This window comes from Nicotiana tabacum, chromosome 11 (assembly GCF_000715075.1).
Source record: "Nicotiana tabacum cultivar K326 chromosome 11, ASM71507v2, whole genome shotgun sequence".
NCBI lineage: Eukaryota > Viridiplantae > Streptophyta > Magnoliopsida > Solanales > Solanaceae > Nicotiana > Nicotiana tabacum.
In genome coordinates, this window is record NC_134090.1 from 107,671,104 (window position 1) to 107,743,192 (window position 72,089).

Here is a 72,089-nt window from a genome sequence, read left to right on the forward strand (position 1 = left end):
TATTTCTGGGCGTCCTCGGTGGAGTGATCCTTGCTGTGAAAATGCTAAAGTTTCTTTGGAAGATGAGATGATTTGGCGAATGATATTCTTTGATTGTTTATCATAAGTACATGTTGTTTTTTTGCCGTGAGACCGGCTTATACGGACACGGTTCATTTGACTGTTTGTTGCGGTACATCATTTCCTATTGGAAACTTGTTTGTCGTTCCCTGGTTTTCCGAGTGGATGACCTCTTAAGGGGATGCCCTCCAGTGTTCGGGGTTGATTGCAAAAGAAGCTTTGTACACTTATCGGATCCTCCTTAGGTAGCCCGTGGACGTTGCCTCATTAAAAACCTTGCCAATGGAACCCTCTTCGGGATAAAAGTTCGGTCAAAGGAGAAGAGTGCAACGGACGCCTTTAAGGCCTTGAGATCTTCGGGTTGGGTTAGCATTTTTGACTGACCTGATCGGGCGCCCTCATATGGGTTAGCGTAAAATAATGAAAAAGGGGGTGATCTTACCTTATCGTGGGATGCGCCGGCGATGTTCCGAGGTCTGATGTGTCCCTATTGTTTGGAGCGAGGACTTGGTACGGTCCTTCACTGTGTTTAATCGGGCTTAGCCGAAGATGTAGTTCGATTATACTTTGGCTCTTTCGAGAGTGGAGATATTGGTGCCGGCGCTATGTTACGTCCCGCGAATATTTCCCTTGCCGCATGTTGTTCCCCATAGATGGTTTTAATTCCATCCTTTGCTAGGAATTCATCATTTGGTGAAGAATGGATGGTACCGCTCTCATGCAGTGTATCCACGGCCATCCGAATAAGGCGTTATACCTCATGTCTCTTTCGGTGACATGGAATTTTGCATTTTGGGCCGCACTGGCCACGCTGACTGGGAGAGTGGTCTCTCCTTTCATTATTTCGATCGCCGTGTTGAATCCATTAAGGATTCAGAGGCGGGTACGATTTGGTCTAGCAGTCCGAGCTGCTCTATTACTCTCGACCTGATAATGTCGGTCGAGCTACCTGGATTCACAAGCGCATGTTTTATTCAAAATGAATGAATGAAGAAAGTGGTTACCAGCGCGTTGTTATGAGGTTGGGTCAAGGTTTCAGAGCCTTCCTCGCTGAATGCGAGGGCATCTTCGGGTACGTATCCCCTGGGTTCATTTTTCTCTGGTGATGGATACTTTTGTCCTCTTCATCACAGGTTCCTGGGGAGTGTCAACGCCCCTCAAATATCATGCGGATAACATGTAGTGGCTCATTTTCTTTGTTCTTCTTGGCTGCCTCTCTTTATCGGAATTGAATTTTAGCCCGATTGCTCAAAAATTCTCGGCAGTGACTTTTATTAAGTAGCCTGGCTATTTCCTTTCAGAGTTGATGGCTATCTTCGGTCCTATGGCCGTGCGCATTATGGAGTTAACATACTAAGTTGTGATTACCCTAGGAAGGATCCGACTGAATAGGCCTGGGCCATTTGGTGTCCCTAGTTTTGCTGATGGTGAGCATGATATCTAATACATCGACGTTGAAGTTGTATTCTGATAGGCGAGGTGCCCCCATTGGCCCCGTATCCCCGTTGAATTCTACTCTATTGATGAGTCCCCGAAGGTTCTATCCTCAGTTCACCAACCGATCGTTGTGAGGCAGATTGCATCTCGGGGCATTCCTCCTATCATCGGGGTACGACTAATACCTTTCTTTGTTCGTTTTGACTCCTTTGCTAGGAGTCTGCTTGGATATACTGAACCCGAGGGGGCTCCCAGCTGGCCATCCTCGACCTTGATCTTTGACTGATATCGGTTGCGGACGTCCGACCAGGTTGCGGTGGGATACTTGATCAAATTCTTTTGCAGCTGCCTTGAGGCCACTAAGATTCGTTCATTCAGGCCTTAAGTGAAGGCCTGCACCGCCCAGTCATCGGAGACCGGGGGTAGTCCCATTCGTTCCGTTTGGAAGTGAGATACGAATTCTCGTAGCATTTCATTCTCCCTCTACTTAATCTTGAAAACGTCGGACTTCCTTGTTGCAACTTTGATAGCACCGGAGTGTGTCTTTATGAATGAGTCTTCTAGCATGGCAGACAATTCTATGGAGTTGGGAGCTAGGTCGTGATACCACGTCATGGCCCCCTTCGAGAGCGTTTCTCCGAACTTATTCAGTAAGACGGACCCGATCTCGTCGTCTTTCATGTTGTTGTCCTTTACTGCGCACATATAGGCAGTGACGTATCCGTTGGGATCTGAGGCTCCGTTGCATTTTGGGAGCTCTGGAATTCTAAACTTCTTTGGAATAGGTTTTGGAGCCGCTTCCTCTGGGAACGGCCGTTGTACGGACTTCTTCGAATCCACACCCTTCAGGACTGGGGGTGCGCCGGGATTTGGTCGACCCTGGAGTTGTAAGTCTCGACCTTCTTATCGTTGGCTGCTATCATTTTCTCGCCCGATTCAATCCTTTTGGCGAGGTCCTCGAGCCTTTTTACGATGGTAGGGTCGGCTATCGATCCGTTATTGCTCGATCTCTCAGGTACATGTTCGGCTGGAGGAGCTGTCCCCGGTGCTACCGTGCTGGGGGTCTTCGAGTGGCTTTGTAGCTGAGCGATAGCCAACTGTTGTGCCTGCAACATTTCGAAAATAACACGAAGTCTAACTTCCTATTCTTCCCGAGCCGGGGTTTTTTTGGCTTCCTATCGGTCACCGTGTTGTACGCTCCTATCGGTGTGTGAGGTTTCATCGACCTGTTGTGCGTCTTGCAAACCCGCATCAGTTGGAACCGGTCCAGGCACGTTGTCGGGGTTCTGTGGTGGCGTGCCAATAATTGGAACAGCCACACCATTTTCTCTGTGGTTTTCAAGGTTGTTGTTCTCAACTCTGTTCACTGAGCTAGACATTTTGACCTGAAATCAAAGAACTTGGACAAGAAAAAGTGTGAAAGATAACTTGCGTTGTGTAACAAAACCAGCAAGAAAATAATCACTATTATTTTTAGCCCCACGGTTGGCGCCAAACGGTTTACCGTGAAAATGGTAATAACAATTAAATTTGTTGATGAGACTCTAAAAATACGTGATCTATTCTAGATATGTGAAGATAGAAGATGAAATGCGAGCTAAAATGGAATTACAATCGAACTGGGGGGTAAGCTATTCTAACCTCGGACTGACCGATGAGGGGCCTCGAGGTCGATGACTGGGCTTGGGCTCGAGCTATCGGGGATTATCGGGAAAGGGCTAACAGTTAGGATATAATTAAAGGAGGCTCTTTATGGCCAACTATGAGCAATAAGTGAAGAACAAGTATGAAGACAATAAATATGAGCAATAATACCGAGAGAGTAAGTTAGAGAGAAAAGAGAGAATTGTTATTTATCTTGTGTAGAATAGTTGGAGCAACACCAGCCCCATACAAAGTGGTAAGGAGCCCTTTTATATAGGAGGGGAAATCCAACATAGTACAAAATGCATTAATTGTAAAGGTATAGAGATGGGATGGCTAGATGCGACACCTTGATACAGGCTCCGGATAGGCCGACTTTGTCAGACTTAGCCGCGTGCCTTGGGAATCCCCTATTTTACTCTAGCCTCGATCAATATTCTCTTTAGGTCGGGCCTCGACGAGCTTCGAGGGAGGGAAATCGGTCATAGCTTTGCATCCTCGAGGCCTCGAGGTGTTCTTCTGAAGTGACTTAATAGCAAGAAATTGGACCCTCTGATTTCGCCGCATACAGAATCATCTTGGCAAATCAAAATAGCAGAAACAAACACGGGGAAAGCAGTTAATAGAGGATTGGGGTGTTAATTCTTAAAACGACCGGCCAGGTCGTTACATCCTCCCCCACTTAAAACATTCGTTCGTCCTCGAACGAGCATAGAGACATACCTGAAGTAATGAAAAGATGAGGGTAACGGCTGCGCATATCCTGCTCGGTCTCCCAGGTCGCCTCCTCGACCGACTGACCTCGCCACTGAACATTCACTGATACAATATTCTTTGACCTCAGCTTTCGAACCTGCCTGTCCAATATCGCCACTGGCTCCTCAACATAAGATAGATCTTTGTCCAACTGGACTGAACTAAAATCAAACACGTGCGACGGATCACCATGATACTTCCGGAGCATCGAAACATGAAATACCGGATGAATTCCTGCCAAGCTGGGAGGTAAGGCAAGCTCATAAGAAACCTCCCCAAAAACGTCGCAATATCTCAAAAGGACCAATAAACCTCGGACTCAATTTCCCTTTTTTCCCAAATCTTATAACGCCCTTCATAGGCGAAACCCGAAGCAAGACCCACTCTCCAACCATATAGGAAACATCACGAACCTTCCGGTCCGCGTAGCTCTTATGTCTGGGCTGGGTTGTATGGAGTCTATCCTGAATCACCTTAACCTTCTCCAAGGCATCCTGAACCAAGTCTGTGCCTAACAATCTGTCCTCGCCCAGCTCGAACCAACCCACCGGGGATCTACACCGCCTACCATACAAAGCCTCATACGGTGCCATCTAAATGTTGGACTGATAATTGTTATTGTAGGCAAACACTGCTAGTGGTAGGAACTGATCCCAAGAACCTCCAAACTCTATCACACATGCACAAAGCATATCTTCAAAGATCTGAATAGTGCGCTCGAACTATCCTTCCTTCTAGGGGTGAAATGTTATGCTCAACACCACCCGAGTACCCAACTCATGTTGTACGGCCCTCTAGAACCGGGATGTGAACTGTGTACCTCTGTCTGAAATGATGGAAACTGGAATACCATACAAACGAACAATCTCCCGGATATAAATCTTCGCCAACCACAATCACCCAAATGGCATCGAACTTCCTCAAAGTCCGTGGAAGTCCAACTACAAAGTCCATGGTGATTCGCTCCCACTTCCACTCCGGAATCTCTATCTGCTGAATCAACCCACCCGGTCTCTGGTGCTCATACTTTACTTGCTGATAATTGAGGCACCAAGCTACAAATCCAACTATATCCTTCTTCATCCGCCTCCACCAATAGTGCTATTTCAAATCCTGGTACATCTTCGCGACACTCGGATGGATGGAATACCGCGAACTATGGGCCTCCTCTAGAATCAACTCTCGAAGCCCATCAACATTGGGTACACATACACGACCATGCATCCCCAATACCCCGTCATCACCAATAGTTACATCTCTGGCATCACCGTGCAGAACCTTGTCCTTGAGGATGAGCAAATGAGGGTCATCATACTGATACTCCTTGATACGATCAAATAAGGAAGACCGAGAAATCATGCAAGCTAGAACCTGATTAGGCTCCGAAAGATCCAATCTCACAAACTAGCTGGCTAAGGCATGAACGTCCATTGCCATGGGCCTCTCCGCTGCTAGTAAATAAGCCAAACTCCCCAAACTCTCCGCCCGGTGACTCAAAGCATCGACCACCACATTGGTCTTGCCCGGGTGATACAAGATAGTGATATCATAGTCTTTCAGCAGCTCTAACCACCTCCTATGGTGCAAATTAAGATCCTTCTGCTTGAACAGATGCTGCAAACTCCGGTGATCAATGTAGATCTCATAAGGAACACCGTACAAATAATGACGCCAGATCTTCAAGGCGTGAACAATAGCAGCTAACTCGAGATCATGGACATGATAATTCTTCTCATGCACCTTCAGCTGTGTGGACGCGTAGGCAATCACCCTACCGTCCTGCATCAATACCGCTCTAAGGTCAATCCTCGAGGCATCACAATAGACAGTATAAGACCTCGAACCTGTAGGCAATATCAAAATTGGGACTATAGTGAAAGTTGTCTTGAGCTTATGAAAGCTCTCCTCACACTCTTTTGTCTACTGGAACGGAGCACCCTTCTGGGTGAGCCTAGTCATAGGTGCTGCAATAGATGAAAACCCCTCAACAAATCGACGGTAATAACCCGCCAAGCCAAGAAAACTACGGATCTCTGTAGCTGAGGATGGTCTGGGCCAACTCTGCACTACTTCCACTTTCTTCGGATCCACCTTTATCCCCTCACTCAAACCACGTGACCCAAGAATGCCACGGAATCCAACCAAAACTCACATTTTTGAGAACTTTACATATAATTTTTTTTCTCTCAAAGTTTAAAGCACTGCCCTCAGGTGATGCTCATGATCTTCCCGACTCTAGGAATATACCAGAATATCATCGATAAAGACAATGACAAATGAGTGAAGATATGGCCGGAACACACTGTGCATCAATTGCATGAAGGCTGCTGGGGCATTGGTCAGCCCAAATGACATAACAAAGAACTCGTAATGACCATACCGAGTCTTGAAAGCAGTCTTCGGGATATCTGGCTCCCGAATCTTTAATTGATGGTAACCTGAATGCAAGTCGATCATAGAAAATACTCGGGCACCCTGTAACTGGTCAAACAATTCATCATACGAGGCAAAGGATACCGGTTCTTCACTATAACTTTGTTCAACTGGGGATAATTAATGCACATACACATAAGACCATCCTTTTTCTTCACAAACAAGACATGAGCACCCCAAGGTGATAGACTGAGCCGAATAAAACCCTTATCAAGCAATTCCTGCAACTACTCCTTCAACTTCTTCAACTCAGGAGGAGTCATACGATAAGGAGGAAAAGAAATGGGCTGAGTGCACGACAACAAATCAATGCCGAAATTAATATCTCTGTCGGGTGGCATACCTAGAAGATCAGATGGAAACACACTAGGAAGTCTCGTACTATTGGGACTGAATCAACTGTAGGGTTATCAACACTAACATCTCTCACATAGGCCAGATACGTGTCACACCCCTTCTCAACCATTCGCTAAGCCTTAAGTAAAGAAATAACTCTACTGGGAGTGTGATCTAAAGTACCCCTCCACTCCACTCACGATGCACTTAGCATAGCCATCGTCACAGTTTTTGCGTGACAATCCAGAATAGCATAATGGGGCGACAACTAGTCCATGCCCAAGATAACATCATCTACCATGCTGAGCAACAATAAATCGACTTTGGTCTCAAAACCACTAAGATAAACCAAACACTACCAATAAATGCGGTCCACAAAAAGAGAATCTCCCACGGGAGTAGAAACATAAATAGAGGAACTCAAGGAATCCTGAGATACGCCCAAATGTGGGGCAAAATAAGAGGACACATAAGAATAAGTGGAGCCTAGATCGAATAAAACCAATGCATCTCTATGACAAACCAGGACAATACCTGTGACAACAAAATCGGAGGCGACAGCCTCGGTACGGGCAGGAAGGTTATAATATCCGGCCTGGTCTCCCCTCTAGGGAGACCTCTACCTCCCCGACCTCCACCTCTAGCTGGCTGAGCAGGTGGGGTAGCAACTAGTGCTGTAACAATAGCCTGAGAACTCTGTGGGGCACGCTGTGGCTGAGAAGTCTGTGGAAGTGCACCCCTCCTAAGTCTGGGGCAATCCCTCACCATATGGCGTGTGTCACCACACTCAAAACAAGCTTTAGGAGGACGTGGTGGTTGTGACTTGCTTGGTCCAGGTCTGCTGGACTGACCACTGAAAGCACCTCGTGCAGGAGGCGCACTAGATACTGGAGGTGCATAATAAGGAATACCACTAGCTGTTGGAAGATTTGAATGAACGGGGTGACGAACCGCAGCTGGAGCACGGACACCAGAATAATGGCATGACTCTCGAGAACTCTTAGACTCCCTCTCCTCTCTATCCCGAGCATGCATACCCTCTACTCTCCTAGCAATGCTCACCACCTACTGATAAGAAATATCCATCTCCAACTCCCGAGCCATGCTAGACCTGATGTTGGGAATGAGCCCCTCAATAAACCGGCGAACTCTTTCACGAACTGTAGCAACCAAGACTGGTGCATGCCTAGCCAAGTCAGTAAAACGAACATCATACTCTTAAACAGTCATAGTGCCCTAGCACAAATGCTCAAACTCTGCGCGCCATGCGTCCCTGAGGCTCTGAAGCTCTGAGGGACAAACTCTCTGATGAACATATCTGAAAACTGAGTCCAAGTTTGGGATGATGCCTCAGCTGGACTGTCCAACTCAAAAGTATGCCACCACTGGTAGGCTGCTCCTCGAAGCTGGAAGGCAGTGAAAGAAATCCCATTTGATCTTGATATACCCATAGTGCGGAGGATATGGTAACACTCCTCCAGAAATCTCAGGGCATCATCTGATGCTAAACTACTAAATATAGGAGGCTTGTACTTCTTAAACCTCTCAAGCCTCCACTACTTTTCCTCTGAAGTTGCTGCCCTATCCTCAGGCTGAACTAGGGTCACAGGCGGTACCCGGTATAACCTCTGGGATCTGATCAACCTAGACCTGCTGCTCAGGAGTGCGGGCAGTGGGAGTCTGTATTCCTCACCCGGCCTGGGATGTGGATGCAGCAAAGGGAATCAACCCAGCATGAGCTAGAGTGGTGTACATGCTCACGAATTATGCAAGGGTCTCCTGAAGAGCTATAATAGTAGCAGCAGTAGGCGTATCAAGTGCCTGGACTCTGGTTGGAGCTGTTGTGGCTCCTTTGTGGCTATTTGCGCGGGTGCTCTGGCTGCACCACGGGTGCGTCCTCGGCCTCTACCCTCGCCCCGGCCTCTAGCAGCTCTAGGAGGGGGTGCGGATGCCTGGTCATCTCCGGTAGCACGTGTCCTCACCATCTGTGAGAGAATAGAAGACAGAAGTTTAGAATTTTGATATCAAGATTCTCGTATGACAAGGAAATCAAATGAAGTGGAAATTTTCCTAATAGTTACATAGCCTCTCTTAGTTAAGTACAGATTTCTCCGTATCGATCCGCTAGACTCTATTTAAACTGGCTTGTGATTCATAATTCCTATGAACCTAGAGCTCTGATACCAACTTGTCATGACCCAAGTTCTCCCTCCGTGAACTGTCATGACGGCACCTAGTCTCTACGACTAGGTAAGCCTAACAATTTGCGGAAAAAAAGGAAATAAAAATACAAAACTAGCAAATTACGAGAAATATAATAAAAGAAAGTTTAAAATGTCGCTCGGCATATACCATAATAACACTCTCGACCAATAACAACACTCCCAAAATCCTGAATCTCATGAAATCATAAGCTGTAGAATAACTACAAAGTGTTCTAACTCCAGAATGTCTAAACAAAAGTAAATATAGGAGAGCTAAAGCTAGAGGGGAGAATAGAGAGGGACTCCTCGGTCGGCGAATGTGGAAGATATACCTCGAAGTCTCTGAAGGTCGCCTAGCCTCACTGATAATATGGCTGGGCCGAAGAACCTGGATCTGCACACGAAAAACATGTGCAGGAAAGGGCATGAGTACACCACGGCGGTACCCAATAAGTGCCAAGCCTAACCTCGATCGAGTAGTGATGAGGAAGGTCAGGGCCCTACTAGTTATATACATAAAACGAGGGAAAACAGTATAAAATGTAACAGTATAATTAAAGCACTAACAGTTGGTAGAGAATAAAAATCACAAGGAGAATGTAACTCAGTACACAGAAATAACAACAGGGGATCTCCCGGGATATCATCCCGTAGTCCCAAACGTAAATGTGCAGAGGATCTCCCGGAATACCAATCTGTAATCTCAAAGTAAATATCTAGTATAGGGGAATCTCCCGGGTGTCGTCCCATAGTCCCAAGTATAAACGTGCAGGAGGATCACCCGGAATATCGATCCGTAGTCCAAAGTAAACAAGCAGGGGAATCTCCCAGGATATCGTCCGTTCCCAAAGTAAACAAACAACAGTAGCAAGAAGGAAACTATGGTTCTATTCGTGAATAAACAGGAGTTCTACTCTAAACATGCTACACAGGATACAAGTAAGCAGTTAAAGCAGGTAAAATAATTAAAACACATAGGCATGTTTTTCTTAAGCTAAACAAGAGGCTACAAGTACAAGAAATGCTCAATTACAAGATAAATGCAGATATTTACTTAATAAAAATGTGATTTTTCGATAATTAACATGTGTACACACTCGTCACCTCACGTACACAACACTCATATAACAAACAACACCAAAATCCTAAGGGGAGTTCCCCCACACAAGGTTAGGCAGCCAATTACCTCGAACCGGCTCAAAATCACTTCGAAATCACGCTCTTGCCACGAGTATCCAACTCCGGATGGCCCAAATCTAATCAAATTAATATCATAATGTAAATACAACTACAAACAACTAATTTATCTAATGAAATCAAAGTTAAGGCAAGAAAATAGAAAAAACGCCCAAAAATCCTCCCCGGGCCCACGCCTCGAAATTGGGTAAAAGTTACGGATTATGCACCCTCATTCACTCACGAGTCTAACCATACCAAAATTACTCCAATCCTCTACCAAAATCTTGATCAAAACCCCAAAATTAGGTCTAAGAACTTTTCCAAAATTTTCCCCAATTTCTCAATCCAAATCCGAAATTATATGATGAATTCATGTTTAGATTAATGGGTTATAAACAAAAAGGAGTTAAGAATCATTACCCGCAAACTCCCTCCGAAAATCCTTCCAAAAGTCGTCTCCTACCGAGCTCCCAATTCAATTTTGTGATATGAACTCAAAACCCTCGATTTTGAACTTTATGTTCTGCCCAGATGCGACCTTAATCGCGATCGCGGAAGCTCCCACGCGATCGCGAAGAGCAACTTCGCTGGCTCCCAGATTTACACTATGCGGACGCGATACTTCCCACGCGAACGCGATGCTTGCACTGCTCAAGTCTACGCGATCGCGGTTGACCTCACACGATCGCAAAGAGAAACTCCCACTCCGCAGCTGCCTTACTTCTTCCTCTTCTCGAACGCAACATAGCCCACGCGTTCGCGATTCAACCTTCTACCAATACTACGCATTTGCATTCCTTTTCCCGAGATAGCGTAGAACAAAACTCCATCTGCCTCAGCTAAGCCTTCGCGATCGTGAGCCTCCTCATGCGATCGCGATGAAGGAAAGTCTGCAATAGAAAAACCAGAAAAATCTGATCCTTCTCCAAGTCCAAAAATGGTCAGTTGAGCATCTGAAACACACCCCAGGCCCCCCGAGACCTCAACTAAACATACCAACCAATCCTAAAACATCATACGAACTTAGTCCAACCCCCAAATCACATCAAACAACGTTAAAACCATGAATCGCCCTCCAATCCAAACCTAAAGAACTTGAAATTTCAAGAATCCTATAACCGATGCCGAAACCAACAAAAACAAGTCCGATTGACCCAAAATTTTGCACACAAGTCACATTCAACACTACGGAACTAATCCAACTTTCAGAATCGTGATTTCGACCCTGATATCAAAATTTCACTATTGATCCGGAAACTTCAAAAATTCAACTTTCGGCATTTCAAGCCTAAATAAGTGGACCTCCAAAACACAATTCGAACACGCCCCTAAGCCCGAAATCGCCCAACGGAGCTAACGGAATCGACGAAATTCCGTTCTGAGTCTGTCTTCACACTACTCTGACTACGGTCCAATTCTAAAGCTTAAGCTCTCATTGAGGGACTAAGTGTCCCAAAACACTCCGAAACTCACAACGAATCATCCCGGCAAATTAAAATAGCAGAAACAAACAAACAACAACAACAACAACAACAATAACCCAGTATAATCCCACAAGTGGGGTTTGGGGAGGGTAATATGTACGCAAACCTTACCCCTACCCCGAAGGGTAGAGAGGCTGTTTCCAGGAAACCCTCAGCTCAAAAAAGCAACAGGAGACGATATATTAGTACCATAAAAATGCATAATAGAATAACATCAATATAGGAGATATGAAATACAGAATACGAAATACTAAATAGATGTCTGGTATAGTAAAAACTAGCAGGTAAAGCCCTGCATCAATAGACGAGCAATGACATTCTTAGTCTAACTCCTAACTGGCTAGTCTCACTCTATTGTGCTGTAGAAATATTCACAATTTTCCCCTAACCTACAACCTTAATGCTCGACCTCCATAATTCCCTATCAAGGGCCATACCCTTAGTAATCATAAGTCGCGCCATATCCTGTATGATCACCTCTCCCCAATACTTCTTAGGTCGCCCTCTACCTCTCTGCGTGCCCACTACAGTCAGTCGCTCACACCTCCTCACCGGTGCATCAGTGCTCCTCCTCTGAATGTGCCCGAACCATCTGAGTCTTACTTCCCGCATCTTGTCCTCCATGGGGGCCACACCCACCTTCTCTCGAATATCTTCATTCCTAATCTTATCCATCCTTGTATGCCCGCACATCCACCTCAACATCCTCATCTCTGCTACTTTCATCTTCTGGATGTGTGAGTTCTTTACCGGCCAACATTCAGTTCCATATAAAATAGCAGAAACAAATACGGAAAAAAGAGTTAATAGGAGATCGGAGCATTAATTCTTACAACGACTCGCCGGGTCGTTACAGAGAGGAAGCGGTAAAGGGGCGGCTAGGGTTAGTCCTAAAAGGAGGAGGGTCCGTTCTATTGAAGAAAGGGGGCGGGTTGGTCTTTATTGTTAAGACCTAAGTGAAGGAGGTGAAACGACGTAGTTTCCATGTGAAACTATGTCGTTTAGTGGTCTGGGAGGAAAGGTTATTGGATCGGATTTGAACTTATGGGAATTCGACTGGACAAATTTATTGGCAGACTTGGGCCATTGAAATAGCTTTTGGCCCAATTTTGACTAAAACAAAATAGACTACTTATTTCTTTTCTTTGCTTTCTTTGATTTTAATTCTACAAAATTAACTAAAACCTAACTAAGTCCTACATCAAATCTAATTTGTGGAATTAAACCTATATCTATTTCTCACATTTGAAGAATTAATTAACTTAACACTATTGAAAGGAAATTATTAAAAAAAATATAAAATGACCAATGTATTTTTGTGGTTTTCGTTTAATGATGCAATTAAACCTAAAACGCCATGCCATGAAGAATTAAACATTTTTTTTGTTATTTTTTCATGATTTTAAAACATTAAATATGCACAAAAATGCAACTAAATTCAAACAAATAATTAAAAAGGAATTCCTAAAATTCTATGAAATCAAAAACAATTAGAAAGATTTATTTTTGTGAATTTTGTAGGAGTATTTTCATCGAGCAAAAATCACGTGCTCACATCCATAATTTTGAAATGTGTTTTGTTAATTAGTTAGCCATGTTGCAATTGATAAATGAAGTGATATTTGACTAGTTTGTGGTTGGATGATGTAGTGACTCAGTTCTCAGGTTATACTATTGTATTACTGGTTGTTTTAAATAGAGAAACACCCGAGCTTTTGCATTTATATCCAATTTTAGGATCACAGTTGAAGCTATACCCACTTTGCAAAATAAATTACAAGCCTACCATCTTTACGTTCAACTTCAGACTTATCGGGTCTGAAGTGCAATGCACTTAAGCGCCAATTAAGTATAAAGTGCAAAAATTGCACTTAAGATATACTTATGGCCAAATTAATCTGAAGTGCAATAAATATTTTTATGCACTTAAAGTCAGAGAGGTCTGAAGTGAAAAAATTACACTTCAGATATATTAAAGGCCAACTAGATCTGAAGTGCAACCAATGGTTTTATGCACTTAAGGCCGAAAAGTCTGAAGTGAAAAAAATTGCACTTCAGATACACTTAAGGCCAAATAGGTCTGAAGTGCAACCAATGGTTTCAAGCACTTAAGACCAATAAGCCTGGAGTGGAAAAATTGTACTTTAGATGTACTTAAGGTCAAATAGGTCTGAAGTGCAACAAACGTTTTCATGCACTTAAAGCCAAATAGGTCTGAAATGCAAATTGCTCAGAAATAGAAATTTGTTCTTCGAATTTTAACAATCCAATATATAATTTAACACTTAAATCTACTCCATGTGATCTCAAATTTATAACATAACTTCCATATATCATCAAGAACAAACCTCAATCATTAATTTGTCAAAACAACAATAAATCTAATGAGCCCATTTTGCAATTAAGAAAAAGAAGAAGAAACCCTAAGATAAAGTAAATAATAAAGCGTTACAGCAGTTCACCATTGTAAAACATCATAAACTACTTTAAAATATGTTCACAAACACCATAAAAAATTACTGTCACCCGAAGAAGAACAAGAAGAAGAAAGAGGAGAAAAAAGCATGGAGTCGTTTAAACTTTAGGTACTAGTTAAAAAAAATTAAAAAGTAATTACAGGTTAAATGGGGACGACCAAATAACGCGCTCCGTGAAATTTTAAGAAACACCCGAATACAACCTCATTAGTTGCAATTTGAGGATCTGGCCGCCAGTTGGTCCGATCCAAGCATTCCTGTTCAATTTTTGATCATTTCCCTTTAATAAACACCTTTGAATTCCCGACTTTTGTCGGCCTGTGTGTTTTTTGTTGTTGATAAGAGCCTAGGTTTCAATCTTGAAATACTCAAGTTTGCAACGGTTGTCTCATGGCTATTTTTTCAAACTTGACATTTGCTCACAAGGAAAACAAGGCTAGAGGATGGTTATCTCATGAAGAATAGAAGTGTTTAGCCACTGCAAGTTAGAAGTTGCTAACAAGAAGGGCTACTGCTGTAATAGACTAGCTTCGTTTGATTGTAATATGATAAATTAGTTATTATATCTGCAAATGTATTCCTTTTGTATGAGATTTGGGATAGTTTGTTCGATCAATTGTTTATTGGTTTATTCTGCAATGTTGATTGTTAACAATATTCTGGCCGAATTGGACCTATTGCCCGGCGACAAGTGGTTTATGGGGAGAAATTAAAAAATAGCCAGATTTACAAGTGGTTATTCAAATATAGTCACTGTTTCAAAAGTAATCGAAATTTAACCATTTTTCATTTAAAGATAAATTTGATCAAAAATACTGTTCAAAATCCGAAAAAATAATCCAGTATATTATATTGGAGTTCCAGCATAAGTATACTGGGACTCAAGTATAATATACTGGAGTTCCAGTATAATATACCGGTCCAGCATAATATATTGGAACTTTCCGCGTGTTGGAGTTCCAGCATAATATGCTGGAAGTTCATACACAGGTGCATCGATCTCCAATATATTATGCTGGAGCTTTCCGTGTTGCAGCAAAATAGTGGCTATTTTTTAATGACTTTGTAAACGCTGACTATTTTTGAATGACCAATCCGAAAACTGGCTAGCCTGTGCTATTTTTACTGGTTTATGCATAGGTGTATAGGTTTGGGGCCAATAGGGCTTCGAACGTCTACTTTCGTTTGTAATGAGACCTGCCGCCGGGGTAAAAGGCCAGCCATTGATAGTGCCATGCCCAACGCTATTGGGCTCCCACTTTGAGCCCAGTAGGGGTGGCGATCCAATCTTGATTGTTCACGAGCTCGTTACATCACAACAATTAGGGTCTATTGAATCATTTACTCACAACTCAATTACTTGGGTTGTTTGAATCAAAATAACAATAAGGAATAATTGCTAATATATTTCAGGGATCAATTCGAGTGGGTTTAATCAACTCACTCTTTCAAGTGATTCGCTACTAATTTGGAATTTGAAACGGAGGAGGAACTTCACTGCAGGATTTTGCTAAGGCGTGTGATTTGGTAATTGTTAACTCAAGTTTCCCGAAGGAGGAACACTTGGTTACTTTTCAAACTCCCGGTTGATTCTCTTATCTGTTTTCCCGGTGCAGAATATAGGGCATTTGAATAGAATCCCTGTCGTTGATTACCCAGATGTAAGGGTGTTAAACGGGTGGGTCAGGCCGGGCTGGGTTGGGATTTTTTGTACCCGTACGGGTTATGGTCCAGGCCGGTTACGGGTTGGGGCTTACCGGGTTTAACAGGTTCGGGTTCATCCGGATAAAAATTGAACCGTAAGGGTTACGGGTTGAAGGGCCGGGCCGGGCCTGGTTTAGTATATTTTTTATTTATTTTTTGTATTTTGTATAACTATTGTAAGTTAAAGAATACAAGGAATATGGAAAAAAATTGCACTTATAAATTGCAAGTACTACATTTATTTCATAATTCAAACTTACAAATTGAAAGGTTTACATTTAACAACAAGTAAATTAACCAAAAAAAGGTAAATTCAAAGGTTTTGCATTGCCTTAGTAAGTTCTTCATAATCAATATGAATTGAGTGACCTTCTTTTGAAGTGTTAAATTCGGATGGGTTACCATGTGTTAATATATCTCCAGGTTTCTCGTCTTCTGGGCTATCAACATCTTCACGTCCTTGATTTCTTCGTTCCGATCTAATCCAATCTCTAAAACATACTAAAACTTCCAAAGCATTGCTTCTCAATGAGTGACAGGTGTCTCCAAGTTGTTGTCTTGCTTCGCTAAATACACTCTCTGATGCAACAGTTGAAATTGGCACATTCAGCACATCCCGAGCAATAGCGAAAAGAACAGGAAATTACTTTGCATTCTCATGTCACCATCCCAACGGTGAAAATTCCTTTGTGCGAGTCTCTTTTTGCTTCTGCAAGTAGAATTGAAGTTCACCAATGTTCCTGCTACTGGTTTGAGTGTTAGAAAATGTAGAAAAAATATTAAAACTATCAAGGCATTCTTTATCATCCACAGTAGCAGAAGTGGTACAGTGCATAGTGGGATTAATATTGCATATAGTACGAGCATCATCATCAATTACATTTGCATAATAATTATATAATTGTTATAAATATTCATTTAGCTTGTTCATACAATTATATAAATCTAGGGTTTCAGTTGGTCCAATCTCCATATAAGTATATAAAACATTCATTAATTGGTGACAATCAGACATCTTAATAGAAGGATTTAAAATAGCACCAATTAAGTAAATCGGAGGAATTGGAAAGAAATATTTTTTGAATTTTGCTTGCATTTTTTTCACAACATCTTTATATTTTTCTTTCTTCTTAAATTCAAAGAGTAGAAAAGAAATTTCAGCTATATGTACTAAAGACATAGTAACAGTAGGGTAATATGCTCCAGAAAACTCAACAGTAGCTGTATAAAATTTATGTAAAAATTTAACAACATCATTAATGACCTCCCAAGTAGTAGTTGTTAACATACGATTTGGATCAGTACAATGCGCATTAGCAACTTCAGTTATTGGGAATCTATATTTGTAACAACATTTTAAAAATATATATGTATAATTCCATCTAGTAACAATTTCGTCTGGCATGAATCTGGGTTTAAGGTTATACTAGAACGCTTAGTAGACATATGAGAATTCCAAAATCTTCTTGTAATTGTTCATAATCTATATTATCATTAGGCGATGTTTCGAAAACATGTGTAAATGGGGTACTACTATTACTACCAGATGCTGATGGACTACCTCTTTTTTTTATTTCCCCTACTAGCAACTTTTCTACACGCTCTTTTAGCAGCATTAAACATATTGTAAAAATTAAAGTATAAGCTAAAATTAAATATGCAATTAAAATAGTAAATTAGAGAAAGAGTTGGAGGGAGTGCACCGAATTCGATAATAAATTGAGTACTTGATGACTAATTCCGATTGTTACCACGAACAAACGTCAAACAAGTATTTCAATGTTGAAGTTCAATTGTTCAAACTTCAAAATCCGAATGATAAAACACGATAAATTAAATTCAAGAAAAAAGAGCCAAAGAAAATTAGAAGATGAATTGAAGACTTGAAGACTTGAAGTCTTGAAAATTGGAGAATGAGAAAATGAGAGAAATTGAGATTGAGAAATGAGAGTTGAGTGAAGAAATGAAGCAGCGAGAAGCGGGGGGGGGGGGGGGTATTTATAGTTTTAGAGAAGGTTAATTTTGTAAATTGAAAAAAAGTTAAATTTAAAAAAAGAGGCTATTAATGCAATTAACCCGTTGGGCAACGGATCCCTGCCAGGGGTGACCGTTTCCAACGGTTAGTGGGCCCCAGTGATTTCAAAAAATTTAAAAAAAAACAAAAAAAAAAAGAATTAGTCGTTGTACCGGTCCGGTCCGGGCCGGTTAAACGGGTACACGACAATGTTCACGTGGACCGGGTTTGACCGGTCCGGTTAACCGTTACAAAAAAATAAACAGACCAACCCCCTCTACCCCTCCTACCCAGCCCACCCGGCCCCCTATGTATCGGGCTGGTCCGGTTCCGATTTTAACCGGTCTGGGCCGGTCCGATTACGGGGCAACACGGCCCGTTAGACACCTCTACCCAGATGGGATTGCAACTACGTCATATAAAGAAGAATCCCCGAAAACAGAGGAATCCTCGGCTCTTCTCAACTCTCTTACTAAGGGCTTCTATTCCAATAAGCCTACTTATACGTTCTATCTGAGCCTAGCTTTCAGGTATAGGCTTTCCCGATTGATTGGAAAGATTTTAGACTGTCAGAGAAAAAAAAGTTATCTAACCCTGATATCCTTGGTGCGGAAGCCGGGACTAGGATTGGTTATCTACTACTCAGAAAGTCGGATGGAGGTCTGTACGTGGATTACAAGGTCATCCCGAGTGAAAACCTAACGACCCAGCATAGGCTCATGGTCATGGATTTAGAGATTAGGAGGAAGCGAAGAAAGAGGGTTGTGTATGGTCTTCCTAGGATCAAATGGAGAGCTTTGACTAAGGTCAGGGCCCAGGAGTTGGGGGATAAGCTACAAGCTATGGGGGCATGGAGGAGTAGTGGGGACGCGAGTGGTATATGAACCGCGACTGCGAATTGTATTAGGGAGGCTGCTAGGGAGATATTAGGGGTCTCGAAGGGCCCTTCTGGTGTCCGCAAGGGGGACTGGTGGTGGAACACTGAGGTCCAAGTTAAATTGGAAGCCAAGAAAGTGGCTTATTTGAAGCTTGTGGAAAGCAGGGATGAGGAGGAGAAGAGGACAAATAGGGAGCGGTATAAGGTGGCTAAGAAGGAAGCAAAGTTAGCGGTTACTGCAACCAAGACTGCCGCATTTGAGCACTTGTATGAAGAACTTGGAGGCAAGGGAGGGGACAAGAAGCTGCACAGGTTAGCCAAGGTGCGAGAGAGGAAGGCCTGTGACCTGGATCAAGTCAAGCGCATCAAGGATGCGTTGACGCGTCACATTCAAGGGGAGGTGTCGTGGTGCATGTTGTTTGCAGATGACATTGTACTGATTGACGAGACGCGTTGTGGTGTTAACGAGAGGCTAGAGGACTGGAGACAGACTTTGGAGACTAAAGGTTTCAAGTTGAGCATGACCAAAATAGAGTACTTGAAGTGCAAGTTCAGTGGCGCGACTCAAGAAGAGGACTTGGGGCGGGATGGATGAAATGGAGGCTCGCTTCCGATGTTCTGTGTGATAAGAATGTGCCATCAAAAGTTAAAGGTAAGTTCTATATAGCAGTGGTCAGACTGACTATGCTGTATGGGGCGGAGTATTGGCCGGCCAAGACATCCCATGTCCAGAAGATGATGGTGGCGGAGATGAAGATGTTGAGGTGGATGTACAGGCAAATCAGGTTAGATAAAATGAGAAATGATGCTGTTCAGGACAAGGTGCGTGTGGCCTTGTAAAGGACAAGATGTGGGAGGCGCTTTAGATGGTTCGGGCATGTGAAGAGAAGATGCACTGAAGCTCCGGTTAGGAGGTGTGAGAGGTTGTCATAGGACGACCAACGAAGAGGTAGAGGCAGGCCGAAGAAGTATTGGGGGGAGGTGATTAAGCAAGATATGGCGTTGCTCCAGCTCACTGAGGACATGACCATGGATAGGAAGGTGTGGAGTTTGAGAATAAAGGTAGAGGGTTAGGTGGTCGAATGTTGTCCTTGTTTGTAGCAATAGCTTTGACACACAACTTGGTGCCTTCAAAAGCAGCCTTTTTTTTTGTTACTACTTGTTGTCTTGTGTTTCGGTTTTCTGAATGCATTACCTTTTGCTAGTTTTGTATTTGCTTTGGTTGTCAGATATGTTTACTTGTTATTGCCCCTCCCCTCCCCTCCCCCTTCCTTAGATGAGGGTCTTCCGGAAACAGTCTCTGCCTTTTTAAAGGCAAGAGTAAGATCTGCGCACACTCTACCTTCCCCAGACCCAACTTGTGGGCTACACTGGATATGTTGTTGTTGAATATCATCAACTTATTAGTTTACAAAAATTATGAGTATAGGTGACTTGAAAATAATTTCGAATAATACACTTCTTTCACAAAATAAATTCATAAATTCCTAGCCTCACAATAACCTCAAATTTAGGAAAACAAATCAAAATGCTAGTGCGCTTCTGTCGCATTTCAAACAAATTAATTTTCATGGCTATATATGTACACGTTCACATAACAATACTTATGATCCATAAATTAAAGGGCAAACTAATCGTTCACACGACTTGACAAATCAATTTTAAAATAATAATAAAAGTCTCACTAATTGTGTACACGTGCGCGTGACATGATTTTTGACACGCAAATAAAACAAGTACGTATACCCGTGACTTGATCTAAGATAATTTCATAATTACAATGATCAAGCAACTAAAAGCAGATAAAACCCAAATAAACACAAAATATCTTAAATTAGTTTAAGTCAAGATTAAGTTAATAAAGCGACTATGCTAGAACCACAAAATTCGAGGAGTGCCTAATACCTTCTCTTCGGTCAACAAAATTTCTTACTTGGTCTTCTACGTTCGCGGACCATAAATTGAAGTCAAAACTCCCTTGATTAGAGATTTAATAATTGGTGACTTGGAACACCGAAATGACTCAAATCCAAGTGGCGATTCCTAAAAATAATAAAATTAGTCATTTTTCAAATAATGTCACCTCAATTGGAAAAACTCCTTTCCACCTGAAAAAGGAGGTGTGACAACTATAACTATATGTACATGTAACAGGCTGTTTTGCTAACAATAGAGGAAGATAAGGATGCAAAATAGCTCATAACTACATGTACATCATGTAACAGGCTGTTTTGCTAACAATAGAGGAAGATACGGATGCACAATAGTTCATAACTACATGTACATCATGTAACAGGCTGCTACTTATATAACAGAAGTTAGCTTAGCTAAACGAGATGCCCATTAATCAATTTGTAGTTGGTCCTCGTATCTATACCATAAATGCTGAGAACTCAATAAATTAAAGTGAAATTGTCAATTGCCCATATCATGTTTTTGGTGGCATAAGACAGTGAAATCTGCAATACCAAACAAGGCAGAGGGGAGGAAAACCTCAAATAACTAGAATAGGTTTGAAACAAGGCATTATAGCTCCAAATTTGGAGAATTCTTTACAGAATAAAAAGCTCTTCATTCTATCGAAATGTAAAACCTAAAATCTGATAAGGTGGTGCAACAATGCTAAAAAATGGCTTCTCTCAGCCACTGGCTTTTAAGAGATACATTTTCTTTTTCTTTTCTTTTCTTCTCTTTTTTTGGGGTTTTTTTTTTTTTTGGGGTGGGGGGAGGGGGGAGAGGAGATGGGAAGACTAGGGTGCGATAAAAAGAAAAGGGCTCTGTTTGATTTACACATAACATATTTACAGAAGCATCGTAAACTTTATAAAAGAACAGAAATTAAAAAAAAAAAAAAACATATTATACCTGTAGCATAAGCTTATGATTGTCCAAGAAAAGCAGAAAGATATTTCTCCCTAGGCCGCCACGTGGTTGATGAACAGGATTTAGAAGCGGCACCTTACTCAGTTCATTTGACTGATTCTCCAACAGGACAGTTCTGAAACAATAAGCTGGTCAATTTTGCCGCTAGCAGCATCCTGGAATGTGATGGGCAAAACTTTATTCAAAACGCGCTACCAGTCTTCAAGCCACTCTGGAGTGTTAAGCTCCTCCAAGTCCCGAATAGGGGAATGTAGGGAAGCTATGTTGACATCACCATGATTTTCCAAGCGTTGACTTATACGAGATAGAATCTCTGCAGGAACAGGACTTCGATGATCTGCTACTTCTTTCCAATCAACACCAGAAAACCATGGATGATTTTTCAGAGAGTGAACACCTTGGCTTCCGAGTCTCAGCTTTTCATCAACTTGAAGTAACTGGCACGAAATTTACATCACGATACAAGGAAAAATAACAAGAAATTGGAGAATTTGTATAACAAAAAGATAAAGAACTTATACTTCTCATCTTCTATTTTTTATAACTTTCAATACTTCTTATTTTTCTATTTTTTATTTTGTATAATGCTGGCCTAGTTGAATTTAAATGGGGAACATGGTCAATGAGGATTTATATAGCCGACCCAACTTGTTTGGGACTGAGACGCAGTATTATTGTATATAACTAATACTTCTTGCTGTTGATTTTAAGGAAAGAAAAAGAAGGGATAAGAAAGTAATATATACTATCAGTCATTTTTCTAATTCCAGTCATCATTCAACTCCTTAGACTTGGAGATACCTTGGTAATGAGATCAATAGCTTCTTGGCTGAATGTATGTGGAAGTGTAAACTGTCCTTTAGCAATCCTTGCAAATGTAAGCTCACTCTCTCTCCATGATCCAAATGGCATTTCACCATGTAGCATGAAGTAGATCAATGTTCCCAATGCCCACCTGCCAATTTCAACCAGCAAATATTGGTCAACACCACAATTGGAGAAATAGCTTATGCCATAAAAGAAGCACTCACAACATCTTGAGAAAAATGTATGTAGCTGAAGACTCGAAGAATTATGATGTCTCAACAAAGGGTGCTCGCTAATCAAAGATGTGTGATAAGCCACGTCTCTTTCATACAAGGAGGAAGAAGCAAAGAAATGTAGGAGAAGATAATGATCTGCCTCTTCTCAAATTCCTGGAGCTTTCAGTTATGGAGGATTGAGCAGTTTCTATACAGTTATTAGAAGTTATTTGTTTATGGTTATTAGAAGTTATCTGTATTTATCCTAATTGGTTATGCAGTAGTTAAGGTCCGCCTATTATATAAATAATAGATCTAGTAATGTGTAGGTATTTTTTCAGAATTAAAACTACTTTATTCTGGAACCTTTTCCTCTCCATATGGACAACTTGATTGGTGTAATTGTGTTTAAGATTCTTGCACAAACTATTGCCAAAAATATTAACTTCTTTGTTCTATTTCTTCTATTATCTACTTCTGGTTACTATCAGTTTGGTATCAGAGCAGTAAGATCTGCCATGGTGAACATACGGACCAACGCTTCCCACAGTGAACCCATCATTCCGACTCTTGATTCGATTGCCCAACAATTGACAACTATAGTAGCAAAATTGGAGGCCATAGATGCTTTAGCCGCTAATGTGGTTGATTAAAGGCATAGAACAGTGGCGATTACAGCAAGAAGGGGAAAGCTAACATCATAGCAGAAGAGGGTGAGGTTAACATCAGTTGGCATCGAGAAACTTCCCGGTGTTTGCAGACAAAGATGGAATTTCCAAAGTATGAGGAGGAGATCCTAGAGGCTGGATTCTGAAAGCAGAGAAGTATCTCCAGTACTATCAAAAGCCTGGGGATTGCAAGGTTGATGTGGCTTCGATGTACTTGGGAGGAGATGCATTGGATCTTTTCGTTTGGATCAACAGCGAGCGAACCATTTACTATTGGGACGAATTGGTGAAAGTTATGCAAGAAAATTACGGACCTACTAAGTTTCACAACCCTGACGAACATCTCTGTGATATCCAACAAACTGGAATAGTGCTCGAGTATAGGCAAGAATTTGCAAACGAGATGCGCGTGTGCAAAATTGGCCTGAACACTATTTGCTCGGAGTTTTCCTTAGTGGGCTCAAAGAAGACCTTCGCATGGACATTAGGATTAACAAACATTTGTGTTGAAGGCAATGAGCCTGGCTTTAGAATATGAAGGAAGGCAGTGACCAAATCGGTCATGTAAGGCACCCACTTGGCCTTCGGTATCACGACCTTCTTCAGCTGGGACATCATCTTTAACGGCTCGAGAATCCTTCAATTTTCTGTCATCCCGCCAACCAATTACACGTTCTTTTCAACCACCATCACTTCCAAACACTCGCTCATTGACTCCTAAACAACAGATTTGGCGAGACAAAGGCCTCTTCTATCGTTGTGGAGAAACGTTTAGCCCTGGTCATCGCTGCAAATCTGGGACTTTTGCTCAACTGGAGTTGATGCAAGAAGAGAACGATGCAGAGTGTGGGAGATAATAACTGTCTGGGCATAATTTTCTGAATTTTGCCGTGAGGAGAATTGATCTTTCTAGGAGGGGTGTACTGACAAGCCACGTATCTTCCATACTTATTGAAGGAGGAAGAAGCAAAGAAATATAGGAGAAGATAATGATCTACCTCTTCTCAAATTCCTGGAGCTTTAAGTTAGGGAGGATTGAGCAGTTTTTATACAGTTATTAGAAGATATCTGTTTATGGTTATTAAAAGTTATCTATTTATGGTTATTAAAAATTATCTGTCTTTATCCTAATTGGTTATGCAGTAGTTATGGTCAGCCTATTATATAAATAATACATCCAGTAATGTGTAAGAATCTTTTCAGAATTAAAACTACTTTATTCTGGAGCCTTTTCCTCTCCGACAACTTTATTGGTGTATTTGTCTTTCAGATTCTTGCACAAACTATTGCCAGTAATATAATCTTCTTTGTTCTATTTCTTCTATTATCTACTTCTGGTTACTATCAAAGTGTGTCCAGTGAAACTCAAAGACGCTTCTAAACACATGATAGTCAATGCAAGCTTTATAAGATTATTCTATTCTCTTTTCCTTAGAGGGGAGAGAAACCATTAGAATTTTGATTTGACTCTTTGAGAAGAATGACACGGAGGGCGAGTAGGAGATGCTCAAGTAGCTAGCCTCACAAGTCACTCATTATTGTCTTCCAGTTTACTCAAGTTGCAGAGGCTTCTCCATTAACCAACCTCAGACACTTGTTCATTCAAAGGTTTAAAGAATTACGTTACATTACTTCTATATTACTTCAATGTGCCTCAAGTATACACCTTCATCATTTTGAAGCTATTGGATTTGTTTCCAGAAATTTTCAATATGAAAGAGCAATCTACCTAACTTCATTATCTCATCATTCCCCAAACCTCAAAAACAAAACAAGAGAAGCATTTTCATTGACCAGACAGGGCTGGCTGCAAGTTAGCCTCTACTAGCAATAACGATCCCATTGTGCATGCCTTAAAGGGTACGGCTCGGTGACTCTAAAGCTAAACTCATACCTCATAACCATGAGATCATGGGTGAATTATCCTTTGCCCATTTGATGTATCACACAAAATATATACACATGCATACACAACCACTTGTTATAGGAGTTAAAACAAAATGATAAATTCACGTTTGTAGTCTTATAGTCAGAAGGACGGGACACTTATTCATTTCTAGATACACAACTCCCAGATGATCACCATCCTCTTAAACTAATTGCCAAAGCATGATAATCCATAGACCTCTTTTAATGTTAAGCAATCAGACTAAGTATCTCATGTTATCTCATTTCGTAGTAATTTATGCATCATTAACCTATAGTAATTATTTCAAAACTTCAAGATATTCCATGGTTAACAGGGCTAATATGGCTGCTGAAGCTCATTAATTATGCTTGCATCACTTTATGATAGTCATTGAATCATTGGATAACCAAATATGTTTTAGACATCATGATAGACAGAATATCCCATGCGCCTTTGTATAAGTTCTCTTAAGCATTTGCATAATATTAAGGCAATTCCAAACTCTGCACTATTTGCTCTCAATTGTACTTCTCCGCTGTCAAATTAGGTTTCCATAGAACAGACCCAAGATAACCAGTTCTCCATCTCCATAATTCATAATGCTTTATTTACCAAATTAACTTTTTCAAGAGTCATATGTAGTACTTCCAACAAATTTTGACTGGTGTGGGAGTAGCATTTTACCAGTCAGCAGCAAAGCCATGGCCTTTCCCTTGGACTATTTCTGGAGCTAGAGAATCAGCCATCCCGCATATGGTAAATGTCCTCTCATCCGACTCAGAAGAAATCTTCTTAGAAAATCTGAACTCCACTAGCTACAGAAAATCAATAGAGGAATATCATTATTGGAAAAAGTAATTACCAACGACATACTCTGGTTGTTTGTTTCACGAACTAGTTATAATATAGGGATCATTATGCGGTTAAGCAGTGAATAATAAAACATGGATTGTTAAGCGCTGAACAATAAAATACAATGATTATTATGGAATTAAAAAAAAGGGGGTATTATCACCTTTAGCCCGCGCCAGAAACTATTTACATTCGGTAGCCGAAAAAGTGTTAAAATTTGTATAACTTTTGTATATAACATGCATAATGTATATATATACAAAAAATATACATTTTTTCGGCTATTATTTTGAGAGTGGCTATACAGTGTCATTTTCCCCAAAAAAATAACATGAATTCTTATGGGGGCATCCTTTTGCTGTTTTGGCTTCCGTAAATAGTATACAGCTGTTACAGCACATCCTTTGTGCTCGACTATCTACAAATTACCTTACCTTTTAAAAAAATACATGGATTCTTATGCAAAGATTGCAATACCAAAGTCAAAATTTAGCTTTATCTTGGTATTGATAATTCAACAAAAATAATTATCCCGAATAGAATAATATATAGATCTCCGTATAAGCTATGCAACTATTAGTTATACATAATTTATACAGGAAAGCAAACACTATATTATGCAAAATTTTATACCGGAACCAAACACCGTATTGATAATACAGATATTTATACTGGAACTAATTTTTCTTATACAGAAAACCATACACGCCCTGATCGCAATAGAATCATTGTCATTTATGGAGGTCCATATAAAAAGAACTCTGAAAGCAATTAGCTACATGAGCAAGAGAAATATTTACCTGTATATGGCCGGTTTGGTCTAACATTAGCACATCAGGAGACACACCTCTATAGAGAATACCATTCTAGAAACAGAAGGCAAAAGGAAAAGAGTTAAATCTTGAAATTACCATGTGCTTATAATAACTAGGACCTCGAGACAACTTACATTGTGCAAGTCTTCCAGGGCAATGACAACGGATGCAGCACAGAAACGTGCTGACTCCTCATCAAGGGGGTTGTGAAGTATTGCTACCACAGAGCAAGCCAGGCATGAGTCCAGAATTATGCCAGCATGAGTTTCATCAGCACAGGTGCATAAAACTTTAGGTACTGAAGCTACTCTGTTCATTTGCTTCAATAGATTCTTCTCTTTTAGTACTTGTGCTTCTTTGCCAAGCATTTTAATTTTCTGCTTTGAAAATCTCTTCAAGCTAAGCAGTTTATCTGCAGAAAGACGAGACAATTTTTAATTCCTTGTACTGAAAACACTCATCAAGAATCTTTGTACGTCCACTTACTGCTTCGAATGGGTATTACTGGTCAGTCACAAAGTAAACCAAGAGAGAAAAAGCCCCCAAAGGAATGGCCACTGGAATTTTCAGCATTTAAAAGAAGCACTACCGAGGGCATAAGAAAAACCAACCTGAGTCTTTCAGGCGCACTAGGCCAATCTCACTGCAGTCCGTTGAATACAAACAAGTCTGCCACTCCTAGACAAATAGCTAATATATTTATACATCTGCCTCATAAAAGTTTTTCAGAAATACGTTAGGAAGAAGTACAAGAATCCCTCACCAAATAGGCAAGCTGCAAATCTGCAAGCATAGAAGTGTCAACGCTCTGGATAGACTCTGAAGAGAGAATTGTTTGATGGCCCTTTGCCCTATATAATTATGTTAGTGGAAAAACTTTTAGTCGTAGATACGAAGAAAAAGTAAAGACTGCAATCGCTTTACATCATACATCTATCAGACCCCAAATGTAAAACATATACGTCTTTTTTCTTTTGCTTCTGTAACTTCAATCTCGCTAGATTTTAGACATACTTGAGATCATCCTGTGAGAGCTTTGCCAAAGAACCCACAACTGAATCAAACTTCTCCTTAGTTAAGATAGCGCATACCACATCACCCACAGCAATGGCACTCAAGGAGGCTATTTGTTCCCCAAGAAGTGTCCATTCCCCAAAATAGCTCCCTTCACTCTTTTCAACTGTTATGCCTTTTTTGTTCTGTGTATCATCCTGCTTTTGGTTTTCACACATGAGGCTTGATGCATTTTCACATTTTACTAAATCCATGTCAAATGTAATTTTTACAACCCCTTTCTGGATAATGTATAGGCCCATAGGTTCCTGATTCTGCAAAAATCCAAAGCATGTGTAAGAGAATGTAGCTAGCACAAGGCAGTTGTCATAAAAATAGTTATCATTTTAAATGGAGCAAAGTGTAAGCAAGGAAGGAAAGAAATTTGAAATAGCTACCTCATTTACTATTGTCTGCCCATCAGAAAAGGGCACTTCTGAAACCAACTCTGCAATATGACTTAGCTGTAAAATTGTCAATCTTGAGAGAAGATCTACAGATCGCAGCAGCTTCAACGAAGACAAATTAGTAAACTCGGACATAAGAATATTTCTAAAATCTTCTCTTTTTAGTTCCCACAAAATTCCATTGGTGACAGCACGAACAGAAGCTTGGAGTGGTTTATTGTACCTATGGTGCAATTGAATTCAACGAAAAACAGAGATAGTCAGAATAGTTCTACAGATGATCCAAAGAGTAGTTGAGATTAATCAACTGTAACTAATAAACTAGTACTACGGTGTTGCAACTTGCAATATTACGATCCACACAAAAAGATATAACTACCAAATAGGTAACTCAGGTTGATAGGACCCAGCACTTCATTTAAAGAAGAGAACGGACATATTGCGTTGCTGCTTCAAATTGTTAGAGAGGATATGGGAAGAACGAACTAGACTAGCATATCAGTGTAAAGCTTCACGATAATATAACTTTCAAGGTACCACATATTCTTCAAGTACCATACGGCTTGTCTTGGAGTAAAAATAGAAGGGGAAAGATAACAGCTCTGCGATTAAAAGCATTAGACCGTATTTCACTTTCCCCTCAAAGAACGATTTCGAATTTGATTGTGACGAATTACAAGGGAAAGAAACATTTATCTTACATCAGAGCCAGCTCTCCAAAGGATGACAGCTTATCAGCCGTGTAGTGCTGAAGAACCCTTGGAACTCCTCCATTCTTCTCATCCTGGCATTTTTAATTCAAAGTTGAAGACTTCAAACTAGATCCAATGAGAATTAATTGGGACAAGCTTCTTTTTATGATAATGATGAATCTGATAATTTCCAGAGAGTAAGTGAACCGCACACAGTTAGTTTGATAACATTGAAACAGAATCAAGTGAAAAAACGACTCCCACCTGTGTCGCTAAGACCTCAAACTCTCCACTCCCAATGACATAGAAAGAGTCACATTCTCCACCCTGCAAAACATTGACCATTTGGTATTACAGAAGGAATTTTTATAATGTCAGAATTTAGTGCTCAAGAAATTGCTGTGTCATGTGGCTGGAAAGTTTGAAGGGAATCTATCAAAACCTCCCTAAGTCCTAAAATATACATACAGATAGGAAAAACAAATCATCACATGTGGCCAGGAAAGAGACCATCATAAGTTGTCTCACTAGCCAGGACATGTTGAAGATAAAGTTCCAATAATCATGGGCCTATCTTTACGTGTAAGCATCATCACTGACATTCTTGTTTTGATATAGTACTCCAGAAACCAAGGCCATTATCAACTCAAATACCAAGAGAATCTACTTTTAATAAATATCTCACTCGATCATGTTAATGAAGAGTTCTTACTCAAATGATCACTCCAACAATAACTACACCTCAATCTCAAACAAGTTGGGGTCGGATTGGGACCAATTAGCGTTTCCTAAAACTAGGAATTCTATAAACCTCAAGTTATCTCCACAAGGATTTGCAATCTCTAACCAAAATGAAAGGACTCTTCTCTAACACTGGACTTAGTGCAAGTGTAAACCTTCATAAGTTTTAAAAGTTAATTACGACTAACCACGATCCTAACAGCTTAATTAATGTGTCCCCGGGGTGTAAACAAAACCATATGAAGGTGGTGAAATGTTTAGGACATGATAATATATGTAAGGTATGGTTTGGGAGTGTTTAGGTGGATAATGGCCAGTGTTACCAAAAGCGAAAAGCGCAAAAAAGCTCTAAGGTCTTATGGGACTTTAAGCACAAAGCGCAAATAAAGGGCGGTTTAATAAAGAAAGGCGCAAATGAAGAAAAACTACAAATATATATGTGTAGTCCAAGACTAATATCTATAAGCATGATTAGCAAATATATGGACAAAGAAATTGAAGAAAATTTACGATAAAGTGAAATATCAATTGCTCAGTACAATTTACTCATGAGTTAATTAATAATTTGAATGAATTTCATCTCATTCATGAATCATGCAAAACTACAAGAGACGAAATTGGCAGTATATAAAGATCATATGTTTTTACCTCAAAAGTCAAATAAAAACAATTGTGGTCCTCTAAAACCAATAATACAGGACAACATACAAAAAAATTGTACTTCATCTTGAAGTTTCCTTATCCATATTACATTACTGGATCAAAGCTCTGGTACAAAGATATACCTGTTTGACTACAACATCTCCAGCTTGTACCTCAACTTTTTGCATACAATCCAATAAAACTTGACACTGAGAATCTGTAAGCTTTCTAAAAAGAAAGTGGTCATGCAAAACCCGGTCAATCTGTGCCTGTCATGCAGAGATGATGAAATTACTTTTTATCCATGAGATTAATAAAACTGATAACAATTGAGGAAGTAGGTGATAAGCTTCTTTGGTTAGAACAGAATATCAAAAGGCAACCGATGAAGAAAGAAGGGTTACTTCTTCTTCCCATGTTTTTCTATGGGCTGGAGAAGGGGGGGCCCACATCTGTCCATTCTTTAAGGAATTCTCAATAGCACGCAATCGTGCCCGTGATATATCTTGCCTGGCACGTTGATTCCTGGAATTCCAGTTCATAACTGATGGAGATTCTGATCCTGATAATTCAACAACCTGAGGCAATGGTGGTCGTAAAACTACATCAGAACTTGTTGATTGACCAACCGCAACCTGACAACAAAATAGATGTAATAAGTGAGTATTTGAATTAAAGTATAAATATTTTAGAAACAGAGAACGTCAGAGCAAAGAAAACATATTACATCAGTCAATCCGTTGACTTGTACAACAATCACGGTAATATCATCTGTGCGAGTTTCATACTGTAGCCAAAGACGGTATGATTCAGCAACAATTGCAGCACAAGCATCACGAGGATCCTTATACTTTGCAACCTACAAGGTCATTCAGTGAATTAGGAATATTAACAGGTAAAAGAAGAAAACAGCGTAGACACCGTGATTGTAGCATGTTGTCATTCCCAACTGATCTTAGGAGACCTGTTGAGGTGGAACACGCACAAATATTACAACAGAGAAACATACATGAGCGCAAACTGGTGTTATACTCCCATGAAAGTTCACTGTAGAGTTTAAATTTTCTTTAAGACCAAACAACAGCAAGAACACTACTCTGTCCAGAAACTTCAATGCAACACAGTATTCGAACAATGATGATTAATATGTGCAAGTGCTTACTAATATTGTCATTTGAGGAGAAAAGGTTATAAAAACTGCATCATATTGCAGGTAGTATGATATTAAAAATCTAAAAGCCTAGAAACTCTAGATCAATAGAACAAGTTGATGGGAGAACAGTCCCTACACATGCTCAGTTTCTCTCAGGAAGAAACTCCTGTCTTCTCATGAATTCTCATCTTCAAGGTTCAGATGAGCTCAGCCAGATCACTTGCAAGTTGATGCAAAAATTGATCCTATAATTGATGACCACAAAGCCCCACACAGTCTCTAATAACAAAGTTAATCAAGATAGGACCTGGACCTTTAGATTGATGGACCACGAATTGGTTTGGTATTAGAAAGTATAGAGACAGGATGCCTCAAAACTCAAAGGCAAAATAAAGCCTGTCGGATCTGGATGATCTTTTTCTCTTAAGAAAATTACCTTAGCATTTTTTGGTTTAAAATTCTCTCAAGGGGATGTTTTCATGCTAGGAGACACGGTGAATGGTAGGGGCAGAGCGCACAACATATTTTTCATCTAGCTTATGGGTTTAAGCGTGCCTGGAGCGAGCCTTGACAACCATGTTAAGTAAGCTTTAAAATGAGCCTTAAATAACACAAATTACATCATCAAGTTTAACTATTCCTCCAAGTCCACATTCTCAATACTAGGAGCCCGTTTGGACATAAGAATTTTTTCACTTTTTTTCGAAAAATTCACTTTTTTCGAAATCATTGTTTGGCCATGAAATTTTCAATTTTCACTTGAAGATAAATTTTGGAATTTTTCGAAAATTTGAAAAACTCAAAAAAACTGTTTTTCAATTTCACTCAGATAACTCACAAAACTTCAAAAACAACCCAAAATTATATTCATGTCCAAACACAACTCTAATTTTCAAATACCATTTTCACTTGAAATTTTTTTTCACCTTTTTCGAAATTTTACAATTCTTATGTCCAAACTCCCACTAGGACCTCCTCTGGTGACTGGTCATTGCCATTGCTGATGAATAATGAATTAACCCATGCAAAAAACAACTATTTTGAAACCCAATGAGATAGAATAGAGCTGATTGGAATTTTTTTTTCTTTAGTTGATAAAATAGGGTAATTTTATTAACGCAAGTACCAAGAAGGTATTGCCAAAATACAGCAACAAAATACAAATGCTCTTAACTCAGCATTCACCTCATGGAGTGTATGAACTCAACAAGGTGATTCATATCTTCTATCCTGGTTTCCTTACTCCATAAGTATAAATTTTGTATATAACTACTGTTAACAAAAGATACTGTTGTTTTTCTCCTTCGAAGCATCTTCCATTTCTTTTTAGCCACATAGTCCACATGACACAAAAAGGAAATCTCCTCCCAATTTCCTGATTGTGAATCTTTTACACTTGAATGAGAATTAAGACATGAATTCTATTACTAACAATTGCCTTGCACAGCCCAAAAAGGGATGGCCTGGCCGAAGAGTTGGAATAACAACCTTGAAAAAGAGGTTCGACTCCTAGCAAAAGCAAAATAATGTGAATAATTCTCATCTATCTAAACTTTGATGGGCAAAGTTACCCAATACCTGTGGTGGTGGGAGGTAGGAAGAGGTATGCGTAAATTGGCTTTGGCACCACCGTTTTGTATATATGAACACACACACACACATTATATGTAATATGTATGTATGTATGTGTGTATATATATATATATATATACACACACATACATATATACTCGGTACCAAGGTAAACCTTATGGAAAACTGTGCAAGTCTAATTACTCCCTCTGTTTCATATTAGATGAGGTAATTTCCTTTTTAGTATGTTCCAAAACAAATGACACATTTCTAAATTTGGAAATAATTCAACTTTAAACTCTTTCATTTTACCCATTTACCCTTAATGAGAAGCTTTTATAATCACACAAATGTCATGGCCCCACAAACTTTTTACACCTTAAGCTTTTAAAACCACAAGTTTCAAAAGTCTTCTCTTTTTTCTTAAACTCTGTGCAGAGTCAAATTACCTCATTTAATATGAAACGGAGGGAGTATTATTTTGCAATAGGAAAAACTACTACAAATTTATAACTAGCTAATTTTTGACTCATTATATGTTTTAAGGCAATTGTCACCTCATGAGTTGGCTTTTGGGGTTGAATTAGACCTAAAGTCTATTTTCTTTAGAATCTGAAAAAAAATGGTACTACCTTAAGTCCCAAGTCATAAAGGAATCATTTCATGTTAATTGGTCAAAGTCCCCTATCAATTTTGGATCTAGTAGCTAGTGAAAAGAAGTCATCTCACAAAGTAACGGTTTTGAGCTTTTTGGATTTCTTGGGCGGGTTATGAATATTCATCAAAGAAATGAAACTCATCTGCTTCCTGCACACCCAATGTCTCACCAATTGTATCTTCCAAATAATAAGACGGTCAGATAATTGAGTTGCTGAAATTTGAGAGAAAACTCTGGAGTTTATTTCTCGAAAGTCATTTCTTTATCTTGAAGCCATAACTTCAAGTGGTGGAATTTTGCAAATCTTTATCACCTTGGTTGATGGTTGGTGCTTCGTCCTTTAGGCCAAGTTATGGTAGTTGCTGGTTTCTTATCCATTTTTTTACCTTTCTTAAAGATGTCCATTTCTAATATGATTTCATCCATCTTTATATTCAACATACAGAACTTGTTTCCACTTGTTTTGGAGTCACTCCTTGCTTGTTTTGAACGAGTAACTGAGTAAGTAGTTACTTGATAATCAGAGTCTCATCTTTCACTCGTTTTGGAATCACTTTATTTTGTGTTCTACAGCCTAACATACATCTATTCTTGAAATCTAACCATCATCCATTATTTCAACTTAAAAGAACTTAATTGTATCATATATCATTTATTTGCACCAACAAGAAATTACAATATCAACCAGTCAATCAACTACGTCTACATTTTCTTTTTTCCATCCTGGGGAAAGCAGTTCAAGAAGATGTTAACCATAAGTGAAAATCAGTCGTGCTGCTTTTATTCTTCTGGACTGCAAAGAAAATGCACGCAGCATAATCTCAAAATGCTCTATGCTTTTGTTCTCCGCTAGCACCCTAAACTAATCATCAGGATTTGATTGGTTCGCCAAAACACTGATCTTATGTAAAGTTGAAATGCGCACACATGTAAGAGATTCGTTTAACTTTAACATGATATTAGTGGATGTAAAAGACATCAATTAAATAATAGCGGAGTCAGGTGCATGAATAGTGTTGTGGATGATGTAAAAAATTTAGATGCCCCAAAAAGGAAAGATGTCCCATTATAAGGAAAACATAAGAGTACTTTATGGTAAGATATTTGCTTTCGTCAGAAAATAGTTGTCTCCTGTATTATTCCAACATAGATTTGGGAATTGATGTTGTACTAAAGGTTTAAATGAGCTAGCCTTTTGTGGTTAATTAGTAAAAGATAGTTTTGCAAAGCAAAAACTAGAGCTATTTCTTTCATTATTATGGGTGCAAAAACTGATCAATGGCCTTATCGCAGCCTCTCACTAATTTCCAACAGTCTGCACATTTCCTGAATACTAATTAAAGATATGACTACACATGTCAAGCAAAAAGACAAAGTCCTCAAAAGTCCAAAGCACTTTATTTATTACTAGACAACAGAATAATTTTTAGTCCAATGTTGAATAAAGAGAAGCTAAAATATATAGTAAGTAGAAGGAGAAAGAAGAATTTATTACCATATCCACAACGGTTTGGCTTGAAAGAAACTCAAATACCCCATCACTGGCAATCACAAAGAAAGGATGATTTGAGGTGAGCTCCAAAACAACAATTTCAGGATTTGGAACAACACCAATTGTCTCAGCCACAGAATCACCTATACTTCTTGTAAAAGCTGTACCAGGATACATCCCATTTGGCACCCACAACCTTGGAGGATCACCATCATCACCTTCTTCAGTGTCCCAACATTGCACGTCAGGATTCTTCAATCCTTCAATCTGATCCAGTGTAAGAACTCTTGCTCCACAGAGCTTAACCCGCTCAGACTCATCAGGCCTAAATGGTGTTTGGTCGATTGATAAGTCAACAGCCACAATTTCGTTACCCTGTCTCTCAGCTATAACAGCTCTTGAATCACCCGAATTAGCAATGTAAAGTGTCCTACCTCGTACGAGTATAGTTATTGCAGTTGTTCCGCTCATGCTATCATCTATAGCATCAGCGTGCAACTGCGTATTGGTCGTCAAGAATGCCGCATGACATGCCTCTACAGCATCTGAATGAAATTTACTGTTTCTAAGCAAATTCTCACAAAGTTTCTTTTTCACAAACTGCGAGCATTGAGCTCCAAACTCTCCATGGCCATCAAAAACACCAAAGAAATGATCATTTGGGCTTGTTCCAAACGGAGTGTGAATGCAAAAACTGTCTTGATTAGCTTTATCAAGGGCATCGGGATAGTACCCTCTTTGAGATAAAAATGAACATCGTAGTTCATAATTCCCTGACGGAACTTTTACAACCCGGGAACCATCGGGCGGTAAAAATTGTGCAGAGACTCTTGACAGTCTAGTGATACCAATATCATTGTCCCTAGATAGACTTAATTGATTTAGTTGGTCTCTAATTTCTCCCTCTTCCCCATCTGATGAAGAAGCAGGTGAAAACACAGCAATTCCAGCAGCTGCTTTCAAATTTTCAGGTTCTTTAACTTCCACATTTCTTGGTGCACAAATCTCCCCAATGCAAGAAGCTCTTGAATAAACACAACCCATTATTACAAATACCAAACTGAGTCAACCCCACACCTCAAAACTATCAAATGATTCATCACCAGCTCAGGGGCGATTGCACTGTAGAAGCTACGGTTTCGGCTGAACTCAGTTGCTTAGGCTCAGACCCTGTATACGTTTTTAAGAACTACTAAATATTAAATTTCGAACCAGTAACTCAACTGGTCCGTGGGTTCAGCCACATCCCGGATCCACCTCTGCAGCAACTTTTTAACTTTAACCAAACAAAATTTTCAGAAACCCCTTATCCTGAATTCCGCGAAAATTGGCAGCACCTTGTCAAAGCGTAGCTGACAGCCCCTTGAGATTAAAAAATTGCAGGAGCAGTAAAGTTAAATCTGAAAAATAGAGAAAAACACAGTAATAAATATACCAAAATTCAACCTATCCAAAAAGATTATGAAAGAATTGAAAAGAAAAACAAAATTGCAATTGATAAAACTAGAAAATTCAGTAAAATCCAAGGAGAAAATGAGACATTGGTATAAAGTTATCGATCGAGATTACAGAGAAGCATAATTGAGGAGGTAGGGGGAAGGGTAAACAAACTTTTTTTAGAATCAGAGTGATTTGAGTACTTTAATTTGATAGATTAAAATGTAAATACTCCGAAACAACTTGAAAATAATGAATAGCAATTCTCATACTCAAATGTCAAGTAATATGAAGAAAAAAAATCAAATATATTGAGAGAGACATCAGTAATTGAAAGAAGTAGAATGAAGACGAAAATAACATACTTCAGCAAAAATTGAGATTGTATTATAAATGCAATATTCTAACAAAACTGGGTTTCTTCGTTCTGAGTAGATTGACAGTGTGAAGTGACATAAACTTGGTGCCCAATCATATACTAGCAATTTTTAGCTCAGAAAGAGAGAGAGAGAGAGAATGTGTGTTTGTGTGAGAGAGAAAGAGAGAATGTGTGTGGTGTGTGTGTGTGTAGAGAAACGTAAGCAATGCATGTGTGGAAGGGCTTGGCCTGTAACTCTTTTTCTCTCACACGCCACGCGCTTTCTTTAACACGCGCCTCCTTGTGTAGTTGTTTCCGTTCCCTTGGGAATAAATCGCGGGCCCAAACAGCTATGCACTGGCAATGTGACTAGAATAGATCACAATGCATCGACGGAGTAAAAAATTTAAACATATATGCTATCAAATTACTTAAAAGACAATACAGATTATATTCTGCATAAACATTAGTTGATAATCTTGTATATATGTATACAACATTAAGTGGTAAGCGGTAATATTAAGAAAATGGAAAGCAATTTTTTTAATAGGTGAAAATACAGTAATAGTATAAAAAAATTATTTATATTAACAGTTTATATAACTTAAACTCTTAAGTAAATATTTATTATAAGTAATATTAATAATTAATACTATATAGGGTAAAACCGAGCTCATGGTACACCCCGGCTTCCGGTAAGATACATCGAGCTTGAGACATGGTGACAAGGAACCGGAATCGAGGCAAGGGTCTCATCGAGTCAGAGTCCGGGGAGTGACACCCACCCTCGAGAATATCGGGGCCATGAGCCGGCATCGGTCTAAATCCCAAAAGACTTCGGAGGGCGTTGTCGGACAATCAACCACGACCAACAGAAGGTCGTGATATTCGCGACCGACCGGATATCACAGCGCATATCTCGGCACACATCGATAGTGAATCAGTGATTAGTTAAACAGAATAGTACTTAGGGTAAAACTCCCCTACTATATAAAGGGGAGTATGATTATTCATTAGACACATTGTAACGCAAGCATAGCAAAGCAATATACTATTATTTTCTTTGTTCTTATTGTTGTTCATCAGTGCTGGTCATTGTGAGTCCGGATCAAGGGTGGATATTTCATTAAGGCTAGAATCCTCCTCCTCACGTGGTTTGAATTTACTACATCTTTATTTATTTAATCTAACGCAGTATACCATTTATATCGAGTTAATCCGCATGTTCTTAAAATCACTTACAAATTCAATTTATCTATTTTTTAGGGTAAACAATTTGGCACCCACCGTGGGGATAAGGATAATAGTGGCAGTTCGATACAAATTCCGATAACACACCCTAATTTAACTTATTCTTTTAAGTACCTGTAATTTCAGGTCAAAGGTCAAAATATCAAACTCCCAATCTGTCCCTCTTAACGTTGATGTTGAGTCTAGCCACCACGGCGAAAACAACAATATAGCGCCCAACAACGAGGTTCACCCTATTGACCCCAACGGGGCCACAATCTCAGACCCGATCGACGTCAGCTCCCACGTGGCCATCAACGGTAACTTGCCCACCGACCCGGAGGTCAGCGTTCGCGGGAAAGTCAGGTCAGTAGCCGGGGATACACACGGCAGTAAGGGCGATGGGATCAACTTATGAGTGATCTTCGAAATGCTACAGGCTCAACAGGCAGTGAAAGCCCAACTGCAGAACCAAAATCGTGCCCCTAGTAGAGTTGAGCCCGAGCCGTCCCGGGAAATCACTCATAGAATCGAACAAGTCATAGAGAGGCCGAATATAGCTGAACCTGGTTCTAACCCCGAGATCATACAGATGCTCGAGGAGCTGACAAAACGAGTAGAATCGGGAGAAAAGAAAATCGAAACCAATGATAAAAAGGTGAAAACCTACAACTACAAGGTCGACCAAATCCCAGGAGAACCACCGATATTGAAGGGCCTGGACTACAAGAAATTTGTTCAAAAACCTTTTCCTCTGAGCACATCTCCGAAACCAATCCCAAAGATGTTTCACATGCCCAAAATTCCAAAGTACAACGGGATAACTGACCCAAATGAACGTGTGACCTCTTACATGTGCGCCATCAAAAGGAACTACTTGGAGGATGATGAGATCGAGTTCGTCCTGCTAAAAAAGTTTGGGGAAACTTTGTCAAAGGGAGCTATGATATGGTATCATAACTTACCCTCATAAATCTATTGACTCGTTTGCTATGCTTGCAGACTCCTTCGTGAAAGCGCACGCCAGAGCCATCAAGGTCGAGACCAGGAAGTCAGACTTTTTCAAAGTGAAGCAAAGAGATAATGAGATACTCAGGGAATTCATGTCCCGTTTTCAAATGGAACAAATGGACCTGCCTCCGGTCGCAGACAATTGAGACATTCAGGCCTTCACCCAAGGACTCAGTACTCGAAGTTCATTGGCCAGCAAAATCTGGTAGAATACCCAGCGGTAACTTAGGCTGACGTCCATAATCCGTACCAGCCAAAAATTAGGGTCGAAGATGATCAGCTTGGGGCCCCTTCCGGGTCCATTTCCAAAAGAGACTTTGATCGTGAACCAAGATCAAATAGAGACCAACATCAACCATACAGCGGAGATCGAAGAGGTAACGGGTTCGGGCGCAACCCTGTGAGGAGTAAAAGAAGGAGCAATCGAGGTCATAATAATCAGGGGCTCATGAGCAAGAACTATTTTGACAGATCCAACGAGCCTAAAGAAGCACCGAGGTTATCGGAGTACAACTTCAACGTCGATGTTGCTGCCATCGTATCTGCCATTTGACACATCAAAGACACCAAGTGGCCCCGAACTTTATAGTCTGATACTTCCCAAAGGGACCCCAACCTAATGTGTAAGTATTGGAACTCACGGCCACAGAATCGAAGACTTCCAACAACTGAGAGAGGAAGTAGCCCAATTATTCAACAACGGAAACCTCCGAGAGTTCCTAAGCGATCGAGCCAAAAAAAAATTTAGGAATAGGGACTCCAATAAGCATATCAAACAAGAGGAACCTCAGCACGTCATTAACATGATTATCGACGGAGTAGTTGTCCCCCAGAGGCTAATGTTAAAGTGCATCAAAGTATCCATCACAAGGGAAAAACAGACTCGAGATTACGTGCCGGAGGGAACCATATCTTTCAATGATGAGGACACTGAAGGCATCGTGCAACCACATAATGATGCATTGGTAATATCTGTACTCATAAATTATCTCGAGTTAAGCTGGTGTTAATTGATCCAGGTAGTTTGGCCAATATCATAGATCGAGAGTTGTATAACAACTGGTCTACAAGACCAAATTGTGCCTGCAACCCGAGTTCTAAACGGATTCAACATGGCATGTGAGACCACTAAAGGGAGATAACCCTGCCGGTAAACACAATAATAACCGTTCAAAAAATAAAGTTCTATGTGATCGAAGGAGATATGAGATACAATGCTCTATTCGGGAGGCCATGGATTCACAACATGAGGCCAGTACCCTCGACATTGCACTAGGTGTTGAAATTCCTGACACCTAGAGGTATTACAACAATTTACGGAGAGCAATCGACCACTAAGGAGATGCTCGCGATCGACAAGGTGGTCCTGATATCCGCACTTCAGCCCCAAAATATTCGAGTTCGGTCGTCAAGGGAGAAACCAAATATTAATCACTGACATCGGCCCCGGCCGAATCGGAGAAGCAGAGGATAGGTGAGGACGATGAATACAGAGTTCCTAGTCTTTCATAGTCCCCGACAATTCCGACACCACCAAATCAGTGGTTGAAGAACTGGAGCAAATCATATTGATCAAGCATATGCCCGGTCGTAAGGTATACCTGGGCACGAGGTTAAGTCCCGAGCTCAGGAAAAAACTCATTAAATTCCTTATAGCTAATATAGATTGTTTTGCTTGGTCCAATCTCGATATGACAGGGATCTCGCTAGAAATAACTACTTATAAGTTGAGCCTGGATCTGAAGTTCCACCCAGTCAAACATAAAATGAGGCCTCAGTCTGAAGTTAAGCATGCATTCATCAAAGACGAGGTATCTAAACTCATTAAAATAGGGTCCATTTGGGAGATTAAATACTCGTATTGGTTAGCAAACATAGTGGTAATCCCTAAAAAGGGGAATAAGTTAAGAATGTGTGCAGACTACAAAGACTTGAACAAGGCATGCCCCAAGGACTCTTTTCCTTTGCCCAACATCGATCATATGATTGATGCGACGGCCGGCCATGAGATCCTCAGCTTTCTCGATGCCTATTCTGAGTACAACCAAATTCGGATGGACCCGGGCGACCGGGAAAAGACATCCTTCATCACTAAATATGGCATACTGCTATAACATAATGCCATTCGAACTAAAAACGTTGGTGCCACTTACCAACTCCAAGTAAATCGGATGCTCGAAAAACAAATAGGAAAATTAATGGATGTTTACATTGACGATATTGTCACACCTCCTTTTTATACCCCGAGAGGTATATGAGAATTTTTCCAATTAAAGTGACATTAATCGAGATGGGATTAATTAAATTATCAGAGTCGCCACTTGGAATAGTTTAATTGGTGTCCCAAGTCACCGGTTTATTTTAAATCCCAAATCGAGGAAATTTCGACTTTGTTTAAAAGTCTGCGAACCAGAAATTCTAGATAAGGAATTCTGTTAACCCGGGAGAAGGTGTTAGGCATTCCCAGATTCCGTGGTTCTAGCACGGTCGCTTAGCGATTTATACTTGGCCTAAATTGTCTAATTACTTATTTTAGAACCTATGTGTATTTACCTTTTTACCGCTTTTAATCACTTGATTTATTCGTAATTAAAGAATTGAATTATGCGTACGTATACTCTTTTCTTTTGGCGCGTCAAAAATCATGTCACGTGAATGTGTCCCCAACTAATAACGCTTTGTTTATTTTATTAAGAAAGGTTTAGTTGAAGTTGCGCGAACGCATCCCTCGAGTCTCTTTTTAGAATTAAATTTGCAATTATGTTACGCGAATGTATACATAATCACAATAGTAGTCTAAGTCGAGCCTAAAGTAAACTACGAGTGTTTAAGATAATTTAATACTAGGTTAATATCAATATGAGGGCCATAGGTGATTTAATTAGAATGACACACCTCAATCCATTTTTAAGAATTATATCTAACTACAATAATCTAAGGATGTTTTTATATGACTATTAGTTGAAAGAAAAATAAGTTAGTGTACATGCTGGGACTTTAATTATTTGGAGGAGCTAGACTAGCAACGAACCCAAACTAAAATCTGATTAAGGGCAGCGAAATGTTGGGACTGTCTGGCCTCGAAGTTGAGCCCAAAAAGGCATGGATCTTGAAGACCTCGTCAGGCTTAATATGGTCAAGGTTGTTTCATTTGGGCTGATGCCCATCCCAACAATCTCATAACATACACATTGGAATTAATTAAAGGGGAGACCTGATTAAAAGAAACAAACCGAGGTTGAACCCTGTTGGGCTTGAAATTGAGCCCAAAAACAGAAGAAGACCAGAATCTGGTCACTCTGGACTCGCAGTAGGCGGGCCAGCTTATGGGGGCCAAAATTAAGCTCAGCATATTAATAGGAAGGCCTCTAACATAACAAAGCCATGGCTGAAATCCACACCTCTTAATTCACAAATAATAACAAGAAAACTATATGAAATCCTGGAAAACTAAACATGCATGAACAATCAGATTATAGACTTCTAATTCATTTGACATGCCCTTAATACTGAACCATAGGCTTAAAACATGCCTTAACCTACTCAGCAGCCATATTGATATCAAATACAAGATCTATTTAACAATGTTGAAATCCAAAACTATTCAGCTGAAGGGACATTGCATCTTTCAAACATGGGTAAGATACCAACCAATATTCTTTAATGAAATATCTAATTAGAGTTGTCATGGATAATACATAGGAAGATGAACTAACTTAAGCACTCATATGTGAGATTCCCAACTAAGAAAAGAAACTGTTGACCATCATGCAAGTCAGAAATACTTAAACAAAAATAACAAACTAAGAATATCCTGAAATACTAAGCTACTTGAAAGAAAATCAGACTTAAATGAAAACCGGAGATTAAATATTTGAGTATCATTATATTCACTTCCATTCCAAGGATTCGAAGGTGTACCTGGATATTGAAACAAAGCAAAAAGGAATGAGAAGTTCAACAAGCAAACAAATGTGAGCAAATCAGCAGCTCAAACAACAATATACAGCTTTTTAGACCAATCTTAAACCCAGAAAACCAGAAGTGTTTCAAAAACTTTGAGGTTCTTACTAGAAGAGGGAAACCAAGGAACAATTCTAAACCATTTTTAACCAAATAATGCAGAAACTTTGAGTATTTTTTAGGGTCTGGATTTCTGATGTTTTTTAGAACTTTTTAGGCAGAAGATGATACTGAATCTGTCTGTGTGAGTGAGGGAATATTTTTCTTTTATAGAGTGCACAAAAAGGCATCAAAAGAGGAATATTCTAACCTAAAAATTCTAAAAATCAGAATAGTACAACATCTTTTACAGGTGTCTGTCATTTTCCTTATCGAATACTAGCATTTTAGGCTAAGGATGAGGACATCTGTGAAAAGTCTAGAACATTCTGATATTTAGCCTTTGCAAAAGTCTAATTTTACCCTTTCATTTGCTAAATATTTCAGTTCAACCAATTCAGTCCTAATATTCAGATTATTTGATTTACTCATTAGCCCCTTCTAGAAACTTCTAGGTAATTCTAGACTTGGAACCCATCCCCCTAATTTAGTTTTCAATTGACCCTCTTTGTTATTACTTTTTCAATTCTTAAACCATTCAAAGCTTAAAATCAAACTGACTAAAACAAAACAGCCTAGCTAGAACAAAATTCCTAATTGAACCTAAGCTAATGACTGAATCAGGGCATTTAACTAATTGAAAATGAACCTGAATTCCACAACAATAAACAAAAGAGAAGAAGAGAAAAAGAAATAACATGAAAACAACAATAAAAAACAGAAGCAGTAATGAATAATTCAATTATCCTAAATTCGATTAAATTAGCAACTCATACAATTAAACTAATTAACTAGTAATTAAACTAATTAGGTTATTATTCAAACAAACAGTCTTGAAAGGCATTTAAAGCTAAACCTAATAATTTGGATTCTAACTAAGCATTTGATTAGTCAAATGGCCTTAATTAAAATATAATGGCTAAGCACATGCTAGTCAGATAGAGGAACAAAAAAAAATACAGAAGAAAAAAGAAAGAGGAAAGAGGAAAAAGGTTAACGGGGCTACCTAACAGGGACGACTGGCTTGAAAAGACTCCGGCAAAGCAACAATCTTCGAAATAGACCAAAACTAATGCTAATCAATCGTTCTCGCTGAGAACAATCAATTAGCGTAGGTTTCGACCAAATCGAGTTTTGAAAGCTTCGGGAAAAATCAAAAGAGGACGGGCTAAGGTTTTCTATTTGTGGTTTTGGATCTAGATTTGGGGGAATTCGGTGGGGTTTTGGGTCAAATTGGTGGTGGAATGATGAAGATGGTGAGGTGAGGAGTATATATGGTGAATTTGGGTTAGTTTAGACGAACTAGGATTTAGAGTCTGATTTTAGATCCAAGATTTGAGGATTTGGGTAGGGATTTTGGGGAAGAGGTTTGTGGATTTGGAAAGGGGAAGGGAAGGAGATTATGGAGTGTTAATTTGAGGGTGTTTGGAGCACCGGAACCGTCGTGAGGCGATTTCCGTTGGGTGGTTGATGGCGGAGGTTGCGGAGGAAATTAGGGCGGCTAGGGTTCTTAGGGTTTGGGTGTTAGAGACGAAGTGAGAGGGATTGGAATGGGGGGTACCGGTTAGGAAAGTAATATAGTAATTGAGTGACTAGTTCCGAGTCGTTGGATCAAATGAATCCAACGGCTGAGATGAAAAATAGGGCAAAACGACGTCATTTCTTGGAGCTGGGGCTAGAACGGGTATGGCTGGTTTTCGGCCTGGGTTTGGGAATAGTTTTGGGTTAAAATTTGGGCTGGTTTTGGCTTAAAGACATAACCCAAATTCAATATTTAAAAATCCCCTTTTAATTTCTTATTCCTATTTTCCTTTTCCTCTTTTTTTAATTAAAATCCTAAATTAAAAATTCTAAATTAATCTAAATTACAAAATTAAACTAATTACCTAATTACAATAATTATAGAAATTACTTAATCCTACATTAAAAGAGAAAGATCACTAATCTAAACATTAAAAGGTAAAAAATATAAAATGAGCTATTTTTTGTGATTTTCATTTTTAATACAACAATTAATTAGCTAATTAATCCTAAAAAGATATAAAAACAAAATCTAAATGCAATGCATGATATTTTGGTATTTTTCATGATTTTAATAAGAATTAAACGTGCACAAAAATGCAAACAATTAATAAAATCCTACGAAAATCCTACAAAATGGCAAATAATTGAAAAAATCTATTTTTTTGGATTTTATAGGAGTAATTCATATAGGGCAAAAATCACATACTCACAGCTGCCCCTCTTTGCTCGGAAACATGAAGGTTTTTTGGGCAAAGATAAAATGAGCAATTATAAGGGATTTTTGCCCGTTTGAAACTCCATGAGAAGCATCTTTTGAAAACGTCTGACCGAACCTTGGTTTAGAGGTTGCCTACATATCCTTGGCTATAAAGGAATTAGGTCAGTATAGTTCTGGAAGTTTTGGTAGCTGAGACTACCGAAAAACTGTGATTTCACTGCTGTTGCTGCTATTTCTTCTGGCTGAACTCCTTATTACACCAAAATGAAAGATGAAAAGCTAAACTAGTTAAGCCTATCAACTACGAGTTACAAGATTCCTATCTATAAACTTTCTAAAGCTTGATCTTAAGTCTTGACCGGTTCTTCTTACAGACTCTGATCTAAATCTTGATGCTCGTTAGCTGCAACCGCTGGTTCATTCTTCTTCAATTTTTTGGATCAAGGCGGGACATGCAAAACTTGCGACTTCAATCATATCTTGGGCAGTTCGCATCTTTTCTCCGCTTCTATAGTTAGAGTTCAACTTCTTTTCTTGTCTCTTCTTTTCTTTTATTTGGGTTGAGACTTCTTTTGGTCATCTCAAACCTTGTGCCTTATGGTGAAAACCTGTTCAGGCGCCAAATCAAACAAATGAACGAAATTTTCTGCCCCAGTTTTCACTAGAAAAATTTCGTGAGTTATTCGTAACAAAAATATAAACTATTTCTTTATTGAAAGCAATAAAATCAGGATTGTGTATCCTTAGGAAAAAGATATTAGGGAGTGGAGCCCTATATCTATAATAAAATCAACAAGGGAGTGGAGACCCTATGTTGGAAAAGCAGACTAGGGAGTGGAGACCTTATTCTAAAATAAAATCAACTAGAGAGTGGAGACCCTATATAGGAAAAGAGACTAAGGAGTGAAGACCCTTTGTCTAAAATAAAATTAACTAGGGAATGGAAACCCTATATTGGAAAAGAGACTAGGGAGTGGAGAGCCTTATGTCTAAAAAAAATTCAACTAGGGAGTGAAGACCCTATGTTGGAAAAGCGAACTAGGGAGTAGAGACCCTATGCCTAAAATAAAATCTACTAGGGAGTGGAGACTCTATGTTGGAAAAGCAGACTAGGGAGTGGAGACCCTATGTAGGAAAAGTAGACTAGGGAGTGGAGACCCTATGTTGGAAAAGCAGACTAGGGAGTGGAGACCCTATGCCTAAAATAAAAATCAACTAGGGAGTGGAGACCTTATGTTGGAAAAGCAGAGTAGGGAGTGGAGACCCTATGTCTAAAGTAAATTCAACTAGGGAGTGCAGACCCTATATTGGAAAAGCAGACTAGGGAGTGAAAATCAATTAGGGAGTGGAGACCCTATGTTGGAAAAGCAAACTAGGGAGTGAAGACCCTATGTCTAAAGTAAAATCAACTCGGGAGTGGAGACGTTTTGTTGGAAAAGCAGAGTAGGGAGTGGAGACCCTATGTTGGAAAAACAAACTAGGGAGTGAAGACCCTATGCCTAAAATAAAAATCAACTAGGGAGTGGAGACCCTATGTTGGAAATGCAGACTGGGGAGTGGAGACCCTATGTCTAAAGTAAATTCAACTAGGGAGTGGAGACCCTATGTTGGAAATGCAGACTAGGGAGTGGAGACCCTATGTCTAAAAGTAAATTCAACTAGGGAGTGGAGACCCTATGTTGAAAAAGCAGACTAGGGAGTGGAGACCATATGTCTAGAGTAAAAATCAACTAGGGAGTGGAGACCCTAAGTTGGAAAAGCAGACTAGGGAGTGGAGACCCTATGTTTAAAGTAAATTCAACTAGGGAGTGGAGACCCTATGTTGGAAAAGCAGACTAGGGAGTGGAAACCCTATGTCTAAAATAAATTTAACTAGGGAGTGGAGACCCTATGTTGGAAAAACGTAACTAGATATTGGGGACCCTAGGCTACCATGTTTTTGAATTTTCTTCTCTTTTTTTATTGAAAAAAAAAATGAGTAAGAATGCAGGAAAGAATTTGGAAGAGACTTCCTTTTTTGGATTGATTATTGCTGCAAAACTGTTTCTAGCCCTTGCACAGTTTCTTTTGGTTGCACCTGCTTCTTGCAAGGTTGCTTTGGATTGCACCTGTTTCATGTTTTCAAACATAGAACAATTGTTAGTTTGAAACGGTGGTTAGTTTTGTGGCCTTGATTTTTTTGATCTCGACCCAACTCTTTCGATGAAAACCTCTATTGCTCGCTGGCTTTCTGGAGATCGATCTCTCTTCTAAACCCAGGGATCTTGACTTTACAAAATTTCACATAATGGTTCATCCGTATGGGGCTTTGGCCTTTTCATCTTATTTTTCCTTTATGGGCACTTGACTTTGGATTTCTTTCCTTTTCTATAATTTTGACTCTGAAGCATCGGCCATTATGACCAGTCGAGATCGACTTGATGCACCTGTTGAGGCTGGGTGCTTCTCCTTGAATTTGGCTTTTGTTAAGTAGAACCCTGTAAAACCAATCTTGCCATCTTTTCTTTGTATTAGTTTCGAAGAAGGATTAAACCGAAAGGGGTTTAAAGAGGAGTAAACAAAGGACAGGATAATGAATTTAACGAGAAGTGTCCCTTTCGGGGGAAGAAAGAAGGAGTTATCTGGAGTGCATGCAGACTTCAATAGATATGACATGCTTCTTGGAATGGATACACAATCTGCGCAACCATCCAATCTCTCATAAGCCCATCATAACTCGTGTCTTAAAATCGAGAAACCTTTCCAGGACTCTATCAGTGCCGATGTTTGTAGGGAATTCCTTCTTTTCGATCAATGGTGCCCTTTGCGAGTTTTCGCCAACTGACCTCTCTCGTTTCTCTTTTTACCATCGCCTTATAGTGCTCTTTGCAAGTTTTCACTAACAAGACTCTCTCATTTTCAGTTTCTCTGCTCAACATCGCCTTACGGATCCCGTGTGGGTTTTTACCAATAAGACTCTCTCATTTTATATCTCTCATTTGGTTGTATCGGATCCAACAAACCCCTATTGTGAACTTCTTTACCGATCGATCTGAAAGGCTTTGAACAGGATTTTGGGTAACTAGAGTTTGGATTGAACTACAACTTTGGAACCTTTCAGGCTATTGTCGCCGAACCCTTATAAATTCTGCCCCAGTTTCAACTTTTAGGGAAATATGGATTTTTATTTTGGTGTGACTGAACCCCAGAGAGAGGCTGCCTATGTATCCTTTCGGAATCAAGTCGAACGTAGTTCAGGGAAAGTTTGTTTTTTTTTGCAAATATTTTCGGGTTCCAAAGAGGGTGATCAAAGAAAGGTAACCAGATCAAAGGGTTAACAAAAGGTTGAAGTGTTTGGGGTAGCGAGAATGAAAGACTTCGTCATCCCAATCGGATAATATTTGTACCGCAGAAGGGTTAAATGTAATACCTCTTGACCGCGTCTGCGTTGACAGCTGTTTCAAGGTCATTTCCTTCAATGTCTCCCAAGTACAATGCTCCTTTCGGCAAAAATTTTCTTATAATGTACGTGCCTTTCCAGTTTGGAGCAAACTTTCCTTTTGCTTCCTTGTGATGTGGGAGAATACGTCTCAAAACGAGTTGCCCTACTTCAAAGCTTCTAGGCCGTACTTTCTTGTTGTAGGCACGGGCCATTTTTTGTTGATACAACTGCCCGTGGCAAACTACGTCCATCCGTTTTTCATCAATTAGGGTTAGCTATTCTAGACGGGTCTTGACCCACTCACTATCCTCAATTTCGGCTTCAATGATGATTCAGAGAGAAGAAATTTCAACTTCTGCTGGTATTACGACTTCAATGCCATAAACCAATAGATAGAGTGTTGCTCCAACTGATGTGCACACAGTTGTGTGATATCCCAACAATGCAAACGACAACTTTTCATGCCATTGTCTAGAACTTTGGATCATTTTTCTAAGGATCTTCTTAATGTTCTTGTTTGCTGCTTCAACAGCGCCATTAGCTTTAGGCCGATAAGGGGTAGAATTCCGATGTGTGATCTTAAATTGCTCACATATATCCCTCATCAAATGACTATTCAAATTTGCAGCATTGTCCATAATGATAGTTTTAGGAGTACCAAAACAACAGATGATGTTGGCGTGCACGAAGTCTACCATTGCTTTCTTAGTGACGGCTTTGAGAGTGATTACTTCAACCCATTTTGTGAAATAATCAATGGCAACCAATATGAATCTATGCCCATTTGAAGCTTTTGGCTCAATTGGCCCAATGATATCCATACCCTAAGCAACGAACGACCATAGTGCTGATAAAGGATGCAGTTCTGAAGGTGGTGCATGAATCAGGTCACCGTGCACCTGACACTGATGACACTTTCGGACAAAACTGAAGCAATTTTTTTCCATAGTCATCCAGTAATAGCCTGCTCGAAGGATTTTCGTTGCGAGGACGTATCCATTCATATGGGGACCAACACTCCTGCATGCACTTCATTCATGATTCTTCCAGCCTCTGTGCATCTACACATCTTAAAAGGTTCAGATCTGGAGTCCTTTTGTACAAAACCTCGCCACTCAAGAAGAAACCACTGGCAAGCCTTCTAATGGTTCTCTTTTGGTCTCCACTAGTTTGCTCAGGATATTCTTTTGTTTTCAAAAATCTCTTGATATCATGATACCATGGCTGAACATTTGGTTCCATCTCAACCGTATTGCAATAACCATGCCTTTCTTGGATTTGGATTTCCAATGGGTCAATGTGGACATTGCTTGGATATGGCAACATCGAGGCCAAAGTAGCGAGTGCATCGGCTAACTCATTGTGAAACCGAGGAATGTACCTAAACTCGACTGACTTGAACCACTTGCTAAGATCTTCCACATGTTGCCTGTATAGAATAAGCTTGACATCCCGAGTTTCCCATTCACCATGAACTTATCGGATAATCAAGTCCGAATCTCCCATGATTAACAATTCTTCCATATCTTGGTCAATTTCCATGTTCATACCCATAATACAGGCTTCATACTCGGCAGTGTTGTTGGTGTAGAAAAACCGAAGCCGGACTGTGGCCAGATAGAGCTGACCAGTGGGTGAGATTAGGATTGCCCCAATCCTGACACCTTTTGCATTCACAGCTCCATCGAAGAACATCTTCCTTGCATTAGTATCTTCGGAAATTACCTCAACCGAATTTACTTCCTCGTCCAGAAAATAAGTACTCAAAGGCTGATATTCATCATCAACAAGATTTTCTGCTAAGTGATCCACTAAAGCTTGAGCTTTCATTGCCGTGTAGGTGACATAGACTATGTCAAACTCGGTGAGCAGGATTTGCCATTTTTCTAACCTCCCCGTGGGCATCGGCTTTTGGAATATATACTTCAAAGGATCCAACCTGGTGATGAGATAGGTGGTGTAGGCCAACAGGTACTGCCTAAGCTTCTGAGCGACCCAAGTTAGGGCACAACAAGTCCTTTCCAACAAAGTGTATTTGGCTTCGTAACTAGTGAACTTCTTGCTCAGATAGTATATTGCCTGTTCTTTCTTCTCGATCACATCATGTTGCTAGAGAACACACCCAAAGGAATTCTTCAATATTGTCAAGTACAAAAACAAAGGCCTCCCAGGTTTGGGTGGGACCAAGACTGACGGATTCGACATATATTCTTTGATTTTGTCGAAGGCTTCTTGACACTCATCTGTCCATTTAATTGCTGCATCTTTCTTCAATAGCTTAAATATGAGCTCACATGTAGAAGTCAACTGAGCAATGAACCGGCTGATGTAATTCAACCTTCCCAACAGACTCATAACCTCTTTCTTGGTTTTCGAAGGAGGCAAATCCCGAATAGACTTTATCTTTGTTAGATCTAGCTCGATGCCCCTTCGACTGACTATAAATCCCAAAAGTTTCCTAAATGAAACTCCAAATGCACATTTGGCTGGATTTAACTTCAAGTCATACTTACGCAAACGCTCAAAGAACTTTCTTAGATCCCGAACATGGCCATCCTGCATTCTTGATTTAATGATTACATTGTCCACATACACCTCGATTTCTTGGTGTATCATGTCATGAAAGACGATAGTCATAGCTCTCATGTAAGTTGCCTCGGCGTTCTTCAAACCAAAAGGCATGACCCTGTAACAATAGGTGCCCCAGGGTATGGTGAAGGCTGTCTTTTCCGCATCTTCTTCATCCATCAAGACCTGATGATATCCAGTATAACAATCCACAAAAAACTGTATCTCATGTTTGGTACAGTTGTCAACAAGGATGTGGATGTTTGGCAAAGGGAAGTTTTCTTTGGGACTTGCTTTGTTTAGATCCCGATAGTCGACACACACTGGAGTTTTCCCATCTTTCTTTGGCATTGGAACCACATTATCCAACCATGTGGTGTATCAGACCACTCGGATCACCCCTGCCTTTAACTGTTTGGTGACCTCTTCTTTGATCTTGTCACTGATATCAGTTTTGAACTTCTTCTATTTTTGCTGGACATGAGGATGATCGGGGTAAGTTGGCAATTTGTGCACCACTAAATCAATACTTAGTCCTGGCATATCATCATAGGAACAAGCAAACAGATCTTTGAATTCGAACAAAAGTTGGATCAATGCATCCCTGGTTCTTTCATCCATGTGAATGCTTATCATGGTTTCTTGGACCTCTTCTGAACTACCCAAATTAACCGGTTCGGTTTCATTTAAGTTTGGCTTAGGTTTATTCTCAAATTTTTCCAATTCTCGGTTTATTTCCCTAAAAGCCTCGTCTTCATCATATTCCGGTTCTTGATTCATTATTTCACAATTAGAGAATACGTTAGGATCTGGGCATGAAGTTCGCAAGCATGTCATGTTATTTAAGTCCGCATTATTAGAAATGAAAGAAGAAATAACAAAAATAACAAAAATAAAAAATAATAAAGAAAGAGATTCATAGACGATGAAATATTGATTTCATTTCATTGAATTTAAAGATAGAAGGGTTTACATTAGAATTTTAAAGATAATAAACTTAAAAGACATTCGAGTTACACCCTGGAATAACTCAGAATGCAGAAAAGGTGGCAAGACTGGACTACCGGGATTCCCCGCCTGACTGGGAACAGAGTAGCCTTCCAATTTTGCAGCTTGGCATCAGGCCCCATAAACTGCACCTCAGCAGTGCTCGAGCCTTCACCCGGCTGAACCATGTGAGCATCATATAGTATTTGCCTCATGTCTCCGTATATGTCCTCAATTTGCTCGACCGTGAAAGCCTCATCTTCTTTTTCTTCTTCTGTGTACTTTGGCTTGATGAACGTTTTGGAGAGATGCGGGACCAACTGAGGAAACACCCAACCATTGCTCTTTCGTTCATTTGCCCATGTCACATAAGCTTTTGTAGCATGAAAACCCACATTGAAGAACTTCTCGCTGGCAGCTAAAGTGATAGGTTCTGTGATACCTTGCAAAGATACCCCGAGCCCCTTCCCGGGCTTATACCCGTGCTTGATCATTTCAGTAGCGACCATGATCGATGCATTTGACAGAAAGGGTTGAGAACACGGGCTCCCTTCCTACATTGATCTGCGACCACAACCTTAAAAGCTTGATAGACTATATGCTCTCTACCTTCCCTAGCCTCGACATATGGGACTGATGGGTCCTTGTAAATTGATTGCTCGTCCTCTCCATGGACCACGATTTCCTGATCTTCGTGTTCAAATTTTAGCATTTGGTGGAGAGTAGAAGGTACGACCCCTGCAGCATGGATCCAAGGCCTTCCTAAGAGAAAATTATAGGAGGTATCCATGTCCAAAACCTAAAATGTCACTTTGAAATCCACATGACCGATAGTCAAGATCAAATCAATCTCCCCTATTGTGTCTCTCTTGATTCCATCGAAAGAACGTACACAAACATTGTTGGGCCTGATTCTCTCAGTCCCAATTTCCATTCTTTGCAAAGTTGAGAGAGGGCATATGTCGACCCCAGATCCGCCATCCACCATGACTCTTTTCGCATAGTACTCGTCACACTTAACTGTCAGATAAAGAGCCTTGTTATGGGCATCCCCTTCCGGGGGCAAGTCATTCTTGCTAAATGAAATCCGATTGACTTCAAAGAATCGCTCCGCCATCCTTTCCAGTTGATCAATAGTGGTTTCAATTGGAACATATGCTTTATTTAGGGTCTTTATCAACACTTTCTGATGCTCAGTCGAGCTTATCAGTAGAGACAAGAGCGAGACCTGAGAGGGAGACTTCTGGAGTTTGTCAATTACCTCGTAGTCCGCAATTTTTCTTTTTCGGAAGAATTCCTCTACTTTTTTGGCACTGACTGACTTTTTAAGTGGAAAACGCTTCTGCTTGGCGTTGTTCACTTCTTCCAGATTGAGGTACTTCCCAGATGGATTTGTTTCATTTACTTCCCTATGATTTCTTTCCCATTGTACGTCACAATTGCTCTGTTGTAGTTCTAGGGGACTGCAGTGGGGTCTTTCATGGGCCTTTGTGGTGCGCGGCTAATGATCACGGGCTCGTTCAACTTGGATGGAGTTACTGGTCCCCACGCCACATAAGTCCCTTTGGGTACATACATCTTGGGTCCCTTGTTCAGCTCAAACCTTTTAGGAGGACTCAACGCCAATTGTTCTTTCCTGTGAGCCCGAGGAACATAAAGAATGGCGTCTTTAGGGGGTACTGCCCCTGTTTTAGTTTCCACCGTATTTTCTACCTTTTGAGGGGCGGAGTACTCTTATTCTCCCCCTTGTCTGGCTTTGCAGCCTCCCTTGGCTTCTATTCAACATCGGTGATGGCAATGATGGTTTTCAGAGCTGGGTCAAACTCTTTATCTTCACAAATTATCCCAATAACTGGCCCGTTGTTGTGAGCCGACAATGGGTTATTGGTCACGTTGGGGATCTATTCATCTTTCAGCACTACCCTCTTTTGCTCTATTAGGTTTTCGATTGCCCTTTTAAGGGTCCAATAGTCTTCACTATCATGCCCTTCCGCTCTTGAATGGTAAGCACATAGAGTACCGTATCGGTAGGAGGGCGACTCTGGGTTTTGCTTGGTTTGGGGTACGGGTTACAACAAACCCATTTGGACCAGTTTAGGGAAAAGGCTAGAGTATGATTCACCAATAGGCGTGAAGTTGGTTTTTCTGGGTGGCTCCCGGGCACGGGCATTGTATGAGAAATTATTTTGTGGGGGATGGGGATTATATGGAGCTTTGTAAGGAGGGTTATTTCTAGGAATTTGAGCTCAGTTTTGGTTAAACTATTGTTGTGTCCAAGCGTATGGCTGGGCATTCATCACTGCATAAGGCTGAGGAGCCATGGCATAAGCCACATCCTGGTGAGGATAATATTGTTGCGGGGTGTTTGGCGAGAAGTAACCTCGGGGTTGATGGGGGTTTCTCAGACTTGAAGCCACCATTGCCACTTCTGCTTTCTTTTCTCTGTTTGCTACACCTCCTGACCCACTCTGGATTGATTGGGACGTAGCTCTTATAGCAGACTGGCTCAATATGCGGCCTGTCTTCAAATTATTTTCGACCATCTCCCCAATTTTGATAGCCTCAGCGAACGGCTTTCCCATTGCAGACATCATATTCTAGAAATAGTCAGCCTCTTGGGCTTGTAGAAAAAACACTGACCATCTCGATCTCATCCATCGGGGTCTTCACCCTGGCCGCTTGTTCGCGCCACTTAACAGCATATTCTCGGAAACTCTACAAAGACTTCTTTTTTAGATTAGACAGAGAATTTCTGTCTGGAACTATGTCTATGTTGTACTGGAATTGCTTGACAAAATCTCGAGCCAAATCATCCCTTATGTGCCAGCGAGACATGTCTTGATCCATGTACCACTCGGATGCAATGCCAACTAGACTCTCTCCAAAATAAGCCATTAGGAGCTCTTCTTTTCTGCCTACCCCTCTCAATTGATTGCAATACCTCTGGAGGTGGGCTATGGGATCCCCGTGTCCGTCATACTTTTCAAACTTGGGAGTCTTGAAACCGATGGGCAAATGAACATGCGGGAACATACATAAGTCAGCGTAGGATACACTTTTCTAGCCACTTAAACCTTGTATATTCTTGAGGCTCTGTTCCATGCATCTCATTTTCTGAGTGATTTCCTCTTGTTGGGGATTATTTGTAGCTCTCTCTTGCCCCGCGGTAAACTTATACCGGGGTTGTTGAGGGTAAGAATTGGTGGTGAAATGGGTAGTGTCTGGTGGAAAAGATGGTACTTGAAAGGTGAAGGATGATTGATCAAAGCTTGGCCTGGGCAAGGTTGGCTGTGCCGTAGCCGAAGTTGGCGGTGCAGTAAATATGTTAGAAGCCACTCCTGAAATCAATGCTTGGGGGTGAACCTCAGAAGTTATTCCGGTGAAATGGGCTGAGATGGTGGGATATCCAAATGGGGTACCGGGTAACTTATTGGGACGTTGGAAGTTCCAGTTGCTCTGGGAAGTAGCTCGGGGAAACTAGGTATAGCACTCGGCGGCTCTCTACCGTTGGACCAGGTGTCCCACATTTCCAACATGTGGAGGCGTAGTGCCCTGTTCTCTTCAGCAGCCACCGACTCTGATGTTGGGATAGCCAATAACGAGCTATCATCTGGGATGGAAATTGTTTGTAGATGACTATCTGATCACATTTCGACGCTCCCCTTGGATCTTGTAAAGTAAGGGTGTGAAGCCAGATTACCACAAACCCACCACCTTAAAAACAGAACCTAAACTCAACAGCAGACACAACAAAACGGTTAGTTCGAGGCAATTAACACATAGGGAATCGCACATTGGGGGGGGGGGGGGGATGCACCCCTACAGTTAAATGTGTTTCTACATATTTTGCAACGATTGTGTGTCTCATCCCGGCTTTTGTTTATCTCCCCGATATTTTCTCTTGCTCTCTTTTATGCTCTCTTATTTTTCTCTTGTTCTCGTTCTCTCTTCCTTGTTTCTCTTTTTTATTCTTTGCTTTTTCCTCTTGGTTTTCTCTTTTCGTCATTTTCTCTTTTATTTGAGTTATTTAAAACCATGACCGGATCTGATGGTGATTGCCTACGTATCACGATGCTGAGTGAATCAGATCATCACGTAGTTCAAAGATAAATGCGAAATAAACAATTTTTGGGTTTTTTCAAATTTTCATTAAAACAACAACTTCCATTGCAAAGACTCGATCATACATACTTAAGACTCGAAAAACTAAAACAGACTCAAAACAGACTCTAGGAATGAAAATACAAACTCAAAAAGAGAAAGGAAAACAACCAGGAGTACATAAGTGCCTCCAATCCTGCCCTAGGGACACCAGCTAGTCTTGCCGCGGGCTTACGTGCCATGTTATCCTGGAGGCGATAGAGGTCATCCATTATCTAGCGAACAAAGATCATTACTGTGGCAAAGAACATGGACCTGGTCATGTCCTCACACTCATTGCACTTCATCACAATGTAGTCGACGATTCTTCTAACCCTTTCCCTGATGATGCCCTTTTCTTGTAACAACCATGCAATCTACTGAGATCTAGCCTCCAAAACCTGGGTGACCGTATGATTCTACTCTTGCAGATGCAGTAGGTCCTCCTCTAGTTGTGCCATCAAAGCGTAGCAATGTTCTCTATCGGCTTTGAAGCTCTTGGCTTGTTTAGTCATTTCACCCTCAAGGCTATTTAAGCTCTTTTTTCCAACCCATGACCCCTCTATCATATCTTTCCTTTAGCTGTCGAACGAAGGTTAGCCGTTCTTCTACATTTCTAGCCAACTTTGTTCGGGCTTTTGCTAGCTCAGCCTCAGTCTTTTGCAAATCATACTCATAGTCACGTACCTTCTGCGTAAGGTTGTAGATGAACTTTTTATCTTTTCTACTTCTGCCCGGGTTCTCAGCTGCTATTCTCATCTTTCGAACTTGGGCCCGGAGAGCTTCATTTTCTTGGGCCAACCTTCTTCTTTCACCTTCATCTTCTTGTGTCTGTAGATCATTATTGAATACGACGTTCCTCAATTCTTCTTGCAAAGCGTGAATGGTGGCTTGATATTTTTTCTCCTTCTCCCCCCAGGCCAACCTTTCCCAGATTTTATCATCAAAAGCTTGAACATGAGGTCTTTTGGCGGGCCTTTCAGGCTCGGGCTCAGGCTCTGGCTTATTATTCGCGCAAAACCTTCTCTTAAACCATGAAGCATAATTTGGATCCACTTCTCCTCTCGCAAGATCTGGTACTTGAGTGTCACTTTTCAAATATCGGCAACCATTCCAATCCCATTGGACTAAAGCCTCATGTAGTGTTTCTTCTGGGTGTAGCTCAACGACCTGGGTACTCAAATCTACATCTTCGGGTACCACTTGATACCTTCCTAGTTGCCTTAGAACTCTTTGTGGTGCATATGGTTGGATACTCCTCAGGCCCATCATCATCAAGTAGCCTTTTGAAGCTGTCATGTATATGACTTCTGTTATCGGAAGCCAACCTAGAGTCCATTCAATTTGACTTGCCTTTAAAGTCCTTAAGTAGGAGACCCAGGCCTCAAACCCTTCTGGAGATTTGTAGTCTTCCACCCTTTCCTCATAATTCTTGATGAAGTTGTTCCCGTCCGAACCATAACTCATGAACTTGGGGTGACGACGGAGAGGTTCGATTAACCACATTTGGAGAAGAATGTTGCAACCCTCAAAGAATTGAGCCCCGAATTTACATAAGGTTAATGCTTGATAAATGTATGCCAGCACTAACGGAACAAGTGTGTGGTCTTTCTTGGTAGTGAGGATTTGTGCAATTCTGGACATGCGAGTATCTATTGTCCCTTTTGCATTTGGAAAGACCATGATTCCCAAAAATGCCACGATGAAAGCGAACTGACGATGAATCTGCCAGGTGCTTTTATCTTGTTTGTTGTTTAATCCCTTTTCATGCGTTTCAAACCCAGCTGAGTGCCCGAACCTGAAGTACAAGAAGTAGAAAGAACAACATTCGTTGTTTACATGGGCCTTCTTCATTTGCTTACTTATATTCAGAAGATCAAAGAACTTGTGCACAGAGGGAGCCCTCGGGAATATAAGTTGTTGTTTTCTCAAGTCCTGTCCAAAGTCAATATATCCAGCCATTTCCTCCAGAGTAGGGGTGAGCTAGAAATCCGAGACGGAACACGTTGTGGACAAGATCCCAGAAGGTTACCAAAGCTTTGATTAGATACTCCCGGGGTTCGATGCTCATGATGTCTATAAGGGAACCCAACTGCTTTTTTACCCAATCCTGACCATCTTTATCTATATCATTCCCACCACATGCGAAGCTGCAGCTGAACCTGTTCTATGACCAATTGTGACGGGTTCTGGACAATATTCATTTGTGACGGGTTCTGGACAGTATTCATTTGTACCTATAGAGGTTTAAGGTTAGGGTTGACTCTTGTGGACTCTTTTTGCAAAACAAGTTTTCAATTTCTAAATGAAAATCAACGGGCAATGACCCCTCTTATGCTATTTTAGCAAAAATGATCGTTTTTGTAAACGTGGCCCCTTCACAATTCCAAATAAATTTTGAGGCCGGGGGAAGGTATTTTATGGAAAAAAGACACCTTACTGATAGACTTGTCTGTTCTTCACGAAAAATAGGCTTTCAACAATTGAAAGATAATCTAAGGCTATCCCGGCAAAAACGACTTAAAATATAACCGAAGCTGGGTCGGCTTATTCTTTTGACCAAATCCCTAAACTACCATTTACTTGATTATTTTTTGTAAAAAATAAGGCCGAACCTTATGTGGTTTGCCTACGTATCCCACATCCGGTGAGAATCAGACCTGCGTAATTCGGTCAATTTTGCCATAATTGGAAAAAACATGATATTTGACTCACTCTTTTTGAAATACATTTTCCTTTCCTCTTTTTCTTTTCAAATTTTTTTGCAGAGTTTTGAGGCATTTTAAAATACCGGGATTTTCAAAACCAGGTGAATTTTCTATCCTACCTCACTCTTGGTTTTTCTCTTTATTTCCTTCTCCTAGCCGGTCAACATGCAATCCAAATCAAATAAATATTCATATAGCACGTAGGATGCATCAGGATGGTCTTTATTTTGCGTACACCTGTCCTAGACGGACCCAACCCCTGTGTTGAGTCCCCAAGGTCAAATGCACGTGATGCAAATAATCATTCCTACTAGGGATCCGGAATGTGGTTATGTTATTCTAAGTTTAAACTTGGGGTTGTGTTCTAAACCTGGCTTACCCAAGTGGACAAATATGAGTTGAGGAGGGGGCAACGTACCTTGAGCACGAAAGTCTGCCCGGCCTTGTTGCTTGCCCAACCCCATTCTATTTAGCATAACTCTAACAAAAAAGTGGGCCACACAAATGTGAGCACCATTTTTTAGAAGACTCAGAAGGGAGACGTAAGAAGACATTTAAATACAGTTCAAGTAATATTAAAGCGGTAAATGACAATTAGCACATTAAGTCCACGAAATACAATAATATCAACAATAAATAAAGCCAAATAATAATCACATTAACAAGCTCGAATTCTTGAACCCTGAACCGGAAGATTCTAGGTTCTTGTCCCTAGCGGAGTTGCCAGGGTTGTCACACCTCCTTTTTACACCCCGAGAGGTATATGGGAGTATTTCCAATTAAAGTAACATTAATCGAGATGAGATTAATTAAATTATCAGAGTCGCAACTTGGAGTAGTTTAATTGCTGTCCCAAGTCACCGGTTTATTTTAAATCTCAAATCGAGAAAATTTTGACTTTATTTAAAAGTCTGCGAACCATAAATTCTATATAAGGAATTCTGTTAACCCGGGAGAAGGTGTTAGGCATTCTTGGGTTCCGTGGTTCTAGCACGGTCGCTTAGCGATTTATACTTGGCCTAAATTATCTAATTACTTATTTTAGAACCTATGTGTATTTACCTTTTTACCGCTTTTAATCACTTGATTTATTCGTAATTAAAGAATTGAATTATGCGTACGTATACTCTTTTCTTTTGGCGCATCAAAAATCATGTCACGCGAACGTGTCCCCATATAATAACGCTTTGTTTATTTTATTAAGAAAGGTTTGGTTGAAGTTGCGCGAACGCATCCCTCGAGTCTCTTTTTAGAATTAAATTTGCAATTATATTACGCGAACGTATACATAATCACAATAGTAGTCTAAGTCGAACCTAAAGCAAACTACGAGTGTTTAAGATAGTTTAATAGTAGGTTAATATCAATATGAGGGCCATAGGTGATTTAATTAAATGGCACACCTCAATCCATTTTTAGGAATTATATCTAACTACAATAATCTAAGGATGTTCTTATATGACTATTGAAAGAAAAACAAGTTAGTGTACATGCTGGGCCTTTAATTATTTGGAGGAGCTAGAATAGCAACGAACCCAAATTAAAATCTGATTAAGGGCAGCGAAATGTTGGGACTGCCTGGGCTCGAAATTGGGCCCAAAAAGTCATGGATCTTGAAGACCTCGTCAGGCTTAATATGGTCAGGGCTGTTTTTTTTGGGTTGATGCCCAGCCCAACAATCTCATAACATACACATTGGAATCAATTAAAGGCAAGACCTGATTAAAAGAAAAAAACCGAGGTTGAACCCTGTTGGGCTTGAAATTGAGCCCAAAAAACAGAAGAAGACCAGATCTGGTCACTCTGGACTCGTAGTAGGCGGGCCAGCTTATGGGGGCCAAAATTAAGCCCAACATATTAATAGGAAGGCCTCTAACATAACAAAGCCATGGCTGAAATCCACACCTCTTAATTCACAAATAATAACAAGAAAACTATATGAAATCCTGGAAAACTAAACATGCATGAACAATCAGATTATAGACTTCTAATTCATTTGACATGCCCTTAATACTGAACCATAGGCTTAAAACATGCCTTAACCTACTCAGTAGCCATATTGATATCAAATACAATATCTATTTAGCAATATTGAAATCCAAAACTATTCAGCTGAAGGGATAATGCATCTTTCAAACATGGGTAAGATACCAACCAATATCCTTTAATAAAATATCTAATTAGAGTTGTCATGGATAATACATAGGAAGATGAACTAACTTAAGCACTCATATGTGAGATTCCCAACTAAGAAAAGAAACTGTTGACCATCATGCAAATCCGAAATACTTAAACAAAAATAACAAACGAAGAATATCCTGAAATACTAAGCTACTTGAAAGAAAATCAGACTTAAATGAAAACCGGAGCTTAAACATTTGAGCATCAAACTTCATTCAGCATTTAAGGTTACAAGTATCATTATATTCACTTCCATTCCAAGGATTCGAAGGTGTACCTGGATATTGAAACAAAGCAAAAAGGAATGAGAAGTTCAGCAAGCAAACAAATGTGAGCAAATCAGCAGCTCAAACAACAATATACAACTTCTTAGACCAATCTTAAACCCAGAAAACCAGAAGTTTTTCGAAAGTTGAGGTTCTTACTAGCAGAGGGAAATCAAGGAACAATTCTAAACCATTTTAACCAAATAATGTAGAAACTTTGAGTATTTTTTAGGGTCTGGATTTCTGATGTTTTTAAGAACTTTTTAGGCAGAAGATGATGCTGAATCTGTCTGTGTGAGTGAGGGAATATTTTCCTTTTATAGAGTGCACAAAAAGGCATCAAAAGAGGAATATTCTAACCTAAAAATTCTGAAAACAGAATTGTACAACATCTTTTACAGCTGTCTATCCTTTTCCTTATCCAATACTAGCATTTTAGGCTAAGGATGGGGACAGCTTGAAAAATCTAGAACATTCTGATATTTAGCCTTGTAAAAGTCCAAATTTACCCTTTCATTAGCTAAATATTTCAGTTTCAACCAATTCAGACCTAATATTCAGATTATTTGATTTACTCATTACCCCTTTCTAGAAACTTCTAGGCAATTCTAGACTTGGAACCCCTCCCCCTGATTTAATTTTCAATTGACTCTCTTTGTTATTGCTTTTTTAATTCTTAAACCATTCAAAGCTTAAAATCAAACTGACTAAAAAAATAGCCTAGCTAAAACAAAAATCCTAATTGAACCTAAGCTAATGACTGAATCAGGGCATTTAACTAATTGAAAATGAACCTGAATTCCACAACAACAAACAAAAGAGAAGAAGAGAAAAAGAAATAACATGAAAACAATAATCAAAAAACAGAAGCAATAATGACTAATTCAATTATCCTAAATTCGATTAAATTAACAACTCATGCAATTAAACTAATTAACTAGTAATTAAACTAATTAGGTTATTATTCAAACAAACAGTCTTGAAAGGCATTTAAAGCTAAACCTAATAATTTGGATTCTAACTAAGCATTTGATTAGTCAAATGGCCTTAATTAAAATATAATGGCTAAGCACATGCTAGTCAGATAGAGGAACAAAAAAAAATACAGAAGAAAAAAGAAAGAGGAAAGAGGAAAAAGGTTAACGGGGCTACCTAACACAATCAATAGAGAGGCTGGCTTGAAAGGACTCCGGCGAAGCAAAAATCTTCGAAATAGACCAAAACGAATACTAATCAATCGTTCTCGCCGAGAACAATCAATTAGCGTAGGTTTCGACCAAATCGAGTCTTGAAAGTTTCGGGAAAAATCAAAAGTGGATGAGCTAGGGTTTTCTGTTTGTGGTTCTGGATCTTGATTTGGGGGAATTCGGTGGGGTTTTGGGTCAAATTGGTGGTGGAATGATGAAGAGGGTGAGGTGAGGAGTATATATGGTGAATTTGGGTTAGTTTAGACGAACTAGGGTTTAGAATCTGATTTTAGATCCAAGATTTGAGGATTTGGGTACGGATTTTGGGGAAGAGGTTCGTGGATTTGGAAAGAGGAAGGGAAGGAGATTATGGGGTGTTAATTTGGGGTGTTTGGAGCACCGGAATCGCCGTGAGGCGATTTTCGGTGGGTCGTTGATGGCGGAGGCTGCGTAGGAAATTAGGGTGGCTAGGGTTCTTAGGGTTTGGGTGTTAGAGACGAAGTGAGAGGGATTGGAATAGGGGGGCCGGTTAGGATAGTAATATAGTAATTGAGTGACCAGTTCCGAGCCGTTGGATCAAATGAATCCAATGGCTGAGATGAAAGATGGGGCAAAACAGTGTCGTTTCTTGGAGCTGGGGCTGGACCGGGTATGGCTGGTTTTGGGCCTGGGTTTGGGAACGGTTTTGGGTTAAAATTTGGGCTGATTTTGGCTTAAAGGCATAGCCCAAATTCAAGATTTAAAAACCCCCTTTTAATTTCTTATTCCTATTTTCCTTTTCCTCTTTTTTTTTAAAATTAAAATCCTAAATTAATCTAAATTGCAAAATTAAAATAATTACCTAATTACAATAATTATAAAAATTACTTAATCCTACATTAAAATAAAAAAGATCACTAATCTAAATATTAAAAGGTAAAAAATGTAAAATGAGCTTTTTGTATGATTTTCATTTTTAATACAACAATTAATTAGCTAATTAATCCTAAAAAGGTATAAAAACAAAATTTAAATGCAATGCATGGTATTTTGGTATTTTTCATGATTTTAATAAGAATAAACGTGCACAAAAATACAAACAATTAATAAAATCCTACGAAAATCCTACAAAATGGCAAATAATTGAAAAAATCTATTTTCTTGGATTTTATAGGAGTAATTAATATAGGGCAAAAATCACATGCTCACAGATATATTAGTTCAGTCCCTGCTTGTAGAAAACTATTTGAAACATTTGTAGGAAACCTTCAACAAATTGAAGAAATACAATATGAAGTTGAAACCGGAGAAATGCGCATTCAGAGTCAGGTCTGGGAAATTTCTTGGATTCACAGTGTCTAACCAAGGAATCGAGATTAACCCCGATAAGATCAAGGCCGTAGAGGACATCACCATGATGGACAATGTCAAAGTCGTTCAAAGGTTAACATGGTCGATTCATCTCGAGGTCCTTTGACAAGAGCCATCAGTTCTTCTCGCTATTGAAGAAAAAAATAACTTCTCATGGACCCCGGAGTGCCAACAAGCCTTGGAATAACTCAAGAAGTACCTCTCGAGCCAGCCTTTACTTCATACCCCGAAGGCAGATGAACAAATGTACCTATACTTAGCGGTATCCGAGATAGCGGTAAGCTGAGTCCTAATCCGGGATGTGGAAGATATGCAATTTCCTATCTATTATGTTAGTATAACTCTAGGCGAGGCCGAAACTAGGTACCCTCACCTAGAAAAATTGTCCCTCGCTTTGCTAAGCACCTCGAGGAAGTTAAACCATAATTTCAATGCCATCCCATATGTATTATAACTACTTACCCGTTGAGAAACATAATGCATAAACCCGAGCTCTCGAGACGATTGGCCAAATGGGCTGTGGAGATTAGTGGGTATGATATTGAATATCGACCTCGAACTGCCATCAAATCTCAAATTCTGGCAGACTTCGTGGCCGACTTTACGTTGACCCTAATACCTGAGGTCAAAAGGGGGTTGTTGTTGGACTCGGGGACTTCCTCGGGAATATGGACCCTCTTTATGGATGGTGCCTCGAACACAAAGGGGTCCGGACTTGGCATCATGTTTAAGCCACCAACAGGTAATGTAGTTAGACAATCTATTAGAACTGTAAAATTGACTAACAATGAGCCCGATTATGAGGCCATGATTACAGGTCTCGAGCTGGCTAAAATCCTGGGGGCCGAGGTGATTGAAGCTAAGTGCGATTACCTCCTTGTAGTGAACCAAGTCAATAGGACGTTCGAAGTTAGAGAGGAATGAATGCAAAGATATCCGGATAAACTGCAGGTAATGCTACATCGGTTCAAAGAGTGGACTCTGCAGCATGTACATCAAGATCAAAACAGCAAAGTCGATGCTCTTGCTAATTTGGGATCCTCGGTTTATAATGATGAATTCAACTAGGCAACGGTTGTGTAACTCATGAAATTGGTAGTAGAGGAAGGCCATGCCAAGATAAACTCGACAAGCTTAATCTGGGACTGGAGAAATAAGTATATAGATTACCTGAAAACCGAGAAGCTGCCCTCGAATCCTAAAGAATCGAGAGCTTTGCGCACAAAGGCGGCCATGTTCAGCATGTCCAGAGATAACACCCTATTCAGGAGAACGTTCTATGGACCACTCGCCATATGTCTAGGACTGGGAGATACCGAGTATGTCTTGGAGGAAGTTTACAAAGGCACCTGCGGGAACCATTCGGGTGCTGAATCGCTGGTTCATAAGATAATCAGAGCCGGATATTACTAGATCGACATGGAGAAAGATGCTAAGGAGTTCGTATGAAAATGCAACGGATGTTAGAGGCACACACCAATGATCCACCAGCCCGAAGAGCTACTGCATTGGGTCTTGTCACCTTGGCCATTTATGAAATGGGGAATGGACATTGTCGGTCCCCTGCCATGGGCACCCGCTAAGGCTCAATTTATTTTATTTATGACTGACTATTTTTCAAAGTGGGTGGAAGCCCAAGAATTTGACATAGTTAGGGAGAAAGAAGTTATTGACTTCATTTGGGACCACATAATATGCCGGTTCATAATGCCGGCCCAGATCGTGTGCGACAATGGGAAGCAGTTCATCGGCAACAAGGTGAGCAAATTTTTTGATGACCATAAGATCAAAAGGATACTATCAACACCCTATCATCACCCTAGTGGAAATGGTCAGGTGGAGTCTACAAACAAAATCATACTTTAAAACCTTAAGAAGAGGTTGACCAACGCCAAGGGAAAATGGAAGGAAATTTTGCCCGAAGTCCTATGGCGTACCGTACAACCTCAAAATCTAGTACTGGGGACACCCCGTTCTCATTGTTCTACGACACCAAAGTGCTAATACCAATTGAAATAGGAGAATCGAGTCTTAGGTTCTGCTATGCGATCAAAGAGTCAAACAACGAGGCCATGACTACAGGCCTCGAACTGTTGGATGAGAGGCGCGAATCCGCCCTCGTCTAGTTGGCCACCCAAAAGAAATGGATCGAAAGGTATTGCAATCGAAGAGCTAGCCTCCAACACTTCAATGTGGGGGACTTGATATTAAGAAAGGTGGCACTAAACACCCAAAACCCGAATGAAGGGAATCTGGGACCGAATTGGAAGGGTCCATATTAGGTTATCGAGATCACCGGCAAAGGTCATACAAACTCAAAGCGGTGAACGGTGAGCGGCTACCAAAAAACTGGAATGCAACACACCTAAAACGATACTACTACTAAGGTACGACTAAATCCATTATTTTTCTTTACATATATTACAAATTAGATTAACGCTTGTAGGTAAAGGCCAAGGAATAATGCAGATCTTAGGCCTAAAAGTACGCGTTGCACTATTTTTCCCTTGAACCGATTTTGTCCAGAATGGGTTTTCCATCAAGGTTTTTAATGAGACAACAGTGGATCATGCTAAATTAGAATTAAAGACCAGTTTATGCACCGGAGTCGAGGATCACATCAACAGTATCCAAGCCCTCTCCATGATCGACCTCGAATACTGGGGGCCATCACCCTTGGATAGTGATTTTAGCAAGGAAGGAAACTTTATGCTCGAACAGCCTAGGCCTGGTGGAAAGGATTTATTGTAAGGGCCAAACAATCAAATGAATTGTGCCCATATAGACCACTTGAGCCATAACACGAAGCTTGTAAACATTTACAATCTTGTATGTTGCACATAAAAATGAAAGAAAGTTTCTACCTTGCAGATACATATTTTGTCTACTAAAAACTACTACATTTTGTTCCTTAAGGATATCGAGCCCAAGGACACCTCAATCCGAATCAAAGAGATCAACCCCACTCGGGGACTGTTGTCCAAGACAAATTTGGACAACTCGGGTTGTCAAAGCCCCGGGGCACAAAAACCTATAGGAAGTGCTCGAACCTCAAAGGTTATGGCCGCCCCCACTTGGGGACTGCCATCCTAGGTAAGCCCGGATGGCTCGAGAATCGAAACTCGGGGTAATAAGACTATTGGGCAGTACCTGAACTTAAGAGGCTACGACTATCCTAAAAACGGCTCGGAGATGTTCAAAACCCGTAACCAAAACATAAGGCCTTAAATTTTGCAAACCGGTTCAAAGGCTACCCTCGACAAATTTATAATCTAAAAAATTCTTAGTAAGCACTTTGGCCGGTCATACCGAGCCCCCACGAGTCTTAAGCAAAATTGCATCAAGAACAAGCCTTGTTCAAACATTCAAACAAGACCTTGTTATTACGTGCTAAGACATTCAAAATCTTTGCAATCATAAAGAAAAATCAAAAAGAAACAAACTTGAAAAGTGTCGAAGGGAAAAAAGGAAGAGCAAATTCTTAGTAAGCACTTTGGCCGGTCATACCGAGCCCCCACGAGTCTTAAGCAAAATTACATCAAGAACAAGCCTTGTTCAAACTTCAAACAAGACCTTGTTATTACATGCTAAGGCATTCAAAATCTTTGCAATCGTAAAGAAAAAGCAAAAAGAAACAAACTTGAAAAGTGTCGAAGGGAAAAAAGGAAGAGCCTTATATGTATGTATGTATGTATGTATGTATGTATGTATGTATGTATGTATGTATGTATGTATGTATGTATGTATGTATGTATGTATGTATGTATGTATGTATGTATGTATGTATGTATGTATGTATGTATGTATGTATGTATGTATGTATGTATGTATGTATGTATGTATGTATGTATGTATGTATGTATGTATGTATGTATGTATGTATGTATGTATGTATGTATGTATGTATGTATGTATGTATGTATGTATGTATGTATGTATGTATGTATGTATGTATGTATGTATGTATGTATGTATGTATGTATGTATGTATGTATGTATGTATGTATGTATGTATGTATGTATGTATGTATGTATGTATGTATGTATGTATGTATGTATGTATGTATGTATGTATGTATGTATGTATGTATGTATGTATGTATGTATGTATGTATGTATGTATGTATGTATGTATGTATGTATGTATGTATGTATGTATGTATGTATGTATGTATGTATGTATGTATGTATGTATGTATGTATGTATGTATGTATGTATGTATGTATGTATGTATGTATGTATGTATGTATGTATGTATGTATGTATGTATGTATGTATGTATGTATGTATGTATGTATGTATGTATGTATGTATGTATGTATGTATGTATGTATGTATGTATGTATGTATGTATGTATGTATGTATGTATGTATGTATGTATGTATGTATGTATGTATGTATGTATGTATGTATGTATGTATGTATGTATGTATGTATGTATGTATGTATGTATGTATGTATGTATGTATGTATGTATGTATGTATGTATGTATGTATGTATGTATGTATGTATGTATGTATGTATGTATGTATGTATGTATGTATGTATGTATGTATCCAATATATTTTAATACTCAACCCAATCTGCAACTATCCCTTTCTGATGTTAATATTCTTGATGCTTTGACTTTAAATGTGAAAACGCATGGTTATAATTATGCGTCTGGTTCTGAACTTATATGTCTGTCCTATAGGATTTATTTCAAATTGTTATCTACTTTGAATCCTAGATGTAAGTTATACGATCTGGGAATGGATCTGGGAATGTAAGCTTTTGGAATGGATCTGGGAGAAACAAGTACTAAAAGTACTAGAATTGAAGAGGTAGATATACCTCAAAACCTTGATTTATTGAATAAATGGACAATTCCTAAAGTTTCTATAAAAACCATTTATGATTATGGTTGGTTTGATAAACTTTCTTCTAAGCAATTGATAAAAACGACTGAGCAGTCATTAGCATTAAATTCGTCTGAACAGACTATTCGTTTGTTAAACAAACATGATATAGATTTATATAAACATCATTACCATTATCTGCATATTGGTATGGTTCAAATTGCATTTAAACCGTTAACCCTTAAAGGATTACCAGAGACCTTTTTAGCAGCTCTTAGAGATGCTAGAAATCTGAATTTCAGACAGTCTCTTATGGGTTCGATAGAATCTACAGTGGCCTATGGTCCAGTATATTTTAATACTCAACCCAATCTGCAACTATCTCTTTCTGATATTAATATTCTTGATGCTTTGACTTTAAATGTGAAAACGCATGGTTATAATTATGCGCCTGGTTCTGAACTTATATGTCTGTCCTATAGGATTTATTTCAAATTGTTATCTACTTTGAATCCTAGATGTAAGTTATACGATACATCGGATCAGACCATATTGGTAGAAACCAATTTTGCAAGGTCCAAGGTCACCACTAGGAGACCTATTAGGTGGGAAGAAATTAATTTTCCAACTACTTGGACTTTAAATTCTGTTATATCCTCAAGTCAGATTACTAACGACTTGTCAAATACTGAATTTTCGCATGTCACTCAAAATCCGGATGGTAGGATTTGTATTCAATTTGATGATAAGTCTACTATTTATAATAGACATTCATTTTCTAATCATAGACTTCTCCCTGCTATTCAACATATTTCCCCTGTTGAACCAGTCTACGGTCCAGCTCGCAATCGTGCAGCTTCTTTACACACTATTGCAAGTGATAAGCCTGAACAAAAGGTTAGGAGGGTTGAAAGGGTTAAGATTAACCCTCAAACAAATATTGTTCAAGATAATGACAATATTTCAGATAAAAATATTCCTTCTGTATCCGATATGGATTTCGACCCCAATAATATTTAATGATTCTACACCAAATAGATTTTAGCCCTGGTTCTCGGGCACGTAATTATATTCAAAAGGAATTTTTTAGTAATAAGTGGAACCAGTTTAAAACATGGTTTTTTGATACTTATAGCAAAGATGATTTGAACAATATATCTCAAGAATTTTATGAAACTTGTGCCTTGCATAATCAAATTATGTATTTTGTTCCTTGGTTTATAACAACTTATTTACCTCTTTATATAAAGGTTTTGGAAAGATCTTATAAAGATGGGAGTGATAATATTACTAAAGCAATTTATCCTCCTCAGGCTCCCTTTATTCTACCTAATAATACTGGTATTACTTTCACTGCCTTTCAAAAATTTATTGATGATAACGTGGCAGCTATTAGTATTGCAGAAATTAATAAATTGATTTCTCAAAACAATTACTTGGGTTTGTATGTAAAAAATTTAGGAGAACATATTGGTTCTCTTGATAAAAAACTTGATGATTTGACTATTTTAATAAAAGAAATGGGTACTAAGAAAGGACCAACTGATATTGCCTCCACTTCAGGAAGTAAAACAGTTGATCAAGCTATTCCTACTCATATTCAAAGACCTCCTGAGATTCAGGATTTTAAATTTAAATCTCTTGATGACTTAGCTAAACTTTTAAATAAAAAGCTTTCTGGTTTAAATATTAGGCCTATTGATTTATCAAAAAAATTTGCTGATAAAATTGAAACCGTTTCTGATTATAAAACTGAGACATGGTCAGAGCTTAATAAACTCAAAGGAGTTGTTAAACAAAATCATAGGTATGCTGACAAACCAAGGATGCAGACTTATTATTATCCCCGTCCTACTCCTCAAGATGTGTTGATTGAGGAACGAGATTGGAATCAGACTAATACGTCTTATAACGGTTCCGAAATTTATGAATGGAATCTTGATGGTCTAACTGATAGACAATTAACCATTCTCGTACACAGAATGCTTATGTATTCGACTATCTGTAAAAGTGTTAAAAATACAGATAGAAATATTTGCAAAATGATTATTGCAGGATTTACTGGCCAACTTCGTGGCTGGTGGGATAATCATTTATCTGTAGAGGAAATGGCTTTCGTTATTAATGCTACGACAACCGACGAAGGTGTTGATAACATAGGTATGGCTCTAGTAATGGGTAGAAAAGATGCAGTTTATACCCTTATCCTTACAATCTTAGAGCATTTCAATGGTAGATTTACCTCAAATCATCAGACCATCCGAACCTTACTTAATGGACTTAGATGTAAGACCCTTAGTGAATTTAGATGGTATAAAGACACTTTTATGAGTAGAGTTATGGAACTACCCGACAATAAATTTGAGCATTGGAAAGCCAAGTATATAGATGGTCTCCCTTCCTTATTTGCTGAAAGAGTTAGGGATGTGTTAAAGGGTAGTTGCGGCGAGATTCTGTATAATAATTATACCTATGGTAAGCTTATAGGAGTTTGTACACAAGAAGGATTGAAATTGTGTAATGAGCTAAGGCTTTCTAGACAGCTTAAGATTGATAAGCTTAAAGAAAAATCCCAATTAGGTGACTTCTGTACCCAGTTCGGTTTACCAGGAACTTCTACTCAAAGTAGGAAGAAGAAAAACAGATATCATAGGTATCCTTACCCGGATAGCCCGTATAAGAAAAAGAGGTCTAGATATAGGCCTAAGGAAGAACGTGATACTAGAAAAGCGCATCAAAAATCTACTCGTTTTACGAAGAATAGATCTAAAAGAGATCTCGCTGATATTAAGTGTTATAAGTGTGGAAAGTTTGGTCATATTTCTCCAAATTGCAAGCTTCAAAAGCTAAAAACCTTAGAACTCGATGATGAGTTACACGATAAGGTTTATGGCTTGTTATACACTTCAGGATCAGAATCTGACTATTACTCGGAG

At 39.6% G+C, this 72,089-nt stretch overlaps 1 protein-coding gene across 6 annotated transcripts; it reads right to left on the reverse strand.

Moving 5' to 3' along the window:
* Nucleotides 1-20,202: 20,202 nt before the first annotated feature.
* LOC107769311 (protein phosphatase 2C and cyclic nucleotide-binding/kinase domain-containing protein) lies at nt 20,203-37,180 on the reverse strand. 6 transcript variants are annotated; one of them, XR_001644362.2, is made up of 17 exons: nt 36,967-37,180; nt 35,168-36,564; nt 31,017-31,148; nt 30,694-30,924; nt 30,433-30,558; nt 29,171-29,233; nt 28,916-28,998; nt 28,206-28,437; nt 27,769-28,082; nt 27,518-27,605; nt 27,366-27,432; nt 26,889-27,166; nt 26,740-26,805; nt 25,772-25,902; nt 22,290-22,443; nt 21,471-21,925; nt 20,203-20,648 (listed from the first exon to the last, which is right to left on the reverse strand). XR_001644362.2 is itself a non-coding variant. In XM_016588519.2 (16 exons), exons 2-16 carry the CDS (start codon nt 36,206-36,208, stop codon nt 21,680-21,682), a joined length of 3,252 nt encoding a protein of 1,083 aa, XP_016444005.2. In that variant the 5' UTR covers nt 36,209-36,564; nt 36,967-37,180; the 3' UTR covers nt 21,369-21,679.
* Between the last annotated feature and the right edge of the window lie 34,909 nt (nt 37,181-72,089).

Coding starts and splice junctions, on each gene's coding strand:
- LOC107769311 (XM_016588519.2), bottom strand. CDS start 36,208: ATGGGTTGTGTTTATTCAAGAGCTTCTTGCATTGGGGAGATTTGTGCA. Junction 29,234..30,432: donor GAGATGTTGTAGTCAAACAG/GTATATCTTTGT, acceptor AATGTTTTGCAG/GGTGGAGAATGTGACTCTTT. Junction 27,606..27,768: donor CTCTCACAGGATGATCTCAA/GTATGTCTAAAA, acceptor ATAATTATATAG/GGCAAAGGGCCATCAAACAA.